The sequence below is a fragment of the Budorcas taxicolor genome, chromosome 8 (genome assembly GCF_023091745.1).
Source record: "Budorcas taxicolor isolate Tak-1 chromosome 8, Takin1.1, whole genome shotgun sequence".
In the NCBI taxonomy this organism is placed as follows: Eukaryota; Metazoa; Chordata; class Mammalia; order Artiodactyla; family Bovidae; genus Budorcas; species Budorcas taxicolor.
Genome location: NC_068917.1, coordinates 98,747,318 through 98,819,406, shown reverse-complemented (window position 1 = coordinate 98,819,406; position 72,089 = coordinate 98,747,318). Strand labels below are relative to the sequence as shown.

At 38.9% G+C, this 72,089-nt stretch overlaps 2 protein-coding genes across 2 annotated transcripts in view; both read right to left on the bottom strand.

The window, feature by feature from the left end:
* Positions 1–753, bottom strand: part of TAL2 (TAL bHLH transcription factor 2) — a 6,357-nt gene extending 5,604 nt beyond the window's left edge. The window contains exon 1 of the mRNA XM_052645426.1: positions 653–753. The gene's annotated coding sequence lies outside the window, so the exon portion shown is untranslated. The remainder of the gene's footprint in view (positions 1–652) is intronic.
* Positions 754–25,965: 25,212 nt separating this feature from the next.
* FKTN (fukutin) lies at positions 25,966–64,326 on the bottom strand. Its single transcript, XM_052644960.1, has 10 exons — positions 64,222–64,326; positions 63,408–63,467; positions 61,053–61,259; positions 57,310–57,587; positions 56,509–56,641; positions 50,473–50,602; positions 48,375–48,508; positions 46,844–46,971; positions 27,169–27,266; positions 25,966–26,060 (listed from the first exon to the last, which is right to left on the bottom strand). Exons 1-10 carry the CDS (start codon positions 64,324–64,326, stop codon positions 25,966–25,968), a joined length of 1,368 nt encoding a protein of 455 aa, XP_052500920.1.
* Positions 64,327–72,089: the final 7,763 nt, after the last annotated feature.

Genomic DNA, 72,089 nt, shown 5'->3' with positions numbered 1-72,089 from the left:
GTCCTGTATACTTCTCTCTTCTTTCATCTCTCTTTGAAAAGTAAGTGGAAACATGGTACAGAAGGAGGGTAATGAAGGGTGGTTTATACAGTTGGGTTTGGGGAAGGTGCCTAACCTCAAACACCAGGCACAGGTTTGCCTTTAGAAGTTGCTATAGAAGTAACACAGGCTAACTTAAGGGGGGCGTGGGGTGTGGGTGGGGAATCAAGCAGTACCGCAAGTGATAAAGCAAAAAAAAGTCCCCCTCCCTTATCCATCTACCTATTCAAACTCATTCTCCTGCAGCAGCCAGTTTGGTGTGTCTTTATATAATATATCCTCTCTATATATTTTAAAAAATCACCATACGTGCTATTATGCAATTACTTTTCTCACCAGACAGCTCTGCATGTTGATGTTCTAAACAAGTACATTTACTGTGAATGTGGATGTTTGGGTGGGCTCCCGGTCCACTGGGAGGGCCACCTGTTTCAAAACAGCGCTCTACACCTGCCTTCCCAGCTCACGCCCACCCGACCCAACCTGCTGCCCTTGACCGCTTCACTTCCCAGCTTTTCCCTTTTTCTTTTTCTAATTCTTGCTCCCCCTTGCCTGCAGCGCCTGCCCTGCGACTAAGTTCAGGCATTCTGGAGAAACATCTAAAGTTTCGCACCTGCCAGGTTTCCAGGAGTCGCTCACCCCAACTCAGAAGCTGTCAAGACGGCCCTCGGAGATGCTCCTGGGTGTCCGGGACATCACATATCAAGGCTCAGCAGCCCCGCCGACACGCGCTAGGTACCCGCTAGGCTTCCCCGGAGCTGCACCACGGCCCCTGCTCCGCGGAAAGTCCCCACGTCTTCTCACCGAGTCGCCTTGGTGGCTGCCACCAAGTCACCTCCACACCCCTGCCCTCCGCGGCGAGTGCGGCTCGGACTGGGGAACTGCGCCGGAGACTCGCTGGCGCCCAAACCCAGCAGCGCCCCCAACCCTCTTGGAGCTCACGCACCTCCTCTCCGAGCAGGGAGCCCGCGCCGCAGTTGTCGCCCTCGCCTGGGCGCTGCCCCTTCGCCACCGCCTTTATAGGCATCGCCTTTTGTCTAGGGACCCACGGGGCCCCTTCCCCGCCCTAGACTCCCGCAGGTCCCTCCCATACCCACCCTCCACCCCTACATCCCCGCTTCCCGGGACCAGTCTCCCTGTGCCCTAGAACAGAGCAGAAGCGGAAGAAGCCCCAGCTTTGTGTAACGGTTGGGGCGCGAGGGGGTCCTGACACTCACCCGGACTACAGCATACCCCGGAGGGCGGAATGCAATTTACCAACCCTTTTCTACAGTGTCTACAAACCTCCGGAAGTGCGTGCCCGGAGGTCAACTCATCAACTCATCGGATGTCAATCATTTAAGCCCCAGTGAGTCTCCCAACTGTAGTTCAAGAACCACTTACTTCAAAATCATGGGTGAGGGAAGGTATAGACTTCAACACCCACAGCCAAGACCACCAGATCAGGTTTCCTGGGGATAGGGTTAAAAATCTGCCTTTTTACTAAGTGTCCCAGGAGATTAACACACACAGAGAAGTTTAACAGTCACTGCACTGGACAGATTCCCAGATTTATTCATCCCATGTTCCAGAGTGCCTCCTCCTTGGTCTTACTGCTTCTGTACTTTCCTCTTTCCATCTATTCTCCAGCATCACCCAGAATGATCCTCTGAAAACCCAAGTCAGGTTCCTGTTGCTTCTCACTCAAAACCCTCCTCTGGCTCCCCATTTCACTCAGAATTAAGCTGAAGTCTTTAACACTGGCTCCCAGATACCTTTTACCTGACTTGTGTGTTCCTTCTCTGCCTGAGAAGAAGCTGAAGTGTACTCAGCTCTAGCCACTCTGACATCTGTAGTTTCATGAACATTCCAGGCACCAGGCACCCTCCTGCGTCAGGGCCTCTGCATGGTCTGTTTCCACTGTTTGCAACACTCTTCTCTCAAAATCCAAATAGTTCCCTCCCTCACCTCCTTTGATTCATTCAGAAATTATTAATACTGAGTATCTACTATGAGCCAGTGCCTGTTACAGGCACTGGGATTCAAACAAAACAGACACATATTTCTGCCCTCAAGGAGCTGACATTCTTCAGGTCTTTGCTCAAATGTCACCTTCTCAATGAAGATTCTCTGACCACAAGATCTAAAACTGCACCTTCACACACACAAGGCTCTGCATCTTCCTACCCTGCTTTATTTTTCTCCTTAGTATTCACTGCTAGGTAGTAATATTTTACTTGTTTGTTTTGTCTGTCTCTCCAGTCCCACTGAATAGGCATTCTTCAAATGCTGGTTAATAAATCAAACTTCTAGGTATCACACTCTCTGAAGGTACCAGCATAGGATTTGGCACAATAAATTCACAGAGGCATTAATGCTTAGTGGGTAAGAGCAAAGGACTCTGGATTTGCACTACCCAGGTTGAAATCCCCTATCTATCCACTTATATGACCATAGGCAAATCATGTAACTTCTCCCTACCTCAATTTCCTCATCTGTAAAACGGGGACAATAATAGGGTCATGAGGACTAGATGAAGAAGACTCTTGGGAGTCCCTTGGACTGCAAGGAGATCCAGCCAGTCCATTCTGAAGGAGATCAACCCGGGAATTTCTTTGGAAGGAATGATGCTAAAGCTGAAACTCCAGTACTTCGACCACCTCATGAGAAGAGTTGACTCATTGGAAAAGACTCTGATGCTGGAAGGGATTGGGGGCAGGAGCAGAAGGGGACGACTGAGGATGACATGGCTGGATGGCATCACAGACTCGATGGACGTGAGTTTGAGTGAACTCTGGGAGATGGTGATGAACAGGGAGGCCTGGCGTGCTGCGATTCATGGGGTCGCAAAGAGTCGGACACGACTGAGCGACTGAACTGAACTGAACTGAGGACTAAATGAGAAAAACAAAACAGGTAAAGCATTTAGCACTGGGCCTAGCACACAGTCAGACTAATGCAAATTTTACTCTGATAAATCGCATTATTGTTACAACTACTGGCTCCCTCCCTTCCTTGTGAGAGGATTGTCATGTGACTGGCAGTGCTTCCCTGTAGGTAATTTAGGTAAAGAGACAGCTTGCTCCCTTCCAGGCTTGACCATGTGACTTACATCAGACAATGGAATGTGAATGGACTTGACTTGGTTGTAATGGATTAGAAGCTTTAAGAGTGATTGCTGATTGAGCTCAGTCATGAGAAAGTCATGTTGAGGGTTGCTCTCTGAAGAAACAAACCCATAGCCAACTCCAGCCTTCATAATATGAGACAGGAATAAATCTTTGCTGTTGTAAGCCACTGAGATTTGGGGGTTGTTTGCCCCCCTCTTCAAAAAAAATGAATACAGTTCTTATTATAAATAAGAAAGCTATTGCCCAAATTGCTAGGTTCTCAGAGGGCAGGGAAGTTAAGAAAATTATATATCTGCCTTCAAGGAGTTAGTTCACAGTCTTTGGGAGGAAGAGGACATGACAAAAATGACCAAATACAAGGCAGAGAGTCCTGAGTGCCAGAGAGTATGAAATTGGAGGTAGGGAGGCAAAGATTCTAGCTGGAGGATCAGTAATTGATCGTGGGAAGGATGACATTTAAACTAGGCCTTGAGGCAGGGCTGCCTCTGACATCGGTGGACCCAGGACAAGGGTACAAATGGAGACTCCTGACCCATCCCCATCCCTTTCTCTTCCCACCTCAAGCTGTCCTGCTCTGTGAGGGGCCTGGTATCTAACGTGGACTCCCAGTTCACATGGACCTAAGAAAAAGGCCCGTGTTCAGTTCAGTTCTGTTCAGTCGCTCAGTCGTGTCCAACTCTTTGCGACCCCATGAATCGCAGCACGCCAGGCCTCCCTGTTCATCACCATCTCCCGGAGTTCACTCAGACTCACGTCCGTGTAGGTTCTGACAATGGACTCAAGGCCATTTGAGCAGAAATGCTGCGGTTCTGGATACAGAGTGTGATCTAAATTCAGGGGTCCCTGATACCCTAAGCATGGTCTAGAATGTGGGAAATGGGCAGGTACATGGTGGGCACAGGAGTAGGGCCAGAGCAAGGCAGGGCCATCTAAAGCACAAAACCCAAGGCAGGGGCCTGGGCTGCCCGGGTACAAGAGTGGGAGATGCTGGGTAGGAATCACACATGCAGGAGTGGAGGAGAGGGCAGTCCATGTGAAGACAACTGTGTGCCTCCAACGTAAGAGTGATATGTTTAGGTTTACCGGTTCTGAGGCTTATTCTGGCGTCAGAGGATGGACTGGAGGGTGGGTTGGAGAAAATGAATTGGTCAGTGATGCACAGGCTCAAAGGGGCCTTTGGGAACATACTCTGGTGTTTGCAGTGAGCAGCCCTGATTTGTCCTTTCTGCTGCCTGTCTCTGTGTACCATTGAGGAGAACTGCTTTCTCACAGGGCCTCTTGGTGCCCATGCTTTTCCACCCTACCACAGTCCTGATAGAGCACACGTTAGAATTTAAACCAAGAACCTACATTATCCTTCCTCTCAGCCAAAGCCTGCGAGGTAATATATTCTTAATGGCACATTCTACAGTTATAAAGAAGAAGTGTACGGAGAAGGCAATGGCACCCCACTCCGGTACTCCTGCCTGGAGAATCCCATAGACGGAGGAGCCTGGTGGGCTGCAGTCCATGGGGTCATTAAGAGTCGAACACGACTAAGCGACTTCACTTTCACTTTTCACTTTTATGCATTGGAGAAGGAAATGGCAACCCACTCCAATGTTCTTGCCTGGAGAATCCCAGGGACAGGGGAGCCTGCTGGGCTGCCGTCTATGGGGTTGCACAGAGTCGGACACGACTGAAGCGATTTAGCAGCAGCAGCAGCAGCAGGGCTTCCCTGGTAGCTCAGCTGGTAAAGAATCTGTCTGCAATGCAGAAGACCCCAGTTTGATCCTTGGGTTGGGAAGATCTCCTGGAGAAGGGATAGGCTACCCACTCCAGTATTCTTGGGCTTCCCTGGTGGCTCAGACAGTGAAGAATCTGCCTGCAATGTGGAAAACCTGCGTTTGATCCCTGGATTGGGAAGATCCCCTGGAGGAGGGTGTGACAACCCAATCCAGTAGTCTTACCTGGAGAAACCCCATGGACAGAGGAGTCTGGCAGGCTACAGTCCAAGGGGTCACAAAGAGTTGGACACGACTGAGCGACTAAGCAAAGCACAGCACAGTAACTAGGAAGCAAGACTGGAAATACGTGAAGCTAAGGGAAACAACAGTAATTGTACAACAGGATCTGTGTGCAAGTGGACCAGGATCGAGAGACAGGACAAAGGGAAAGATAAGGACTGCAGAGAATGGAGCACAGAGGTGCCAGCACAGTGCAACCGAGGTCAACATTTGGTTTCTTCTCCGAAGTTTCTTCCATGTTATTGCTGGTTTTATAATTTTTAAAATGGGGAAAGCATTTTGGTGCAGCATTCCACTAGCAGTGATTCTTCGGCGTGCTGTGCTGTCTTTCCTGCTGGTCCCACAGTGTGGAGAGCTTAGGGGCAAGGTCTTGCAGGGGAAGGGGTTGAAGTAGGAATTTACATAATCCGATTATTGGGGGATTAGGTTTGGGCAGCTAAACGCCTCTGTGTGCTTGAGCTAAGACCCTTACTATTCATGGCTCTCACCGCCCCCTGGAGAGACTGCACCTGCGGGAGGGAGGTGGGGACAGGGTCCTGGGGAGGGACGAGGGGGCTGGGGAGGGAACTAGGTCGTTAGGAGGGCTCCAGCTTTGTTAGCCTTTCTGATTCTGCTGACTTAATTGATCTGTCTGGATTAGCCTGTGATGCTGGATCTCTAGTCCTGTGTGCTGGGGTTGTCAGCTTCAGGAAAGACCAAACTGAGGTGTTCAGAAGGGATTCCGGTTAGCCCAGGTGATTGTGGGCTAAGGTCATTTTGGCTCAAGGTCAAGCATCAGCTCTATCCAGTCTTAAAACTCTCTTCTTCCCTGCTCATCTTAACCTCCTTCCCAGTTCCTAATTCTGCATTATCCAGGCCCCAACGCATCCATCTTTTTCTCCATTTATGCAGTTATACATCCAGCTCTCCTTTCATGCATTTATTGTTAAGCTTCCATCAGTTTATTCATCACATGAATTAGCTGGTTCTTGACAGTTAATAGAATTTCCTAGTCAATCCTAGATAGGTTTTGTTCCTTCAAGTGTACTACCTTTCAAGTTAATTTTGGTACTTTGACATAGAAAACTTTGACATTTTCACATTCATTAATAAAGTGTTACATACAGTTATTCAAAGTTTTTAAAACTATCTTGATATTTACTTTATCACCTTTCTCATTCCTTGTATATTTATGACTTCTCTGTTATTAGCTTTGCAGAGCTTGTCCATTTCTCTTTTAAAAAACTCCCTCCATGGTTCATCATTTTTCTCATTTTCTAATGTATTAATTTATACTATCTTTTAAATTTTTTTGGACTTTCTAGGTTCCATCTTCTTTCAAAAATTGGTGTAACTGGTTTATAACACTATATAAGCTTCATGTGTACAATAATAGATTTCAACTTCTGTTCAGTTCAGTCCAGTTCAGTCGCTCAGTCATGTCTGACTCTTTGTGACCTCATGGACTGCAGCACGCCAGGTTTCCCTGGATACTACCAAAAGTAGAGAGTGCTCACCATCAAAAGCTGTTTCCCTCTGTCACAATACAGTGGCCCCTCTTTAGCTATTGTGCCCCATCCCCACCCCTTTCCCTCCTAGTAAGAACTACTCCATTTTCTACATCTAAGTTTTACTTTTTTTAAGTATTCCACGAGTAAAATTATACTGTATTTGTCTTTCTCCCTTTGACTTATTTCACTTTCTACTATATCTTTGTTACATCAGCTCTTTTTCATTTGCCTGTGTTTATTTTGTCCCTTCTCTACCTCCCATTCTTAGATTGTCCATTAGTTTACATTCTTTTTAAAAAGAACAGCACTTCAGGCTATGAATTTTCTTCTGATACATCTTTGATGTCATCCTGCATTTCCACTCGAGTATCTTTGCTGTTAACCTCTAACATGGGTTGTTTAAGTTTTCTTTTGGAGAAGTTTTTGTTGTTGTTGTTTAATTTCCTTATTGTGGTATTTTTTTGGTAAATACCTGCTATTAATTTCTAATTTTCTTGCAGTGTAGTCAAAGATATATCTTGTATTATTTTTGCTTTAGGATATTTACTGAGAGTTTCTCTTTGGTAAAACATGATCAGCTTCCATAAATGACCCATAGGTAACAGAAAAGGAGGTATATCCTCTGTTTGAAAAATAAAATTTTTTATATATATCCACTAAATTGATCTTCTATATTCATGGGAGTTTGGGTCTATTTGATCTGTTAGAATTATGTGAATATCTTCCTCTACTGTTTTGTGTCTGTTTCCTTCCTTTTGGTTTTTCCAGGAGTGTTTGCTTTAGATTTTTATACCCTGAAATACAAGGCATTTCATACATAAAGACTCATGGAAGTTTTATTGACTTAAGAGAACTGTGCCCTGTGTCAACATAAAATGATCTTCTTTGCCTTGCTTCTTGTCATGAATTCCATTTTGTTTTATGATACTACAACTCTTGTTTTCAAATTTGCATTTTCCAAATAAACTGTTCTTTTACAATTAAATTTGTCAGTATGAGGGTGTTACTTTTGGTCATAGGTTTTATCTTTCTGTGACATTTTATTTGGGAAATTTAGGTTCCTTTGAGTCCTTTGGTTTCTTAAAGGAGCCCCCATCTCCATTTTGGATTCTTTAAAACAAGTCTCATTCCAGTTTATTTGCTTTCAATGAATGAACATAAGACAGTGACGACTCATTCTCCAAACGGTTGCCTCCAGCCTGCCCCACTCTCCATCAGAAGTCACATAACTTGTTTCTGTAAAGTGAATGCTTCTAAGGCCAAGGAAGGAGTTTCTTTAATGATTGTTTAAGGAAATGAGAACATTCTGGTTGCTGTATGGAGGGGGCCAAGAAATGATGTGGGGAGACTAGGAGGCTGTGATAGGGATACAGCCAAGAGGATGATGGATTGACAAAGGGGGTGGCATCAAGCACCAACTCCAGGCCACACACTGAATTCTTTATCCCTTATGTAGCACTAAGTACTAGGTGTCATGCTAGGCATTTTACCCAATTTTCTCATTCTTTATGAAATAGATGGGGAAACAGTGGAAACAGTGTCAGACTTTATTTTTCTGGGCTCCAAAATCACTGCAGATGGTGACTGCAGCCATGAAATTAAAAGACGCTTACTCCTTGGAAGGAAAGTTATGACCAACCTAGACAGCACATTGAAAAGCAGAGACATTACTTGGTCAACAAAGGTCCGTCTAGTCAAGGCTGTGGCTTTTCCAGTGGTCATGTATAGATGTGAGCGTTGGACTATAAAGAAAGCTGAGTGCCGAAGAATTGATGCTTTTGAACTGTGGTGTTGGAGAAGACTCTTGAGAGTCCCTTGGCCTCCTGCAAGGAGATCCAACTAAGTCCATCCTGAAGGAGATTATTGGTAGGACTGGGTGTTCATTGGAAGGACTGATGTTGAAGCTGAAACTCCCAATACTTTGGCCACCTGATGCGAAGAGCTGACTCACTGGAAAAGATTGTGATGCTGTGAAAGGTTGAGGGCAGGAAGAAAAGGGGATGACAGAGGATGAGATGGTTGGATGGCATCACTGACTCAATGGACATGGGTTTGGGTGGACTCTGGGAGTTGGTGATGGACAGGGAGGCCTGGCATGCTGCGGTTCATGGGGTCATAAAGAGTCAGACATGACTGAGCGACTGAACTGAACTGAATGAAAAATTAAATATTTTCATTATAAACTTACATTAACAACAAGTTGTTATCCTAGACAAAACAAAATATTGTGAAAATGAAAGTCACTTAGTCATGTCTCTTTGCGACCCCATGGACTGTAGCCCACCAGGCTCCTTTGTCCATGGAATTCTCCAGGCAAGAATACTGGAGTGGGTTGCCATTTCCTTTTTCAGGGGATCTTCCCAACCCAGGGATTGAACCTGGGTCTCTTGCATTACAGGCAGACTCTTTACCATCTGAGCCACCAACAAAATATTGCTCCCACACAATTTAGCTCCCAAATAAATTTAGTATTTCCCTAAATACTAAAATGTATGCCCAAACAAGTCTTCACATGTAGCTGACTGTATTACTAGCAGTACTTATACAAACATCTTTCCAGAGCCAGCAGAGGCTATAAATTCTCATGGATTTAATGTCACTCCATTCACAGGACCCACAGGGCAACTGATTGATGAGCACCCCTCCTCTGAGACTCTTCCTGCCACCCGTCCTCTAACATCCCCCAAATAGAAAAATAACAGAGCAAGTAGCTAGCTCCTCTATGATGAAAGTGGGTGACGTGGGAAACCAGGGTATGTGGAAGGGAGAAATACACTGACATGGCCCATTGGGAAGGGTGGGAGCTTTGGTCTTCTCTCCCAAGAAAAGAGAGATTTGGCTTTTCATCATCATTTTGGGACTTCCCTGAGATTATTCCCTAGTCGTGACAGAAAAGTGAAGATGCTAGAATCTTTAGACCAGAGTCCCTAAGGTACACAGGTTTTGTAGCCCTGGACATACTTATAGATAGGAACAACAGAGGAAAAAAAAATGATACTGATTAGGAGAAAACAAACCTGCTGAACCAGGTTTTCCCCTGTAGCACACAGTGACTTTCCTTGACAAAGGAGGAGAAATAACATTACACTGTAAACACAATTACCCTTACTTGGAAGCTTGCCACAGCCTGTTACCAAGCATCCTGCATCTAGGAATCAGCAAATGACAGTCCTCAACTGGATCCACACGTGAGGAGCCCTGTTTGAATAAAGCGGGTAGGGGTGGGGAGAGTGATCTATCCACAATCCGGAATCAGATTTGCAAAGGCTCCCTGCACTGTTGTTTAACACTGTTCAACTGCCTCGTTGATGCCCTTTCTTCTTGTCTCCCCTCTTTTCTATCTGCTAACCCAGTGCCTTGCCTGGGATGAGCACAATGATGAGGTTACTGGTTTGGATTTAAGTAGAGGAATTTTTTAATTTGTTTAAAGACTCACTGATACACGGTAACATTCTCAGTTAAACTGGCCACTTGCTTAAGAAATCAAAAGTTGGTCAAATGGGAAAAAAATACTCTTCTGAGCCTGTTTTCTATAAAATGGGGGTGATAAATATTCACTGATATGCAGTAGACTAAGTGGGAAAAATTACTGAGGAATACCAAGTGGAAAGCAGTCTGGCATAGAAGCTGAGAGGCCCTTCATTAGGCTTTGGAGGCAGACTGGAATTTGAATTCCTGCTCCAACACCAGCTGCCATACTGGGCAGGTTACTTAACTCCTCCCAGTCTCAATTTTCTCAGCTGTAAAGTGGAAATAATATCAATTTCATGGGTTATTGCAAGATTCAGTGTTCTAATGTATGTAAAGTTAATGCTTGGGAATAAATGCTCAAGTATAACTGATCAATAAACAATCATTTTATTACCAGAAAACTTTACCCAAAAACTAGACAGGGAATACGAACACGTGCCTCTAATTCCCCCTAATCAAACGGCACTTTTTTTCTTTCATTTGCTCAACCCATTATCTTGGCTGTCCACCTCTCTCCTTCCAGTTGCTTTGGATCTTGTGCTACTTACTAAAAAAGCATTTATTTCCTTCCACTAACTGAAGCCAACATTGCAGGGCTGGATGAATGAAGATATCAGAGGAAGAGAAGGAAAAACTTCTCTTGACCAGCAGGCTCTCTCTTACAGTTAATTTTCACTCTCCAGCTCCCTAGACCCCAGGCCCCTTGGTAACCTCCCCCTGGCCTGCCCTAACATTTCGCCACCAAGACACCTGGTGTTGAGGCTGGGTGGGTATTTCATTTTTGTCCAGAGCAAATGTTGACAGTTGCAGCAGAAACCAGGGCACACAACGGCTTCAAGTGAGTGGGCTTTTCTTGCCTTAGTTACCAGTTAGGGGGATGCACACACAGCCCTGAGTGTGCCCAGCTGCGGACACTCTCAAGACCAGGCTGGCTTGGCCTCAACTCTGTAGGCCTGGAGCTGTGAGTGCTTCTATTTCCAGCCAATAAACCCGAGGGCAGTGGGAAAGTAAGGGCAGTGAGGGTGGGCAAAGCCAGGTACTGGAGAAAAGAAAAGGGTGGGAATGCGACTCCCTTTTTTCTCTTTATACTCTCTGGTCTTTGTAAGAGACATGATTCATGAATGGGTCCCCTAGATGAGGATTTAGATGCTCTGTGGGTAGCAGATAAGAGTGCAGCCTTCTTGCAGAGAGTAAATTCATTGCATACTCCTCATAACGTCAATAATGTCAGGCTTATCAGCTGTCCTCATTCCCCACTCAGCCCCTGGGGAACCAGGACTTGAAATAAAGGCCGCAGCTCCAAAGACTGGAGAGTGGAGGTGCAGCACTGGGCTGGGGAGGGGACTTTGCCCTCCTGGGCTGAATTTTAGGCAGGTGGGGGAAATCTGCCAGGCCTGAACTGCCCAGAGCCCTGAGCTTCCCAGACTGGCAAATCCCACACCAAACCCATACACTGAGGGGATGAAGGAGGTACCCCTGGTCCCCTCAGATCCAGCAGATGTTTCTGGGAGGCTCTCAGGGACTTCTTAGGAAGAGCAATGTCAGTTGTTAGCATAAGCTGTACTCCCAGGACAAGTAGAACACCTCCTCTTTACCCATTGGAAACCAGAGTCTCCAGAAGTCAAGAGAAACTAGGGAGATGAGGGTCAGGCTAAGATCCAGAACTGAACATCTTGACTGTGCCCTTCTCCTTTCCTGGCTTCAGTTCCCAGCTCCCACAGCCAGGCCTTACAGTGTTCCCACAGGAGGGCCCATCCTGTCCTGGTTCTAACTGAAGTAGCAGGTATAGAAATGGCTCCAGCCTCTTCCCTACGTCTGTCACATTACCTACACTGTGGTACCCAGGCCTAACTGGGTACCCTGACTTCCCCTGAGCCAAGAATCTCACTATCAAGTCTCCTGCCTCAATTCATCTAAACCTTGGCTTTCAAATGCCTGTTCTAACTCCTGGAACCCTCTGGATAAGACCCCACCCTGGTCCCAGCATGCTTCTCTGAGACCTGTACCACTGATCTTGAGCTCCACTTCCTGGAGCAACAGCAACTGCCCCTCAGCTTTGAGATCTCCCCGCCCCTGGACTCCCTGTGTCTTTGCCTGGCACTAGATGGAAATTCCTAGGAGTGACTTCACCTGAGGCCCCGGAGTAGCTTATCCCTACCTGGCAAGGTATCTGTGCTCTGACCCTACAACTGAGAGATCCCAGGGTTCTGGGAATGAGTTTCTGTGAACCTCAATTTTCCCACATCTCTACTCTGGCCTTAAAAGAACTTCATGAATGTTTAGTCAGTCAGTGAATGAACCATAGTCCTAGCACAGAGGCTATGAGTAGTAATCTAGCCAGAAAGTTTCCTGAAGACATCATGCTCTGATTCAAATAACCTTTTCCCACTTTCTCTCATCTAAACTTTACAGCTTACTCCTTGGAAGGAAAGATAAGACTGCATATTAAAAAGCAGAGACATTACTTTGTCAACAAAGGTCCATCTAGTCAAGGCTATGGTTTTTCCAGTGGTCATGTACGGATGTGAGAGTTGGACTGTGAAGAAAGCTGAGTGCCAAAGAATTGATGCTTCTGAACCATGGTGTTGGAGAAGACTCTTGAGAGTCCCTTGGACTGCAAGGAGATCCAACAAGTCCATCCTAAAGGAGATCAGTCCTGGGTGTTCACTGGAAGGACTGATGCTGAAGCTGAAAGGCCAATACTTTGGCCACCTGATGCAAAGAGTTGATTCATTGGAAAAGACCCTGATGCTGGGAGGGATTGGGGGCAGGAGGAGAAGGGGACAACAGAGGATGAGATGGTGGATGGCATCACCAACTCAATGGACATGAATTTGGGTAAACTCCGGGAGTTGGTGACGGACAGGGTAGCCTGGCGTGCTGTGATTCATGGGGTTGCAAAGAGTTGGACACGACTGAGCAACTGAACTGACTGACTGACTGACCAGGAACATGGAATATTTCTCCATCTGTTTATGTCTTTCTTTCATTAGTGTCTTATAATTTTCTGTGTACAGTTCTTTTGTCTCCTTAGGTAAGTTTATTCCTAGATATTTAATTCTTTTTGTTGCAGTGGTGAATGGGATTGATTACTTAATTTTGCTTTCTGATTTTTCATTGTTAGTATATAGAAATGCAAGTGGTTTCTGTGTATTGATTTTGTATCCTGCAACTTTGCTAAATTCACTGATTAGCTCTAGTAATTTTCTGATACTATCTTTAGGACTTTCTATGTACAGTATCATGTCATCTGCAAACAGAGTTTTTTACTTCTTCTTTTCCGGTGTGGATTCTTTTTCTTTTTTTTCTCTGATTGCTGTAGCGAGGACTTCCAGAACTGTGTTGAATAATAGTGGTGAAAGTGTACACACTTGTCTTGTTCCTGATCTTAAGGGAAACGCTTTCAGTTTTTCACCAATGAGAATAATGTTTGCTGTAGGCTTATCATATATGGCCTTTGCTACATTGAAGTAGGTTCCTTCTATGCCCATTTTTTGAAGAGTTTTAATTATAAAAGGGTGCTGAATTTTGTCAAAGGCTTTTTCTGCATCTATTGAGATGATCATATAGTTTTTATCTTTCAATTTGTTAATATGGTGTATTACATTTATTGATTTGCATATATTTAAGAATCCTTGCATTCCTGGAATAAACCCAACTTGATCATGGTGTATGAGCTTTTGGATGTGTTGCTGAATTCTGTTTGCTAAAATTTTGTTGAGGATTTTGTCATCTATGCTTATCAGTGATAGTGGCCTGTGGTTTTTTTTGTGTTGTCCTTTTCTGGTTTTGGTATCAGGGTGATGGTGGCCTTGTAGAATGAGTTTGGAAGTGTTCCTTCCTCTGAAATTTTTTGGAAAGAGTTTTAGGATAGGCATTAGCTCTTCATTAAATGCTTGATAGAATTCTCCTGTGAAGCCATCTGATTCTGGGCTTTTGTTTTTGGGGAGATTTTTTTTATCACAGCTTCAATTTCAGTGCTTGTAATTGCATTGTTCATAATTTCTATTTCTCCCTGGTTCAGTCTTCCAAGACTGAATCTGTCCATTTCGTCCAGGTTATCCATTTTATTGCCATATAGTTGTTCATAATAGTCTCTTAAAATCCTTTATATTTCTGCATTGTCTGTTGTAATCTCTTTTTCATTTCTAGTTTTGTGGATTTGATTCCTCTTTTCTTGATGAGTCTGGCTAAATGTTTGTCAATTTTATCTTCTCAAATAATCAGCTTTTAGTTTTATTAATCTTCGCTATTGTTTCTTTCATTTCTTTTTCATTTATTTCTGCTCAGATCTTTATGATTTCTTTCCTTCTACTAATTTTTTGTTGTTGTTGTTCTTTTTACAGTCATTTTAGCTGTAAAGTTAGGTTGTCTATTCAATGTTTTTCTCGTTTCTTGCGGTAGGATTGTATTGCTATAAACTTCCCTCTTGGGACTTCTTTCGCTGCATCCCATAGGTTTTGAGTTGTCCTGTTTCATTGTCATTTGTTTCTAGAAATTTTTTTATTTCCCTCTTGGTTTCTTCAGTAACCTGTTGGTTATTTAGAAATGTGTTGTTTAATCTCCATGTGTTTGTGATTCTTACAGCTTTTTTTCTTGTAGTTGATATCTAGTCTCATAGCACTGTGGTCAGAGAAGATGCTTGATACGATTTCAATTTTCTTATATTTACTGAGGTTTGATTTGTTACCCAAAAAGTGGTCTATCCTGGAGAATGTTCCATGTGCACTTGAGAAGATGTATTATTCTGCATTTGGATGGAATGTCCTGACAATATCAATGAGATCCATCTCATCTAATGTATCATTTAAGACTTGTGTTTCTTATTAATTTTCTGTTTTGATGACTGTCCTTTGGTGTGAGTGGGGTGTTAAAGCCTCCTACTATTATCGTGTTACTGTCAATTTCCCCTTTTATGTCTGTTAGTGTTTGTCTTATGTATTGAGGTGCTCCTATGTTGGGTGCATAGATATTTACAATTGTTATGTCTTCCTCTTGGATTGATCCCTTGATTATTATGTAGTGTCCTTCCTTATCTCGTGTAATCTTCTTTATTTTAAGGTCTATTTTGTCTGATATGAGGATTTCTATAGCATTCTTTTGCTTCCCATTTGCATGGAATATGTTTTTCCGTCCTCTCACTTTCAGTCTATATGTATCTTGAGTCTGAAGTGGGTTTCTTGTAGACAGCATATATATGGGTCTTGTTTTTGTATCCATTCGGCCATTCTGTGTCTTTTGGTTGGAGCATTTAGTCCATTTACATTTAAAGTAATCATTGAGATATATGTTCCTATTGTCACTTTCTTAATTGTTTGGGGTTGATTTTGTAGATCCTTTTTCTTCTCTTGTATGTCTTGACTATTTAAGTCCCTTTAACATTTGTTGTAAAGCTGCTTTGTGGTACTGAATTCTCTTAACTTTTGCTTGTCTGAAAAGCTTTTTATTTCTCCATCAGTTTTGAATGAGATCCTTGCCGGGTACAGTAATCTTGGTTGAAGATTTTTCCCTTTCAGTCCTTTAAATATATCCTGCCATTCCCTTCTGGCCTGCAGAGTTTCTGCTGAAAGATCAGCTATTAAGCATATGGGGTTTCCCCTTGTATGTTACTCCCTTGCTGCTTTTAATATTTTTTCTTTGTATTTAGTCTTTGTTAGTTTGATTAGTTTGTGTCTTGTCGCGTTTCTCCTTGGGTTTATCCTGTATTGGACTCTTTGTGCCCTCTTGGACTTGATTGACTATTTCCTTTTCCATATTGCAGAAATTTTCAACTATAATCTCCTCAAAAATTTTCTCATACACTTTCTTTTTCACTTCTTCTTCTGGGACCCCTATAATTCTAATGTTGGTGTGTTTGATATTGTCCCAGAGGTCTCTAAGAGTATCCTCAGTTCTTTTCATTCTTTTTACTTTATACTGCTTTTCAGAAGTTATTTCTACCAATTTATCTTCCAGCTCACTGATTCATTCTTCTGCTTCAGATATTCTGCTATTAATTCCTTCTAGAGTATTTTTAATTTCAGTAATTGTGTTGTCTCTGTATGTTTATTCTTTAATTCTTCTAGGTCTTTGTTGATTAATTCTTGCATTTTCTCCATTTTGTTTTCAAGGTTTTTGATATTCTTTACTATCATTATTCTTAATTCTTTTTCAGGGAGTTTGCCTATTTCCTCATTTATTTGGACTTTCGTATTTTTAGTTTGTTCCTTCATTTGTGTAGTATTTCTCTGACTTTTCATTTTTTTTAACTTATTGTGTTTGAGGTCTCCTTTTCTCAGCCTTCAAGATTGAATTCTTTCTTCCTTTTGGTTTCTGCCCTACGGTTGGTCCAGTGGTTTGTGTAAGCTTCATACAGGGTGAGAGTTGTGCTGAGTTTCTGTTTGTTTTTCCTCTGATGGGCAAGGGTGAATGAGGTGGTAATTCTGTCTGCTGATTATTTGGTTTGTATTTTTGTTTTTGTTGTTTATATGAGGCATCCTGCACAGGTGCTACTGGTGGTTGGGTGATGCCAGGTCTTGTATTCAAGTGTTTCCTGTGTGTGAGTTCTCACTATTTGATACTCCCTAGGGCTAATTCTCTGGTAGTCTAGGGTCTTGGAGTCAGTGCTCTCACTCCAAAGGCTCAGGGCTTGATCTCTGGTCAGGAACGAAGATTCCAGAGGTGGTTTTTTTAATGGCATTAAGTGAGATTAAAACAAATATCCAAAAATGAGAAACCAAAGGTGAACCCCAGACAAATGACAGTTACAAAATCAGGCAAATAATAATAATGAAATATACACATATACATATCCACCCATGAGAAAGTCAAAACAATCCAACAAAAATAAAGTACAATAGATTGACCCGGCAAACAAAGGAAATAAATAATCATATTTACCAGTTAAGAACAAAACTAAGTACAAAGTGGAAAACAAAACCAAAGAAGGGTACCAAGCGGGGAATAAAGCAATGAAATAATGAAATATACACATATACATATCCACCCATGAGCAAAGTCGAAACAATCCAACAAAAATAAAGTACAATAGATTGACCCGGCAAACAAAGGAAATAAATAATCATATTTACCAGTTAAGAACAAAACTAAGTACAAAGTGGAAAACAAAACCAAAGAAGGGTACCAAGCAGGGAATAAAGCAATGAAAACAAAAATAACAAATATGTTGAGAGGAAAGAAAAGAAAGAAAGAATAGATAAGGAAAGTTAAGTCGAGGTAGATGAAGAAGATTTATATACAGTAAAGTAACTGCAAGGGGAAAAGAACAGGAGGAAAGGCAAGCTAAGGAGTAAACGTAGAAAAAACATAATAGGTTTAAAATAATTAAAGGTTAAAAATATAAAAAAGAGAAAAGAAAAGAAGAAAAAAACAGAAGAAAGAAAGAAAAAAGAAAAAAAAAAAAGGAAAACACCACAGAACTGCAAAAGCCCAATGTAGATGCAGAGGTTTAGAACAACAATAAAAAAATGTGACTGAATATACACATATACATACACACCCACAAGCAAAATCAAAACAGTCCAACAAAAATAAAGTACAATAGACTGACCTGACAAACAAAGGAAACCAAAAATTATATCTACCAGAACAAAAGTAACTAAAGCACAAACTGGAAAATAAAACTAAAGCAAGGTGCCAATTGGGGAAGAAAGCAAAGAAAATAAAACTAACAAATATGTTGAGAGGAATGGAAAGAAAGAAAAGAAAGAAAGAATATATATGCAAAGTTAAATAGAGGTAGATAAAGAAGATTTATATATATGAAGGATTAACTGCAAGGGGGAAAGAACAGTAGGAAATGCAAACAAAGGAATAAATGTAGAAAAATAATAACAGGTTTAAAAAATTAAAATTTAAAAAAAAAGAGAAAAAAATAAAAAAGGAAAACTCCCCAGAATTGCAAAAGCCCAGTGTAGAGGCAGATGTTTATAACAAAAGTAAAAACTGTGACCGAGGAAAAAAAGTAAAAAAAGAAAAGCTCAAAAGCTTAATTAGACTTCACAGTGCCAATAACATCAACAACTACAATGGGGGGTGGGGGGGGTGGGGGGGGAGAAAAGGAAAAAACTCCAAAAGAATCCGCAGAACAAGCCAAAACATAAGAATAATAAATGTTTTTCTTGAGTCACTGCTGTCAGAGTTCTTTCACTCGCTGGGAGTCACAGTCCACCTCACCTCCCTAGGATGCCCTCCAACACTGTGCTGATCTCTGGACCTGTTGTGGGGGCTCTCAGATTCTAATCTGGTCCTACTCCTCTGTGTTTTGTCTCCAATGTCCACAGCTATTAGAACTAGTGTGTTTTCTTTTGTGGGAGCTCTAAATGACCTTTTATATATTCCATAGACACAGAGTCTGCCTAGTTATCATATGGATTTAATCTGCAGCTTGTACAGCTGGTGGGAAGGTTTTGGGTCTTCTTCTTTAGTCACACTGCCCCTGGGTTTCAATTGTGGTTTTATTTCCACCTCTGCGTGTGGGTTGTCCACTGGAGTTTGCTCCTGAGGCTGCCCTGAAGGACTTGGGTTTGCCCCTGTGAAGGCCAGGTGTGGAGGTGGTGCAGCTGCTTGGATTGCAGGGGTTCTGGCAGCACCAGGTACTTAGGGTAGTTGGCAGGTAGGGCAGCAGGAAATATAGCACTTTAGAAAGGTATGGCAACCAGTATTGGTGAATACACTCCAGTATTCTTGCCCAGAGAATCCCTCTCCCTGACAGAGAAGCCTGGAAGGCCACACTCTATAGGGTCTCAGTCAGACACTCCCAAAGTGACCCTGGGAACATAGATGCAAGACTTTTTTGCCAGTGGCAGCTCTGCCCCAGTGAGAGTTGAGCATGAAGTTGGCACAGCTGCTTGGCTTGCGGGGACCCTGGCTGTGCCAAGTGTGCAGGGACACAGACTGCCTCTACTGCAGGAGTTATGACCCTATCAGAGTCTTTTTTCGAGCCTCTTGTAGCTAGCGATCAGAAGGCCTCTTTGGCCAGTCTTTCTCTGTAGCTCTGCCCATTCAGGCACTTAGAGAGCTCTCTTGCCTAGGGTCCTCTATTATTTAGTGTGTCAGGCACATAGAGGGGGCCCCCCTGGCTGGGGTCCTACTCTGTAGTTTGGCATGTCAGGCACTTAAAGGGGCACCCTGGGTGAGGTCCTACTCTGTAGTTCAGTGCATCCGGAGTTTGACGGGCCAGCCTTTCTATTGTTCAGCTGCCAATGCTGGCGTGTTGGGGGAGAGAGGCTATGGTGATGGCTCCACCCCCTATGCGTGACTGAGCACGGCCTTTCGCCTTGCTTCCACGGCCACCCAGCTTTCCTCCATATGCATTTCCCACCACAATCTCTTCCCTCACATCCCCTCAATCTGTCTCTCCATAGTCAACAGCAGCCCTCACCCTGGGATTGCTCCACAATCCCTATACTCCAGCTCCCAGCCGCTGTGCCTTCCAGGGGATCTATGTCCCTTTCCAGGGTATATATGGCTGTGGCAAGGACTGTCTGATTCTCACTCCATTTAGGCTGCCACAGATCAGCTGTTTCACTCTCAGCCTTAAATGTTTCTCCTCTGACTCAGACAATTGCCCTGATGGGATTGGACCCCTGCTTCAGTTCCCCCATTCACCAAGGTCAGGTCCAATCCTACTAACACTTCTGTTTTCCCTCCTACTTCCTTCGTCCTACCGAGTTTTGCACGGGTCTATATGTTCTTTACTGCTGGTCAGGTACTCCTGTCTGCTCTCAGCTGGTGTTCTGCATGCACTTCTGTGTCTGAAGGTGTATTCCTGATGTTTCCATGGAGAGAGATGTACTCCATGTCCACCTACTCCTCTGCCATCTTGTTCTCCAGTTGAGCATATTTTTATGTCAGTCTCTAATTTCCTTTTTTCTGCTCCATTGATCTATGTTTCTATCCCTTTACCAATACCACTCTGCCTTAGTTTGCTAGGGCTGCCTAAGAAAGTGTGACAGACCAGGTGGCTTAAAATAGAAATCGATTTTCTCACAGTTCTGGAGGCTTAGATCAAGGTGTTGGCAGGATTGGTTTCTTCTGAGGGCCTCTCTCCTTGGCTTGTAGATGGCCATCCTCTCCCTAAATCTTCACCTGATCTTCCCTCTGTGCTTGTCTGAATCCTAATCTTTTCTTATAAGGATACCATTCATATTGAATTAGGGTCCAACCATAAAACCTATCTCACCTTAATTTGAGAAGTACTGTACTGGTGGCAAGATTACTATTTTACTAGATTGCTTATGAATGTTAATGGCTATTATTTCTACTACAAGCTTTAAAAATAAACACAAAATATCTCAAGTGATTAGAAAAATTTTATTCATCATCCCAAACAGGATTATATATTACAAATTCTGATCAAAATAATATTAAAGGTGTTTTCAGTAGTACCACAAACTCTCTGTACCTGAAGATAAAGTCAAATAGTAAACTAAATGGCAACCCATGCCAGTATTCTTGCCTGGAGAATCCTATGGACAGAGGAGCCTGGCAGGCTACAGTCCATGGGGTCACAAAGTGTTGGGCACGACTTAGCAACTAAACAAAGTATACACCAAAATTTACTCACATTTAAAATATCACTTTGTTTAGAAAAATTAACATTTTTCTGGTTATGATGTAAGACACACAAATAGCTACTTTGATTTTTATTTAACAAACACATGAACCATTCCCCATGTTCCGAATGAGTCATCATGAGTCTATAAAATCTTGTAATTTTTTAAATGGTACTTGAGACAGTTTACATTGTTTTATAGAACAAAATACAATACTTCTAATTCTCCTCATACTGCCTTTCAACTCTATGGTGAGAGCTGTGCATAAAAACATAGCAGCTTGGGTAGCTCATGGGTTGCAACATAATCTCCACATTGGGTTGGGCTGGGGGATGGCAAGGAAGGCATTCTAAGATATAAGTTCTGAGAATAAAGAAACAGAGATTTCCCTCAAGAAAATTTATACTTGTCTCCTTTATAAGCACAGGTCCCATACAAAAAGTATTATCACTGAATTGCTCTGTCTGACTTATAAGCTATAAAGATTCCAGTCTGATGTGGAGCAGCTTAAAATAGCATCACACACCCTGTTGATTCTTGCCTAGTTGAAACAGAAACATAAATTTGAGGGAAGAAGGTGGAAATGATTATTATCAATTCCCCTTTAATAATACTGATATAGGTATCCATGGGCACAGAAAATTAAGTAACGTAAGTATTCCAAATTCTCTCCCTCTCCAAATTGCTTATACCTGATTTTGGCTGGGCAGAGATTTACTAATAAGGAGGTGAGGGTTTACTTCCAGGAAAAGCTATAATATTGAGACAGAAGTTCAGGGCAGAGCAAGCACCAAATACAGGGCAGTATAGACAGTGACCTGCTTGGGACCTAGGAACTAGGTAGCATGTGGAGTAGCAGAAGGAGAGCCTAGAAGACAAGCGCTTGACCAATAAAGTGAAAAGACCTGCTCAATTTAGAGAAAGGAGCACCATGGTAATATCTCTGAATTCATAAACCATACAATTCAATGCCCTGTTATAAGGAAACATTCTTTTTTTCCTAAGCAAATTTAGTCATGCAATCTTCTGAGTAGGGACTGTGTCCTACTCCAGTGTCTTAGAAAAGGATTTGGAAGTAAGAAACAGAACATTTCTTGAGTACTTACCTAATTCTAGGTTGATACTAGGTACACTTCATTTAAACCTAACTTTAAAAAGTCAGAAATATCCATCATTTCACCAATTCACTCATATGGAAACTGAAGCTATGAGGTTCCCTACCATAAATCCCACATAATCAAGCTGGAACTCAAACGCCCGCGTAATTTAAAACTTTGTGCCCTTCTATGCTAACATGCCACTTTCCGTAAGTGACATGTCAGAGGTGACTACCCTTGGTTGCAGGTCAGGAAGCAAGAGTTAGAAGTGGACATGGAACAACAGACTGGTTCCAAATAGGAAAAGGAGTATGTCAAGGCTGTATATTGTCACCCTGTTTATTTAACTTATATGCAGAGTGCATCTTGAGAAACGCTAGGCTGGAGGAAGCACAAGCTAGAATCAAGATTGCCGGGAGAAATATCAATAACCTCAGATATGCAGATGACACCACCCTTATGGCAGAAAGTGAAGAGGAGCTAAAAAAACCTCTTGATGAAAGTGAAAGAGGAGAGTGAAAAAGTTGGCTTAAAGCTCAACATTCAGAAAACGAAGATCATGGCATCTGGGTCCCATCACTTCATGGGAAATAGATGGGGAAATAGTGGAAATAGTGTCAGACTTTATTTTTGGGGGCTCCAAAATCACTGCAGATGGTGACTGCAGCCATGAAATTAAAAGACGCTTACTCCTTGGAAGGAAAGTTATGATCAACCTAGACAGCATATTAAAAAGCAGAGACGTTACTTTGCCAACAAAGGTCCGTCTAGTCAAGGCTATGGTTTTTCCAGTGGTCATGTATGGATGTGAGAGTTGGACTGTGAAGAAAGCTGAGCACTGAAGAATTGATGCTTTTGAACTGTGGTGTTGGAGAAGACTCTCAAGAGTCCCTTGGACTGCAAGGAGATCCAACCAGTCCACTCTAAAGGAAATCAGTCCTGGGTGTTCATTGGAAGGATTGATGTTGAAGCTGAAACTCCAATACTTTGGCCACCTGATGCTGTCTCATTAGAAAAGACCCTGATGCTGGTAAAGGTTGAGGGCAGGAGAAGGGCATGACAGAGAATGAGATAGTTGGATGGCATCACCGACTCAATGGACATGGGTTTGGGTGGACTCCGGGAGTTGGTGATGGACAGGGAGGCCTGGCATGCTACGGTTTATGGGGTCACAAAGAGTTGGACACGACTGTGCGACTGAATTGAACTGAGCCTGGGTTTTAGTGACAGAGGAAGAGGAGGAAGAAACAGAAATAGCTGCTGGGACATTTCTTCAGAGAAATCCTCTTGACTGATCAAAAACTAGAATTTTTCCCAGGCTTTAAAGCTATTACAAATTATGACTATGTGTTAGAAGATGGGAATGTGGCACTTTCTCTGACCAGGTTTTGAGGGAGAAATGTCCCCTGAGGATTTATAACATGGAGAACAAAAGAACTGTTCAGTTTCCAGAAGATGGAACTAGGGACTTACAGACATTGGCAGCCTTAGCCTTGTGACAGTGGGTGAGGGTTTACTGGAGTGTGCGAACTCACTACAAGTGTGTTTCCTAGATATAGCTCTGGTCCCAATCTATAAACCCCTGCTTTCCTATGTAATTTCTTGCTGTCCTATGTGCCATTTGAAGTTTTATAGCCTAAAAGGCTAGAATCCATGGTTTAGGGTCACAAAGAAAAAAGAAATGAGCACAGTCTATTCTCAATTACTTGCATCCATAAGAGAGTATCAATAAAGAGTGAGAGAAAGGAGTCTGCAGAAATTGGCACTTCGTGGACTGTTGCTAATGGTTTCCTGGAGAAGTGGAAGGTACAAGTAGAAATGGGATACATCTTGAGCCTAAGGGAATCAGATGCTCCTGGATATTAAGAATATCATGACCAAAGGCTAATGCCTCCAAACATGAACTATTTCACCGTTTGGAGATAAGGTATGTTTTAGATAAAGTTATGAAGACAGTGTAAGCATTTTGGACAAGAAAGAAACACTTCCCTTTATCACCTCAGGCTCTCAATCTGAGCAGAAAGATATTAAGTGGGGAATGGCAAAAACATCCTGTAAACTTCTCGGTCAAGCATGTTAAGCAGGCATAAAGATTCTGTGCTGTGGGACTTCCCTGGTGGTCCAGTGGTTAAGACTTGGTGCTCCCTGTGCAAGGGGTACAGATTTGATCCCTGGTTGGGGAAGAAAGGTCCCACATGCTGAGTGTAAGCGCTAGTCATTCATGTCTGACTCCTTGCGATCCCATGGACTGTAGCTTGCCAGGCTCCTCTGTCCATGGATTTCTCCAAGCAAAAATAGTGGAGTAGGGTAGCCATTCCCTTCTCCAGTGGATCTTCCTGACACAACCAAAAAAATTTTTTTAATTAAAAAAAAAAAAAAAAAAAAAGACGCTGTGCTGTGATCAGTGAAACAGGCATGTACTGGGAGTCATGGTACTCTTTGAGTTAAGAGACCCACCTGTTTCTTTCTCAGCTCACTCCTTTCTGTGCTTGTTTATTCAGCTATAAAATAAAAGGGTTAAAACGAATGTTGCAGTGAGGCTCCCTCTGGCTCTTAAAATTCAAGTGCAAGCTGATTTTCACACCAGTGCTAATGTGTTTGGGGGAATGGTGGCACACATTCTGCCATCTAGTGGTCATATTTCAGGGTTTGTCCCACTGCTCAGCTTCTCAGGATGGTTCCGTTTGGAGAATTGAGATTTTATTCCAGGATCCAGATGTCAGCAGTTGCAGCAGAGGCGAGAAGGACAAGAGCTCCCTGCTTAGAGAAGCAATGAGTGGCCACCTGGTTGTCAAGTGAGAGACTGTCAATCTTGACTCTCAGGACCTCTCTGGGGACATCCATGGATGTATAACTTCTACCAAGTTAACATAAGAGGTTTTCTCCTGGGAAGGCCGGCAAACTGTACATGGAAATGGTCAGATTAGGAAAATTACTGCTGGAATATGCAGGTGAGGAAAGAAAAGTGATCTGGTGAGGTGCTGATTAGCGGATCCAAGGTCTCTGGTCACTTAGCAGAGTGCAAGGTTAAGAAGCACAGAATGAAGTATAACTGAATCTATCAGAGCAAGCCTGGCCTTCAGAGTTTAGGGAAGGGCTTTCTTTCTGCAAACTTAGGGTAGGATCCAAGATCTGAAGCCTGTGAAACCAGAAGACAGTCAAAAAAAAAGGTATTTGAGCAGCCAGTTGTGTACAGGGGGATAGATATGGAACCTCTATCAATGTGGACACAAGATAGTTTAGACTCTGAACCCTTCAGGGACAGATAAAAACAAATAACCTAAACAGAGTGGGTAAGACCCTCCCACCCTGGCGAACAGTGGGAAACCCAATCTGAAATGGGTAGAAATGTTTAGTGTATGCACTTCTAGATGTTAAGTTTGTGCAAATGTTTCTCACTAAACAAGCTGGATTTTGCCCAGGAACACTAAAATTACCTGTTAAAATTTTTCGATCATGAAAAAGAAGAAGTTAAGGTTCAGCTATTTAGAATTTGGGTATAATTTCTATGGGCTGATTTTCTAGCAAAGAGAAAGTTGATTACAATGACCTGTCATTTGGGGACAAGTTTACTGGTAACCCTAAAAACTTAATTATGTTATTTATGAGTAGACCCAATGACAATGCATTGAAAGTTCATCCTAAGAGAGGAAGGTCATTGGTTATCAGGTATCAAAAAAAGTTTTTGTTATTTTTTAATTTGGAGTGGTGTGGTCATAGGTTGTACATTTTCCCAACTTTGCTTTAGGAAAACTTTCAGCCCATTCTCTCTTCTGGTTTCCATCTATGATATTACTATTATTCTCTAGTTTTAGAGGAAAATCTGCCAGTTTGGTCCAGAAAGTAGTCCTAAGCAGCCTAGATAAAATGTAAGATGGCTTCCTATCCTGGACAAAGAAAAAATAGCATGCTTCCTGGGCCTGATATCCCTTTACCTGTCACTTTGAATACACAGTCAAAGTGACTCATGAAGAGATGGGGAGACACAGCCATCCCAGCCCACTCAGAGATGTATCTTCAAGGGAGAAAAGAAAGCAGGGGTTTCAGAGTGGGCAGTACTTGATAAAGTCGGGATGTTTCAGTTCTTGCTTCCCCCCAATATTCAATAGAGAGGACAACTGGGAATGGATGCAAACTTTATAAACACGATGGTCTCGGGTGGGGAACAGCTGCCAGGTTTGCCACTCGTGTGCATTTCAGAGTCCTGATGTAGTATTGGAAGAGGAGAGGGAACAGGCAGGTTTACATACCATGGAAACTGGTTCATAGGCCATAAGTGAAAGATATGGAACTGTAATTGATGAATAAATACAATGAGGAGTACATTTAGAAAAAGTAGGGGTATTTCTATTAATATTTTAGGGTTAACATTAAAATTGGGATAGATAAGGATTATAAATTCATAAAATATTAAGTGACCATGAATCGCTCATATTTTACCTATTGATTGAGAATGAAATAAGGAAAATAAGTTTTATGAAATCACAGCCCTTTTGAAATCATGTCTGGTAGCGTAGTCTCACTTGAATGATTTGTCAAATGAATACTATCAGGTCAATGAAAATATTCTCACAATGGCTGGAAATTGAAGCATCACACACACGTAAGTTTTCTTTTCACTTCAAATATGAAAATAGAAGGTGTATGGAAATTTATATATCTTTGACAAGACTAGAAATAAACTGTCATTTTCTTATATGATGCCCTGTGCTCTAAATCAATTCCATACCAGGTTGCTTGTAAAAGGAATCGCCTCACATCTTTTCTTGACATCACCTGAAATCTGACCACTTGATTATTAACTCAGCCTCCACAACCTTAAAAGTAGCCCTAACATACAGGCTTAAAGGAGTTAAAATTTTACTGGTATATACCCTTCCTTAATTGCACCTGGTGAGTCCACCTTCCGGTGCAAACATTATTTAACATTCTGAAAGCACTTATAGAACATATCATGTTCTATATAAGGAATATTCTTCAAAGGGTGAGGGGGTTTCCCTCAAAGGAACTGGGTTGCTTAACAAAGGGAGGGGAAAAGAGGCAGGTACCTGTCTCACTCATGTCTGCCTCGCCACTGCAACCTAGTTCACCTGGCACATGGAGACTCTAATAAATGTCAGATGAGAGAATTCTATCAGATGGCTCAGGAGTTAGGACTCTCTGTGTCTTCAAACTTCTCATATTTCTTTGGTTCCTACTTATGTTTGACATGTATCTTTTTAAACAGTCATCTCCCTTTTGTGCAGGAGGGGAATTCTATTAATACCATTTTGACCTACTGTCTCAGTACAATTGGATAACTTCATCCCACTCAGAAACAGGCCAGACTCCATTGGGCGACACGTTCGGGGGAGAACGCTTCCAGTCCCATGTCTTTATAGGAATCTTCCAGGTCTTACCATAGTTGGCTTCGATGTATTCGACGGTTTCACAGGGCACACGAAACTTTGTGTCTACAAACTCAGTCCAGCACAGTGTAAACTTGGGAAACAGGTACCTGTGGCAAAACAGGCAATGTGGAGAGGAGTTAGGCTCCAACAGTGGAAGTTTAGCTAAGGAACCCACAGCTAGTGTACTCTGGGCCAAAGGACAGTCCTCTTCCACTAAACAGCTTTGGGGAACAGATACAGGGGACATTTTGTTGTTAATTGTCTAGCATCTCCTTCCTTTCTAATGTTAACTGTATCCTAATTTCACTCCCCTAGTCCCAGTCCCTATGGTCCAAAAGTGGCTGACTCCACTCCTAGGCTCCAGAGAGGGGCAAAAAAGACTCAGACCTAACCAGTACATTATAGTCATTAGGTCAGGGAAGGGAATTTATACAAATTAGGCAAATGGAAGTCAGTCTTGGAATTTCTGTTGGAACTACCAGGGGAAGAAGTGTTCTTGCGCAGAGGTTTCTAAGCTGTGGGATGGAAGCTGAGAACTGCTGGTGGCCAGCTTTGTTGTTAGCAGGGAGAGCCTGTCTGAGACTGCAGTTAAAGCAAAAAGTTGCCAAAAGAAGGAGGCAAATGATAAAAGAGTCTGGAAAACCCTGGGGAAGTGTTTGGGTTTGGCCGTGACAATTCCTTGAGGTGAAGTCGCTCAGTCGTGTCTGACTCTTTGTGACCCCATAGATTGTAGCCTACCAGGCTCCTCCTTCCATGGGATTTTTCCAGGCAAGAGTACTGGAGTGGGTTGCCATTTCTTTCTCCAGAGGATCTTCTCAACCCAGGGATTGAACCTGGGTCTCCCACATTTTAGGCAGACGCTTTACCGTCTGAGCCACCAGGGAAGCCCTAAATATATAAATATTCTTTTTAAATACATTTCTAGTATTTGAAATTCGTATATATCGAGGGAGGTACATATAGCAAGTGAGAGAGGAAACAAAACCTTCCTAGTTAGCCAGAGAACCTAAATCAATCCTGGCAATATATGACATTTTCCAACAACAGCATCACAAATACTTGTGTCTTTGTGACAGGTCAAGTTAATTTCTCTGTCCTGGGTTTCACTGTGGTCCTAAATGGCTTTTGATAACACTAGAGAGCTGAAGAAGAAATTCCCAGGCTCAGTCAGAGTATTTCTTAAACTCTTTTTCTAACTTGTACAGTACTGAGAATTTCATACCACAATATGTGAACAAGGTAAGACCCAATATATACTGGCCTTTTAAGCAAAGCTTCACCCCACCCCCTCCTCAGATGCAGGAATAGAGATCCTATGCTTGGATGTTCTGTATTTCAACAATAATTCTCTGAAAAAAAACAGTTATACAAACCACCTTCTTCCTGCTCTGCCTTTTATCACCTGCCCTTTTTAATTTCTATTCTCAGTCTCAAACTTTTTTCTTATTTTTAATAGGTTGCACATCATTAAATCTCTATAAAATTCAAACTGCTACTAAAAGAACCCAACTAAAGAACACTAAAATAAGCAGCATCCGTGTAAGGTGATGCTTCCTTCACAGCATGGACTTTTCATGGAAAAAGACAGGCATGACTCTTAAGATGCTCTCCCAGGCTTCTTCCTTGCTTCCATTCCTCACAAGAACCCACCCCCCTCTCCCCTTTTTTCCCTTTCTTTCTTTCATCTCAAATGCAAAAGAATCTCTCTAAGCTAGCCCAAGGAATATGTTATAATGAATTTAACTCAACTCATAGCAGAATTATTTCAATTAGTAAGTTTTGTTACTAAAACACATTTCTTAAAGGTATTTTGGATCAGTAAAAAGCTCTATATTACAAAGGGAACTAGCAGGTTTGTTAGATTTAAGTTTATATAGTTTATATTATAGACTGTGTTGTTGCTTTCTGGGAAATATTTCTTTCCTTCACAACATGGTAAGAACCTTTAGTAATAAGATTTGAAGTAGCAATACCAGAGATGAAAGAAATGTAAAATATCAGAGGATTAAATAAAAAAGGAACAGAGAAAAAACAGATTCAAAGTGTAATCATATTATAGAAAAAGGGATCTAACGGGGATGTTCTTCAAGGAAAGGTCAGTTCTCATATATTTTGCTTCTCAGTATCATGTTTTACTACCAGATGAACTTAAAGCCACAGATGAAAATGACAGGCTGAGCAATTCTAAAGAAAGCAACAAGTCCCTGCTACCCAAAGCAATAGGTGCTGGCAGTTAATAGACAATCCCAGCTGGCTTCTATGAAAAGAAGGCCACAGCAAATTTCAATGCTGAGGAAGAAATAGGATACAGCATAGTTCCACCATCTGCTGGTCCCAATTTTACTCTGCACACTCATATTCATGGAATTGCTTATTTTGCCATGAGATATAACCATCCATCATCAGCCTCTACCGTCCGCAATCAGATGCTGGTCAGCAGAATGTCCACCTGTCGCATCTTATCAAGTTGACACACTGAAGTTGAAATGAGACAGAAATCATGGTCCATCTAGTAAAATAGGCCAGGAAACTTCTCTCTCAAATTTTATCCTCTACAGTTTTAGAAAAGAGGTACAAGAATGAAAAGAATGAAAAAACATCCCATTTAGACCCCTGGCGTGCTCCAGTCCACGGGGTCACAAAGAGTCGGACATGACTGAGTGATTGAACCGAACTGAACTGAAAAGAATGAAAAACCAGGATGACAGGGTGGGTGAGAATACTAAAAATTTTATCAAAGCTTTCATAAAATAAAATGTTCAAACTTTCACTGAACAATGAAAGATTTACAAACAAAAACAAAACATTTAAAATATATAAAGAATCTTAAAATTACTCAAAGACAATTTAACTCAAATGTTTATTTTTGTTCCTAAATAGAAATATCCCTAAAACTGTGGTTTTCTTTTCACCAGATAATTTTTAAGCCTTTCAGCAAAAAGAAAACTCCAGCTTCCTAGGAAAAGAAGGAAGGTAAACAAACCATAAAATGTAAAAACTGACTGTAAAATGGGATTGTGGAGAGGAAGCTGTGGGGGTAGGGTGTTAAGTGACTCAGAACAGCACACTCTGTCCAGCATACCAGTGAATAATAACTAAGACTATAATATAGTCAATGTTATTTTAGCTTTTAAAGCCCAGATTAAGTTCTCCTAAGCAGTTTTTACTTTAAAGCTCTGAGATAGGATCCAAAATGTGAACACATTTAATTCAGACTAAGCAAGCCCCAATCAGAACATAAGTTCAAGGGATCTTATCACACACACAAAAAATCCATTTATTTTCTATTTCATACCGCTTTTACTTCATTTTAGTTTTGCAAAAAACAGTAGTTAGAATTTAGTCGGAATAGATCATTTTTTCCCTCACAGACATCCTTAAAATCTGTAAAACTACTTATTGGTGGCTGGATAAACTAATTTCATCAATTGTACAAACTATAAACATAATAGCTAAGTGACAAACACTGTTTTTACTGTTGTTAGTTAGCTAGGCTAAGTGAGAATCTATTACAACCGAATCTGACCTTTTTAAACTTAAGTTTGCATTAAACTCTAGAGTTGGAATAGCAAAGCCATTTTTAAAAGAATTTCTTGCAAAACAACACTAGTGTATTCTCATTACCAATTCTGTCTCCACTTTTAACTCTTAATGTCTTTTTCTTGTGTAATTGCAGTGCCTAAGCCCTCTAGCATACTGCTTAATAAAAGCAGAGACAGCACACATTCTTAGGCTTTATTTTTTTAAGAGAAGGGCTTCTATGTTCAGAAGCCCTTCTCTTAAAATCAGGAAGAAAAAAAAACCTACAGCCTGTTATACAAAGTGAAGTAAGTCAGAAAGAAACAAATATTGTGTATTAACGCATATATGTAGAATCTAGAAAAATTGTACTGATAAACCTATTTGGAGGGAAGGAATGGAGACACAGATGTAGGGAACAGACTTGCAGACACAACGGGGGAAGGAGAGGGTGGGAGGAATGGAGGAAGTAGCCAAAGGCATATATACACTATCATGTAAAATAGATAGCTGGTGAGAAGCTGCTATGTAACTCAAGGAGCCCAGCCAGGCACTCTATGATGACCGAGAGGGGTGGGGTGATGGGAGCTGGAAGGCTCAAGAGGGAGGGGATATATGTATAATTATGGCTAATTCACATTGTTGTAGGACAGAAACCAACATAGTACTGTAAAGCAATTTCCCTCCAATTAAAAACTAAATTTAATTAAAATTAATTAATGATTAAGAAAAGCACAAGCGCTTCTGAAGTTTTACCATTAAAAATGATTGCTCACTTTAGGTCTTTGGTATATTCCCTTTACCAGGTTTAAAGAAATTTCAGATCCCTTTACTCTAAGTTTACTAAAAGGTCTTTTGTTATTGTTAATTATGAAATATATCAAATGTCTTTAATGTCATCTATTGAAATAATCCTGTACTTTTTAATTCCTTTAATCTTGAAGTGTTGAGAATTACACTAATACACACACACTGCAAAATTCTATTCTTTTGCATTTCATTTAGAATATTTTCCTCTGTGTTCACTAAGACAGTAATTTCCCTTGGAATTTTTTTTGGTACTGTTCAAGTTCAGTTTTGCTATTAGTCAAAATGAATGCATTAAAGTAAGTTTTTTTTTCCCCCCCAAATGAATTACTTAATATAGGGAATAATCTATACTATGAAGGCATTGTAAAAGTTTCCTATAGATTTTCTAAGTCTTTGGTAGGGAAAAGAAAAGAAAAGGAGGATTTTTAATTAGCAATTCAATTTCATTAATGAGTATAAGTTATTTAGGTGTTCTTGAGTTGATATTGCTATTATTTCCAGAAAGTTTTATCATTTTCCACATTTTACCTAATTATCACACTTGAGACTTGTCTTCAGTTCAGTTCAGTCGCTCAGTCGTGAATGACTCTGCAACCCCATGAATCACGGCATGCCAGGCCTCCCTGTCCATCACCATCTCCCGGAGTTCATTCAAACTCACATCCATTGAGTCCGTGATGCCATCCAGCCATCTCATCCTCTGTCATCCCCTTGTCCTCCTGCCCTCAATCCCTCCTAGCATCAGAGTCTTTTCCAATGAGTTAACTCTTCACATGAGGTGGCCTAAGTACTGGAGTTTCAGCTTTAGCATCATTCCTTCCAAAGAACACCCAGGGCTGATCTCCTTCAGAATGGACTGGTTGGATCTCCTTGCAGTCCAAGGGACTCTCAAGAGTCTTTTCCAACACCACAGTTCAAAAGCATCAATTCTTCAGCACTCAGGTTTCTTCAAGTCCAACTCTCACATCCATACATGACTACTGGAAAAACCATAGCCTTGACTAAATGGACCTTTGTTGGCAAAGTAATGACTCTGCTTTTGAACATGCTATCTAGGTTGATCGTAACTTTTCTTCCAAGCAGTAAGCATCTTTTAATTACATGGTTTCAATCACCATCTGCAGTGATTTTGGAGTCCCCCAAAATAAAGTCTGACACTGTTTCCACCGTTTCCCCATCTATTTCCCATGAAGTGATGGGACCAGATGCCATGATCTTCGTTTTCTGAATGTTGAGCTTTAAGCCAACTTTTTCACTCTCCTCTTTCACTTTCATCAAGAGGCTTTTTAGTTCCTCTTCACTTTCTGCCATAAGGGTGGTGTTATCTGCATACCTGAGGTTACTGATATTTCTCTTGGCAATCTTGATTCCAGCTTGTGCTTCCTCCAGCCCAGCGTTTCTCAAGATGCACTCTGCATATAAGTTAAATAAGCAGGGTGACAATATACAGCCTTAATGTACTCCTTTGCTTATTTGGAACCAGTGTGTTGTTCCATGTCCAGTTCTAACTGTTGCTTCCTGACCTGCATATAGGTTTCTAAAGAGGCAGGTCAGGTGGTCTCATAGTCTCATCTCTTTCAGAATTTTCCAGTTTCTTGCGATCCACACAAAGGCTTTGGCATAGTCAATAAAGCAGAAATAGATGTTTTTCTGGAACTCTCTTGCTTTTTCCATGATCCAGCAGATGTTGGCAATTTGATCTCTGGTTCCTCTGCCTTTTCTAAAACCAGCTTGAACATCTGGAAGTGCATGGTTCACGTACTGCTGAAGCCTGGCTTGGAGAATTTTGAGCATTACTTTACTAGCGTGTGAGATGAGTGCCATTGTGCGGTAGTTTGAGCATTCTTTGGCATTGCCTTTCTTTGGGATTGAAATGAAAAGTGACCTTTTCCAGTCCCGTGGCCACTGCTGAGTTTTCTGGCATATTGCTGGCATATTGAGTGCAGCACTTTCACAGCATCATCTTTCAGGATTTGAAATAGCTCAATTGGAATTCCATCACCTCCACTAGCTTTGTTTGTAGTGATGCTTCCTAAGGCCCACTTGACTTCACATTCCAGGATGTCTGGATCTAGGTGAGTGATCATACCATCGTGATTATCTTGGTCATGAAGATCTTTTTTGTACAGTTCTTCTGTGTATTCTTGCCACCTCTTCTTAATATCTTCTGCTTCTCTTAGGTCCATACCATTTCTGTCCTTTATCAAGCCTATCTTTGCATGAAATGTTCCCTTGGTGTCTCTAATTTTCTTGAAGAGATCTCTAGTCTTTCGCATTCTGTTGTTTTCCTCTATTTCTTTGCATTGATCGCTGAGGAAGACTTTCTTATCTCTCCTTGCTATTCTCTGGAACTCTGCATTCAGATGCTTATATCTTTCCTTTTCTCCTTTGCTTTTTGCTTCTCTTCTTTTCACAGCTATTTGTAAGGCCTCCCCAGACAGCCATTTTGCATTTTTGCATTTGTTTTCCATGGGGATGGTCTTGATCCCTGTCTCCTGTACAATGTCACCAACCTCCATCCATAGTTCATCAGGCTCTCTATCAGATATAGTCCCTTAAAACTATTTCTCACTTCCACTGTATAATCATAAGGGAGTTGATTTATGTCATACCTGAATGGTCTAGTGTTTTCCCCTAGTTTCTTCAATTTAAGTCTGAATTTGGCAATAAGGAGTTCATGATTTGAGCCACAGTCAGCTCCCGGTCTTGTTTTTGCTGACTGTATAGAACTTCTCCATCTTTGGCCGCAAAGAATATAATCAATCTGATTTTGGTGTTGACCATCAGGTGATATCCATGTGTAGAGTCTTCTCTTGTGTTGTTGGAAAAGGGTGTTTGCTATGTCCAGTGCGTTTTCTTGGCAAAACTCTCTTAGCCTTTGCCCTGCTTCATTCCGTATTCCAAGGCCAAATTTGCATGTTACTCCAGGTGTTTCTTCACTTCCTACTTTTGCATTCCAGTCCCCTATAATGAAAAGGACATCTTTTCTGGGTGTTAGTTCTAAAAGGTCTTGTAGGTCTTCATAGAACCATTCAACTTCAGCTTCTTCAGTGTTAACTGGTCGGGGCATAGACTTGTATTACTACCGCTTCTTGGTGAGACTTGTCTTAGTAGTCCACAGATTTTCTTTTCAGTCAGTGTAACAAAGCTGAGAGCATAAACTCTAAAGCCAGACATCCAGGGTTTGAGTATTGAATATTGTCATTAATTTTAACATTTATAATTTAAGAACTAGCATTTTGATTTGTTGGTCTTTGATACTGTTTTTTTATTTCATTAATTTCTTCTCTAGGTTTCCTTCCTTCACTTTCCTTGGGCTGACTGTGCTGTTCTTTTAATTTCTTCAGTTGGTAACTTTATTTTTTAAAATCTATTTTTTCATACTTACTGTTTTCAAGGCTACAAGGTTACCTCTATCCTTTTAACTGAATTCTACAAGTTTTGATATGTAGTACATTTATCAACTTGTGTAAATGCTCCATTTATAGTGGATAAGAAAGTGTATTCATCATTTGCTGGATGAAGAGTTTTATATATCAATACATTAAATAGGTCAAGCTTGTTGATTTTGTCCATATCTTCAGTATTTTGGGGATTCCCTGGTGGCTCAGATGGTAAATAATCTGCCTGCAATGTAGGAGACCTGGGTTCAATCCCTGGGTTGGAAAGATCCTCTGGAGAAAGGAACAGCTACCCACTCCAGTATTCTGGCCTGGAGAATTCTATGGACAGAGTAGCTTGCCAGGCTATAGTCCATGCGTCACAAAGAGTCAGACATGACTTTCACTTCACTTCAATATTTTTACTGACATTTTCTTTGCTTGAATAAGCAGTTTTTAAAATAAAAGTATTACCAAAATCTCCCACCATAATTGTGGACATGTGAAATATTCATCATAATTTCATCAGTTTTCAATTTATATATTTCAAAGGTATATTGCTACAGTCATTACAGTTACAGTCATAAATATTATTTCTTCTTGGTGGACTATTCCTTTGTAAAATTATGTAGTGGGCCTTTTAATCCTTTAACATCCTTTAACATTCCCTTCAATAAAATTCTACTTTGTCTGATACTAAAATTACAGTACAATTTTCCTTGGTTAATAATACCTGGGTATATCCTTTCCATCCCCATAATTTTCAAGCTTCCTGTGTGGTTTTGCTTTAATTTTGCTTTTTCCAAGCATGTTATAGCTAAATGGTGTTTTATTTGATGATCTTTATCTTTTTATAGGTTAGCTTAATCTGTGAATATTTACTGTAATAAATTATGTAGTTGGACATATTTTGAACTCTATAGCTAGATTGTCTGATTTTATGTCCTGGATTCACCAATTATTAGTTGTGTGACCTTGACCAATCTCTTTGCGCTTTACCCTACTAGCAGTACCTCAGAGAGATATTAGCATAGAATGAATATATATATGTAAAGTGCACAGAATAGCATCCAAAACACATGTAACAATGCCGACTATTTTATGCTTATTTTTACATGTTTTCAGTTTACTATACTTTTTCTTTGTCCCACCTTTCCTACTTTCATTTGGATTGGTAAAGGTTTATAAATTATCTTTTGTTCTGCTTGTGTGGAAGTTTTAAATAATACTTCTATCCAGTAGGAATTAATGTCTGTAATATTTACTGTTTATTTTTCAGCAAATGTAACAGTATAAAATTTTCTAATAAAGACTAAATGTATGCAGAATCTTTATACTCTTCCTTTACATGGGACTTAGTATACTTATTCCTTGAAAACATAACAAATCTCCTTCTCAACTTATTTTTAACATACTGTCTTCTTTTTGTAAACCAGACAAGAGCTAACAAATTTACTGAGATGTTCGATCCATTTCTGTGGCCACCATTATTCCATATATATCAACTCTTCCTTCTGGGTTCTTAGAGTTTTAATATACATCTGTAAAAAATAAACTTTCTTAGTCTTTGTACATATCCAAATGCGTTTATCTTGACCTCCCTCTTGAGTACTAGTTTTAAGTGTACATAACATTCTTACTTGAGAGTTATTTCTCCTCAACTTTTGGAAGATGTTACTCCATTATCTTCTGTGCTCTATTGTTGCTGAGGTATATCTGCTTTTCTTCTATGAGCAATCTATTGTCTCTGGTAACCTGTAAATTTTTTTGATTTGGGTATTATTGTTTCTTTAAGAAGCATCCAGATGTAGATTTATTATTTATCCTGCTTCAGTTCAGTTCAGTCACTCAGTCGTGTCTGACTCTTTGCCACCCCATGAACTGCAGCATGCCAGGCCTCCCTGTCCATCAACAACTCCCAGAGTCCACCCAAACCCATGTCCATCGAGTCGGTGATGCCATCCAACCATCTCATCCTCTGCCGTCCCCTTTTCCTCCTGCCCTCAATCTTTCCAGCATCATGGTCTTTTCCAATTAGTCAGCTCTTCGCATCAGGTGGCCAAAGTATTGGAGTTTGAGCTTTATCATCAGTCCTTCCAAAGAACACCCAGGACTGATCTCCTTTAGGATGGATTGGTTGGATCTCCATGCAGTCCAAGGTGGTCATGTATGGATGTGAGAGCTGGACTATAAAGAAAGCTGAGCACAGAATTGATGCTTCTCAACTGTCGTAATGGAGAAGACTCTTGAGAGTCCCTTGGACTGCAAGGAAATCCAACCAGGAGATCAGCCCTGGGTGTTCACTGGAAGGACTGATGTTGAAGCTGAAACTCCAATACTTTGGCCACCTGATGCAAAGAGCTGACTCATTTGAAAAGACCCTAATGCTGAGAAAGATTGAGGGCAGGAGGAGAAGGGCATGACAGAGGATGAGATGGTTGGATGGCGTCACTGACTCGATGGACATGGGTTTGGGTGTACTCTGGGAGTTGGTGAGGCACAGGGAGGCCTGGCGTGCTGCGGTTCATGGAAACGCAAAGAGTTGGATACAACTGACCAACTGAACTGAACTGACTAGATGGACCTCTGTTGGCAAAGGAATGTCTCTGTTTTTTTAATGTGCTGTCTAGGCTGGTCATAACTTTCCTTCCAAGGAGTAAGCGTCTTTTAATTTCATGGCTGCAGTCACCATCTGCAGTGATTTTGGAGCCCCCAAAAATAAAGTCTGACACTGTTTCCACCATTTCCCCATCTATTTCCCATGAAGTGATGGGACCGGATGCCATGATCTTCGTTTTCTGAATGTTGAGCTTTAAGCCAACTTTCCCACTCTCCTCTTTCACTTTCATCAAGAGGCTTTTTAGTTCCTCTTCACTTTCTGCCATAAGGGTGGTGTCATCTGCATACCTGAGGTTATTGATATTTCTCTCAGCAATCTTGATTCCAGCTTGTCCTTCCTCCAGCCCAGCGTTTCTCATGATGTACTCTGCATATACGTTAAATAAGCAAGGTGACAATAGACAGCCTTAACATACTCCTTTTTCTATTTTGAACCAGTTTGTTGTTCCATGTCCAGTTATAACTATTTGATCCTGACCTGCATACAGATTTCTCAAGAGGCAGGTCAGGTGGTCTCGTAGTCCCATCTCTTTCAGAATTTTCCACAGTTTATTGTGATCCACACAGTCAAAGGATTTGGCATAGTCAATAAGGCAGAAATAGGTATTTTTCTGAAACTCTCTTGCTTTTTCCATGATCCAGCAGATGTTGGCAATTTGACCTCTGGTTCCTCTGCCTTTTCTAAAACCAGCTTGAACATCTGGAAGTGCATGGTTCATGTACTGCTGAAGCCTGGCTTGGAGAATTTTGAGCATTACTTTACTAGCATGTGAGATGAGTGCAATTGTGCGGTAGTTTGAGCATTCTTTGGCATTGCCTTTCTTTGGGATTGAAATGAAAAGTGACATTTTCCAGTCCCATGGCCACCGCTGAGTTTTCCAAATTTGCTGGCATATTGAGTGCAGCACTTTCACAGCATCATCTTTCAGGATCTGAAACAGCTCTACTGGAATTCCATCACCTCCACTAGTTTTGTTCGTAGTGATGCTTCCTAAGGCCCTCTTAACTTCACATTCCAGGATGTCTGGTTCTAGGTGAGTGATCACACCATTGTGATTATCTGGGTTGTGAGGATCTTTTTTGCACAGTTCCTCTGTGTATTCTTGCCACCTCTTCTTAATATCTTCTGCTTCTGTTAGGTCCATTTCTGTCCTTTATTAAGCCCGTCTTATCTCTAATTTTCTGGAAGAGATCTCTAGTCTTTCCCATTCTATTATTTTCCTCTATTTCTTTGTACTCAAGAATGAGGAAGGCTTTCTTTTCTCTCCTTCCTTTTCTTTGGAACTCTGCATTCAAATGGGTATATCTTTCCTTTTCTCCTTTGCTTTTCTCTTCCCTTCTTTTCACAGCTATTTGTAAACCCTCCTCAGACAGCCATTTTGCTTCTTTGCATTTCTTTTTCTTGGGGATGGTCTTGCTCCCTGTCTCCTGTACAATGTCACAGACCTCCGTCCATAGTTCATCAGGTACTCTGTCGTTCAGATCTACTCCCTTAAATCTATTTGTCACTTCTACTCTATAATCATAAGGGATATGATTTAGGTCATACCTGAATGGTCTAGCGGTTTTCCCCACTTTCTTCAATTTATCCTGCTCATCTGTCTTTAATATAGAAATTCTTTTTAAATACTGCTTTTTCATTATTTACTCCATTCTCTTTTAGCTCAGCTATGTGTTTTAGATATATCCATCAGTAATATTTAGAGCAAAGGGAATATGACAAAGTGAGAATTACTCTGCCACATTAATCATGTCATTAGCACCGATTCTGCCCATAGTTTTCTAAACATTTCTATGAATCAACTGTTGAAAACCAAAGTTACAGCATGCTGACTAGTATTTTTTGAACCATCTCTTCGACTAAACTCCTCACAATCCCGCCACAGATAATATCGAAGCAAAAGACGTAATAGAGATATGGTTAACAAACTTTTCATAGACTGTGCTAGAATATAGTCTTTCTGAGGTTTTTATTGATTCCATACACCAATCCTGTCCCAAACTTCTAACATATAATGAATATATATATAGCATATATATATTTATAAGATAAAATTCTACCCATTGAACCTTGTGTATTCCACTGACTTCCACTGTGAATTGAGTGATCCCATCTATTCTATTGGCAAACTCTCCTATGCAATCTCCATAGGACAGAACTAAACTAGAGAACTAGAAGAAATTTATATCACCAATGAGTAGACAAATTAAAGCTTGTATCATTTAACAGCTGAATGCACATGCCTAACAACCATATCAAAAACTATTCATTTAAAGCATGCACAAAACTTTTCTTTAAGGTCACAGGACAAAGCCGCTGGACATTTTTATTTCTACTGCATAACTTTCAAAAACTGTATCTTTAGCTCATTAACAAGTAATTAGACTCCAGCTGTGCTTGCTTTGTCTCAGACAATTTGTATACTATTCCTTTTTGATATAACAGATAATGAAAAAAGGAGATTAAGTTATGATTTCAAATTTCATACTAAACATATAAAAGGCTTCTTTTATTTTGATCTCAGCTTATCCAATTTGTCCAAGCTGATGCAAAAGGCTCCAAGTTTATCATTGCAATTAGGTCTGCCTTGATCAAATTCATGATTTCTGGTCCCAGATATCCTCTTGTTTCAACCTGTGATCTTGGGTGCTTTTCTCTTAGCATAAATTTTCTAAGTCATAGATTTTTTTGTTTTTCAATGTTTTAAATCAGTTTTTCAAGGTGCAATTTACACATAATGAAAAGCACCCATTTCAGATTTTGACAGATATATACACCTGGGTTACCACTAAAATAATCAAGATATAAAACATTTCTACCACCCTGGTTCCCTAAAGCGCTCTGCTTCTGTGGCAGGCATACGGTCAATCCACCCTGGCCCCTGGTGATCAATGACCTTTTTATATTCTTGACTGCTTTTGCCTGCTTTTTGCCTGCTTTACAATCTCAAATAAATGCAGGTACATAGTACATATTCTGCCTATCTGACTTCTTCCACTTAACACAAGGTTTTGGAGATTCATCCATGTTACTGCATATATCAGTAGTTGGTTCCTCTCTCTTGCTAAGCAGAATTCCATTGTTTGAACATACCATAACTTGTCTATTTGGTCACCAAAAGATGGGCATTTGGGTTGTTTTTATTTTTTGGCTACCATGAATAAAACTGCTATGAACTCTTTAAAATTATAATGAAAATTTGTTTTCATTTCTATCAGAATACTACCTTATAGAGTCTCTTATATATTCAAACAACAAAATATGTCTTAAAATTTATTTCACATAAGTAAAAAGCTGACTATTCATTATGAGGTAATCGTCTCTTAAAAAAAAAACAAATGAAGAACTGCCCCTTCAATATAGCGTATAAGAAATACGATTACCATATAATATGCATTCAGTGTCCCCGCCCTTGATGGTTTGGAGATTAATTAAGGAGGCCTAAATATAGTCTAAATGTTGTAAAATATGAAGGTATAAACAGAGTTGGAAATATGACATCATTTTTAGTAAAGCTAATATTTTAAATGCATTCATTTAAAGAATTATTCAAATCTGTCTTTTTAGCTTCACAGCTGTAAGTACTCAAAAGAGAATGTGTTTTTTGAGAGCTAAAACTATGGAAGCATAGTTATCAATCTATGGAGCTGAGAGAGCCTATGAGTGGGGAGTCAACAATCAATACCACTTTTACTTCTTTTGAAGCTGTGACTGAAAATAACAGGGAACAACTTCATGGCTTTGATTCTCCACAGGTGCTAGGTTGGATCAAGTCATCAATCCAGGGTCCCCCTTACATCTTAAGGCAACACTACAGACTGTGTTTAAGAGGACTTGATATTAGTTTCCAGTAATGCTCAGGTCTCACTCAGCTTGATAGATTTATCAGGATTGATTTTACCTATAACTCAGAAAGGACAGATAAACCAGCAAAAGTACCCAAATACACCATAAGAGAGGTAAACAGAAAAGAAAAATCTATGGAAATTCAAAGGAAGAGGAGATTTATTTCCATTTAGAGGAACTGAGGAGCAACTTCTAAATGGAGGCAACTCAATACCCTTGCATAGCAGAATTGGGACATGGAATGATGTCTAATAACCTGGTACTACTAGTGATATACTTAAAATCTTGGACCAAAATCAAGTTTCAAAAGGCTGAGGTCTAAATGCAATGTGGGATCTTGGATTAGATCCCAGAGCAGAAAAAGGACATTAGCAGAAAAACTGGTGAAGAACAGATAACATTTAGTTAACTGTAATGCACCAAGACTGGTTTCATAGTTTTGACAAAAGTACCATGGTAACAATATGTTAACATTAAGGTAAACTGGGTAACTGTATCCAGAAACTCATTATATTATCTTTTCTGTGAATCTAAAATTATCACAAAATTAGCTGTCTATTTTTTTAAAAATAGGGGAAGAAAAGGCAGGGAGAATAAAGCATGCTGACAAGGACGACTGAGGAGGCCTGTAGATCTGCAAAGTGCCTTAAAAGAGTCAAAGGATAAAACAAAACACTGAGGGTAAAATCTTGTATGTTTACTGTTACCAGAAGATTGCCCAATTACCCCTCTAGTTCTCAAACAGCACAATTAAACGATAATAATAATTCCACTTCTGGGAATCTATTCACAGAAACAATCCCTAGTAAAACTTTCACTTAATGTACAAACATGCTCACGGAATTTTTTAGTAATACAAAATGGAAACAATCTGAATATAAAAATAGTTCAATAAACCTATTATTAGACCCTTCTCCATATTCCTCCCAAGTCTATCTAACAAACTTCTCTATACTTTATGCCACATTTCCTTGTCATTAATTCTAGATAGAGTTGATCTGTATCTCAACTATACATGACACCTATTTAAATCATGTTCTGCCAATAGAGTACTTTAATATCTGTTTCACGGTCTAGACTATGAGATTCTTGGGAGCAGAAACTAAGTTATATTTACATCAGAATCCTTGGCACATAGCAGTTAGCAAATAAATTCTTCAGAAATAAAATGTTAAATTATATAGGAGTCACACTTGGATAAGCCTTGTCCCACAGAGGACAAATCCAATTTTTTTGAAGATCTATACAGTAAGCAGAAGCTGCATATAACAGAAGGTCTAAGGAACCCACAACTAGCCCTGGGGTAGTAAATTTTCTATCAGTGGATACAGAGGTAGCTGTAATATTCTGACAATGTCAATAAACAGAAGGGCTCTTTTCACAGAGGGAGTATTAACAATATGACTGAGATTGTGGTGACAGTGTATTGTATGCGGGTTGGAATATAGGCTCTAAAGTGATATGGCCCAAGTCTGAGTCTTAGCTCTGCCTTAATTTCCTCATCCATAAAATGAGGCTGACAGTAAACCTCCCTTATAAATTTGTGGTGAGGGTTAAATGAGATGATGCATATAAAAGCTTGGCATAGTGCCTAGAACACAGTAAATATTCAATAGAAGTTAAATTTTGTTATTACCATTATTATTGCCTCTTAAACTTCTGGCCTTCACTTACATTAGTTGATTCAGATGTGAAGGAAAGAAATAATCCAGAGGAATCTGGGCATCTATAAGAACTGTAAAGCTGTGGAATGAAACTTTCACAGCTGGAGGCAAGGTTAATATATTTATTCATCACCTTTTATCACTGGTGATTGGAACTTGGAGAATAAAAATAAATATTAAAAATCTAGACAATATTTAAGAAGAGAATTTAGATTTTAGGTGAAAGTACAGGCTTAGACTAAGAACTAAAGATGGAAGAAATATGAGACCTGGGAAAAAAATGCTTACCCAGAGTAACTAATACAAGTTAACACTGGTTGAAAGTCCTATGCTTTTACCAGTGCAACATGAGTAGTAATAGTAAAAGAATAATAATATGGTAATTACAGTTGCAGCTGTGGCTAATACTTATACAGTACTTCCTATATGCCAGGTACTGTTCTAAATGCATTACTACACATATTAACTCATTTAACCTATTAACTCTTAGACTGAAGCATGTGGGCTTAAGAATCCAACAGGTCTTAAGTTAAATCTTGGCCCTATCACTAATGGCCAGAGAACCTTCAGCAAGTTACTTCACTTTTCTGAGCTTTAGATTCCTCATATCTAACTGGGAGTGAGAATATCTAACCCACAGGGAACATGTGAGGATGATCTGAGAGTAAATCATAAAACACCTATCATTGTGCCTGATATATAGGTAGATACCCTGGTAGCTATAACTTTATCATTTGCTATCAATATTGTAATCATAATTCAATCTTATGACCAAAACATCATTCTGAAGGCATGCAGAGCAAAGTTTTAAAAGGGGGAACCTTTTGCTTCCTTCCTGAGTTCCTCTTCAACTTCATACAAAACTGTGAAAGTGAAAGTGTTAATTGCTCAGTCACATCTGACTTTTTGCAACCCCATGGATTGTAGCCCGCCAGGCTCCCCTGTCCATGGAATTCTCTAGGCAAGAATATTGGAGTGGGTAGCCATTCTCTTCTTCAGGGGATCTTCCCAACCCAGGTCTCCTGTATTGCAGGCAGATTCTTAACCCTCTGAACCATTAAAAAACGGTAAGTATTCTATTATCATTAAGTTTTTTCTCAGAATAAACTACACATGAATAAAAAGTAGATTATAAAAAGACCCTTAGACTAGCTTTAAAGATTTTTCCCTCTAGGAATAGTAGTGGTGATAACTCTACAGTTTCTTACAGTAAATAGTGCTGAAAAGAATGAAAATGGCATATGGCTGAGGGAATCTTCCAAAGAAACTACTCTTCACAACCATCCCCTGTTCTTTTCTCTGCCTTTTAAGGTCACAGTAACATGATAGAAAATCTGGGACTCAAACCATCTGTCCAGGCAGTTCTATCACTGTTCATTTCTCTCATTAAATAATCAGAACAATTCACACTTCCCAAACAGTGCTACCATAAAGAGCAGTTAAAGCAGAATGAAAGAAGCTTTTTCTAGCCAGAGATGTAGTGGTTAGAAATGCACAGTTCTTTTGAGGTTTGACATGGGATCATGCCAGTGGGAACAAAGAAATCCAAGCTTTAGAAGAAAAATTAAGAATAACAGGATTATAATACAAGCTCCAGAAACAAAAGGTGACATTCTCATGAGGTCTCTAAGAACAGATGTGGCAGTTTAATATGGAGATAACTATACAGGTTTCTGATTTATAAATTTCTTATAAGACTAAGAAGAAGAATAGTTTTCTTTACTACTACTGCGAGTATTAATAATAGCAACTAATAACTTCTTAGCACTCAAGATATGTTTAATTCTCTTCAAAACCCTTTTTGTGGATTAACTCAGCTCTTAAAACCATTCTATGTAGCAATTTCTATTATTATTCTCATTTGACATTTGAGGAAATTCAGGACCAGGGAGGTTAAATAACTAGCTGGTAAAATGGAGCTGGGATTCAAAAGCAAACAGACTGGCTCCATGCCTTTAATTTCTATGCTATACTATCTCACAGTTTTTTGTTTTTTGTTTTTTAAGTCTGGAAATTATACATTAAGTTTGGCATCTGTATTATATTTTAATAAACAAACTAGCTAAATGTCAAAAAAACACCTCCGTATTCACCTAGCCACAGTGAAAGTGTCAACTACATATTTATTAACTTACTAAGTATTTCTGTCTTATAATCAGAGCTTATTTAGCATGAAGGCATTTGTTGTCATGAAGCAAAATAATATTTTATAATATATAGGCTCCAGGAACACACTCCAGGATCATGTCAATTTGGGGATACTTTATGACTTCGAGAAAAAAGGTTTGGATTATTCTCAAATCTCCAGAACAAGGTTAATATTACATGGAGACTCCTTGCCTTCAAATAAAGATTCAAATAAAGTATGTAATGTCTATGTATCCAGGAGAAACCAGTCTGAGTTTGGAATTATTCTTCTGTGCTACAGAACATTCTCCAATGTGCCCAGTGGCTCAAGTTTATTCAGTGATAGAAGCCCTAATCTCAGCTAGTTGGTGAGGTAAATCTATGCTCCTGGTCATAAGAACCAGTAAGAATGACATAAGAACCATAAGAATGACAGCAGTCATACTAGCAATCATAATATTAACAACATTAAATAATTATAACAAAGGTAACCACCACTTACTGATAATAAGGGCTAAGTATCACACTAAGCGCTTCATACTGCCAGGTGTATTAGGGAGGCAGTAGGGGGTAGTGATCAAAAGTATGAACTCCAGAGACAGGCTGCTGCCTGACTTATTTGCTGTGATGTTGAATAAACGACTTAAATTCTCAGTGCCTCCCAGACTATCTATGGTTGTTATGAGGATTAGATGTGTTAACACATGAAAAATGTTCCCATCAGTGCCTGACCCACAGTAGTATGAGGAGATTAATGTTCAAAAAAGCTAAAGGCTACAATTAGTTAGGGTGAAGCTGACATTTTCCAGGTCTGCCTGACTCCAGAGCCCACATTCTTTGGGTTCAGGTTCACATTCATTCTCTCTCTCTCAAAACTGTCAACAAGCCAACTGCAACATGAAGGTTATATACACAGTTACTCTACATTTTTGTCTCTTAATAATCAAGGAGTTTGACTACAGCAGCATTAAAAAAAAAATGCTCAAAATGCCAGTCTAATATATTGTAGTCCATCAATTAATTCAGAATTGAGATACTTTCCCCCTACAATTTTCTATCTGAATCAGGTGTCTTAAAAAAGATTATAATTAGCAGTGTCTTTCCTTTCTTGTTAGCACATACAATAATGGTACATCTTAAAATGCACATCACCTTACATTTGAGGAAACGTGGTAGCTGTTAACTACCGTATTATCCTTTAAATGTATTCTTTAAAGTATCCTTTAAAGAATGGGCCTCAGTCTATGCTAAAGGCACATTCCAGAGCTTGCCCAGCATTCATGACCTCAGTTCCAGCCAATCCCAATCTCCTCACTTAAAACTTCACTTCACCTTAACTATCTCCTTCTTACTGATCCTTACCCATTCTCATTAAATTATCAAGTTCCAACAGCTCTAACAGCCAATTGGTTTTTTGGCTCAGAATCTGGGCCTAATTTTCTGTTCCTTATTTTGGCTTTCCCTTTCTGATGACTCAAGGACTTCCAATCACAATGACTTTTTGGAGTGACAAACCCAGAGGCACTTCCTCAGTCCTGATAGGTATCCTCACTTCTCAAGTGTAACTGGGAAACTCTTTGGGAAGCTGAGAAGTATCAGCTAAACAGTGGAGCCCTGATGGTCATTCCCCATCCCACCCCATTTTCAGTTACTTCCTTACTTCTACCTTCTGCAGTTATTTCTAAAGCCCCCTTTGTAAGAACTTATCTGATTCATACTTAAACTTTTTTCCTGTTTTGGCCTGAGTGCCTCCATTCCACATATGGTCAGTCTCTTCATAGAAGAAAAAAATGTCAAGTTTTACATCATCTTTTCCTTGGAAAGACAATTCCAAGCTGTCTTCTACCTAGGGAGAAGATGAAAACCTTTACAGACTGAAACAAAGGAATTAACATTTTTTTAAATCAAAAGAAAAAAAGATTCTTATGTTTTATATAGAGAGAATATAGGTCTTAACTGTTTTTCAAGCTGGAGCATCTCTGAAAGTAGCACACAATCATTAGATTTCTTTCTTAAATGTACATAAAATAATGTTGCTTTTTACAACTGAAGACAACTCAGAATAAATGACTTATAGTAGTTAAAGGATCACTCTGCAAAACATCCTGTTCCAGAGCTCCTTTCTGACTAAAAGAGAAAAGTAATCAAATAAAAATTATTCCCTTTTATAACCAAGTAAAACTATCAAGAAGTCATTATAATCAATAACTAAGTACTTATGTAAAGGTAATATAGAAACCCATATATCACTGCATTATATATATGAAAAAAGAAGAAATAAAAGTACAAAGGATTCTGAGAGCATTTCCCTAAGAAACTTATCCTACAAACTTATCCTCCAAGTTCCCACTGGACTTGGTATACTTGTCTGTTGTAGCACTAACCACTTCATTGTTTATGCATTTGTTTTCTCTCAGTTAGACAGTGGGCTCCTCAAGGATAAGGACTGTACTTTATTCACCTTTGCCATCCATGCAGGATGCAGAGCACAGTGCCAGGCAGAGACTGGGTGTTAAGGAAATGTTAAGTCATTTGCTGAATGATTAGGGTTCTATTGTTTTGACTTTGACCTCAAGAAGATACTTTATTAAATTTTTAAATAAACTAGAATGATTATGATGAGGGAAGTAATTTTCCACAAACAGAACATACTCCTTGCTTTCCAGGACAACACTTCCCTGGGAACAAGCACATTAAGAGTAAGATGATTGCCAGGGATCATAGGCTTAGGCTATATGAATTAAATTATCTAAAAGGAGATTTCATCTAAGCCACAATGACCTGTGAGAAAATTGCTATGACCTAGGACATGTGAAATAAATAAGAAACCCAAGTAATGTTTGAAATGATTCTGTATTTTGAGTCCTTAGCAATCAATGGAATGTTCTGAGGTGATAATAATATGATGTCTATGTGAACAAAAAAATAAATGACACTTCAGGTAGGGTAGGTGGGATTCTTACTTATTATATTAATTAATTATTATGTTATGTTGTTCCCTAATGTAATGGCAATAAATTCTTCTTCAAGAGCCCAAGATCCTTTTCACTTTCTCGTGGTCAATAAAAAGCCAGATTTTCTAGTTTTCCTTAAATAGTGCAGAAGTCACAAGTGGTAATAATTTTCTGCTGAACTCATTCTGGCCAATACTGAATGATAAAATGCTATATGAAACATCTCTGAGTTGCTCAATATAAACTTTACTTTTGAAACATGTTACTAATGAAGTGAAGCATTTTTATTACTGACCTTCCCAAATTTGTGTTTGAGTGGGAGTCCTGCATCTTGAAATGCTGAAATAATATCAGATTTGTAATCCTGTATAAAAATTCCTAGGTCAACATCTTTACTATATGGAATAATGCTGCATTGCCGATACCATCCTAAAAAAAAAGAAAAAAAAAAGGAATAAGAAAACTTTTTAAAAAACTTAAGTTTGGAAATAATTAGTAATTATTAGAATGGACAGTCTTTGTACAATGTATTTTGTTTTACAGGATTAGATTTAGTGTGCTTTATCAGAATTTTAAAATTAGATCCCAACTTAATATTTATGATCATAGGAGCCAATTGTTGAAGAGTATTTCTTTTATTCCTTCCTTCCTTCACTTGCTCTGAACACTCAGCCACCTCAAGACTTTTCATGATGTACTTTAATTTCTGAATAAATTATTAGCTTTAATAACATTAACTGAGCCATTCATTTAAAACACTGTTACTTCTTAAAATGTTTACTCATAAATCTATGATGAAGGTTGCATTTAAGATATGCTAAAAACATAATTTAATTCTTTTGCTTAATTAATATTCCTTTCCTAAGCAGTAATTTGTAGAACTTAATAACTCTGAATGTGTGATGGGCCATATAAAAAAGGAGAGCAGTATCAACCTCAATTTTCACATATCATCCAAAGATATGTCTACATATTTACTATGTATCTATCTCTAAGTTAGGTGTTATTATACTTTCTAAAAGGAAAACACTTTATACCTTAATATTACTAAGGGCTCTGGGTTTTCCCTTAATATCCTGCTACTCCTTCCATTCAAAGTATTCAAAAAGTAAACAAATGTCTACAATTACCTTTGGGAAATACTGCTTGGAATTCTAAACTTTAATTTCAGTTTTAACACAGATCTTTAGAAGCCAAGCACAGGAGGATGTCACATCCAGTTTAAGAAAAATCTATAATCCACATCTATCAAAAAGTCACAAATTATTAAAAATGAAAATTATTAAAATAGAAAAAAATGGAAAGCACTTTAAATATCACCTAATCCAACTTCTCTCATTTTATAAATGCTCTTATGGGGCTAAGAACTCAAAAGATATCATGAGAAATGATTAAGAAGAATTTTGGTAACAGTCCACAAAACAATCTTGCTTCAAAAAGTTAAACCTTAGAGCATATACCACATAAACGAGATGTACTCTTTTTTGTGCAAGGCAAGGGGCGGAGGTGGCTTACTCTAGCTGTAAACTCCTTGACAGGAAGAATCATGTAAATTTTCCACAAATCTTAAATGACAAGATAACAATATATCCCTGTTTATACCTGTTGTACCATAATTACTAACAGCACTCCTTTCATTCTAAAAATGTCTCAAATTAAATAAATTATACGGTAACCCTCTAAAAGCAGAAGCAGAATTAACTTTTGTACAAATAGTTATAACTAACAGGGAACAAAAACAGCTATAATCAGCTATCATTATAAACAAGAAAGAATTCAAAAAATTTTACGATTCTAAATAATTTTACATTCCAAAGAAGTTTGATTTAATGAATAGTGGAAAGAGATTTGGAAATCTTTCTTGGATTCTATACTTTCCCATCTCAGAATAAGCAAAATGTGGTAAGACAATGATGTCCAATCAGTGATACCATCATGATGTGGAAAAGATTTGTGAAAGACCTTATAACATTCCCTTCATTGTTTCTCTTAAAAAAACTTGCTCTTAAGAAACTTTTGGTGCAATGCAAGTTGTCTGTATTGTTTGTATGTAAAGAAACAGAATACAGTTTCTTTTTAAAGAGAATAACAACCTATGGGTAGAAATAATAAAATGCTAATCTAAAGATTACCTGAGGTTCACATGTAGTCTACATGTTCTGATATAAATTTTACACACATTATTTTGGGAAACACAACATGGTTTTCCTAATTTTGTTTTATGATTTTGAAGTTATTTCTTCAATAAATCCTTGCTCCATGCACTATGTTTATTCTGTCTATAAATATGACACTTCAAATACCACCGATGTTTTGTCATCTCAGGCAGTCATCCCTAAAGCCAAAAAGGATGAAATGTCAAAAAGACAAATTATAAGCAAGAAGAATTTTACCTAGACAAGTCCCACTGCTCAGCCAGAACCGTACTCCCAACTTCTTTAATGTTTTGGCTGCTAGTTGCAACAATTCCTTTGCCCGCTTCTGAAAGGTCATAGCTTCCACAGTGTTATCATCAAGGTAGTGCTACAGATATAACAAATAGTAAACTACTATAGCCATTTCTAAGTTCCCAGAAATATTTCTGTGACCTCCAAATTAAACTTGAAAACTAACTCCATATTATAATTTTTCTAGTATAAAAATCAGGTTTCAGAATTCCTTGTTAGTCACACATTAAAATAAGACTATAAAGAGCAGATTCTAGCGGAGCCAAATTAAAGGAGGAAGGAATATAATCAGGATTCCCAAGGGGTGAGTTTTTTTTTTTTTTTACTTTATTTTACTTTACAATACTGTATTAGTTTTGCCATACATCAACATGAATCCGCCACGGGTATACACGTGTTCCCAATCCTGAACCGCGCCCCCCCCCCAACTTCCCTCCCCATACCATCTCTCTGGTGAGTTTTATATGTTCTAGTTTTACGGGAAAAGAAGGCTAATTAAGAGGGTTACAGGCATATCTGAAGCACAATGCGTTCAATGATATTTTCATCATTCTCTAGTATAAATGCTCTTTAGGACTGAATAGTATAGTAGAAAGAACATGGGATTTTTGAAGCAGACTGTGTTCAAGTCTAATCTCACTTCATTTTAGCTGTGACCCTGGGCATATCACTTCAGGAGAAAATAAGCTCTATGAGGAAAGGGACTTCATTTTGTTTATCACTGTATCTCCAATGTCTAAAATAGTGCCTGAATCAATGAGAGAATGAAAGAACAAACCTCTCTCAGATATAATTTTCTCATCAGTAATTAAAGGATAATAATTATAGTCTGCAAGAGAACTGTGAAAATTCAACGAGCTAATGGATGACAGACAAATGTCTCACAAATTTTTAAATTCTATACAAATACTAGTCATTTATCTATAGTCTCTTCACTTTTCTTCATTTTTAGGGAGTTCTGGAACTGAAGAAAGAACTATAAGTTCTTCACTAATGCTTCACTACCTACAGGACAAAATCTAAATTTCTTAGCATGACAAACAAGGTCACTTGTCTGTCACTTATCTCCACCCTCATATTTCACTCGCCAAATATGCCACAATTTTTCAAGCCTCTGTGTCTTCATAACATGTTTCCTTTGTCTGAAATGCCCTTGACTAATAAAATCTTGAATGTTTCAGTTCCACCCTCTGAAAAACAATCTCTGATTTTCCTAGGAATACACATATATTTATTCTTCCAGGACTCCTCTTCAGTTCAACATTAGAGAGCAAAAAATTATGTTTGCTACTAGATATGTAGACACAGACCAATGAAATAATCTATTCAATGAGCTCATAAATTACCATTTTTATATACTTTTACTATAATTATTATACTTAATTCATTTTTATTTTTGGATATAAAAAGATCAAGGGCTTCTTTATTAAATGAATTATAATTTACATACAATATTATATTAGCTTCAGGTCCTGAAGACAGTGATTTGAAATTTTCATAGAGGTGTAGAAGACAGTGATTCAATATTTTCATACATTACAAAATGATCATCATAACTCTAGTTTCCATCTGTCACCATACAGAGCTATTACAATATTACTGACTATATTCCCTATTTTGTATATTACATACCCCATGACTGGAAGTTTGTATCTCTTAATCCCCTTCACCTATTTTGCCCATTCTCACTTATCATATTTCATTCTAACTGCTGATTCTATTTATATTTCCTCCAATAGGCTGTAAAAATGATTCCTTGAGGGTAGGTACTGAATCTCTCCATCAGTGTATATGCAAGAGTCGGACAGGACTGAGCGACTTCACTTTAACCTTTCACTTTCATGCATTGGAGAAGGAAATGGCAACCCACTCCAGTGTTCTTGCCTGAAGAATCCCAGGGACTGGGGAGCCTGGTGGGCTGCCATCTATGGGGTCGCACAGAATCGGACACGACTGAAGTGACTTAGCAGCAGCAGCAGCAGCAGCATATAATATGTGACTAACACACACTGATGAATGGGTAAATAAATAAATGATTGATTAAGCCCCTCCCATGCCAACAATATCCTAAAATATCATGGCATTCTTTTACAACAGGAGGAAATATAGTTCCTACAAGGACCATATATTTCAAGCAAAAAGTATTCCTATGAAAAAAGAGGGATTGCGGAAGGTAAGTTACATTCTCCAGAATACGTATATGGGATCTCTTCAATATGAAAGTATATGGGATCTCTTTAATATGAAAACATCCTCAGAGCCATAATGCTGTTAGGACATACGACTGGAATGAGAGATGCATGCTCTTACCCCTGCTGCAGAGAGAAAAGCCTAGAGCTAGGAGTTTAGAGACTCAGAATTTAGTCCATGCTCAGCCAATAATGACCGTGACTTATATCTCAAGACCTCATATCTTACATTTTGAGACCTTAGTTTTCTTAAAGGTTAACGGTGAATCTTGGCTTATTTCACAGAGTAACTGAAAGGATCAAATTAAATAATATAAATGAAAACTTTATGTTCTACAAAAATATTACTCTGATAGTTATGTCCCGTTAAGGCTGCCCCTGCATGGACATACTCCCATCTCTGTGACACACCTTTAATACCATGACACTCCCAGAAATTCTATTCGTTAGAACTGACCCTCATATGTGTTAAAATATAAACATGTATATACCTATACACCCTTTACATGTGTTATGGACTTTAAAAATTATAGTTATACATAGGGCTTTCCTGGTGGCTCAGATGGTATGAAGTCTGCCTACAGTGCAGGAGACCTGGGTTTGATCCCTGGGCTGGGAAGAGCTCCTGGAGAAGGGAGTGGCAACCCACTCCAGTATTCTTGCCTGGAGAATCTCATGGACAGAGGAGTCTGGCAGGCTATGGACCATGGGGTCACAAAGAGTTGGATACAACTGAGCAAACATACTTTTTTTTCCATTTAAAATGTCTCATGTAAATCTTGGGATTATCATATGTTTAGAAAAAGACTGAATCCTAATTTAAATACCATGTCATATTTGATCTTTCCTGTTCAGGCAACCTTTCCCCAAATCTTTCCCCAAAATATAGATTAAAAATAACAAGATAACAGAAGGTGCCCCCTCATTTCATAGATGAGGAAACTAAGGCTCAGAAATTTGCCCCAGGTCTCAGAGCAATGTAGTAGAAGAGGATATGAATATAGCTTTCTAGATATTCCTGAACTAGGGGTCTAGATATTTCCATATCCTCTATGGTTTTTTTTACTGGAACTCAACACACTGGAGCGCACCAATTATTTTTTGACAGCTGCTGCTGAGACAAAATCAAATGCAGAAAAATATGTATTATCCTATGCTTCTTGGTAGATTGAGAAAATAGTTGAAGTAAATAAAGGAAGTCAGGAGACACTTTCCTCTGTTCTCTTTCCCTTCCTGGACTCTTCTAAACTAGAACCATCACATGAGGCAGAGTAAGAAAGTGAACAGTGGTGGCCTGGCATGGGTATCAGGGCCTGAGCAGGTGATGTGGGCATCCACATGGAGCAAATCAAAATCAAGAAGCATCTGACAGGATGAAGTGAAAGCACGGAATCACTTGTGTGTTATTCTTACTAAAGGTGTATAACATCAATGTAACATGAGGAAAAACCATACAAACCCCAAACAAGGGACAGTTTATAAAATATCTGGCCTGTAATCTTCAAAAGTATCAAAGTCATAAATGTTAAAAAGTGATTGTGAAACTGTTCCCGATCTAAGGAAACTTTATAAAGAGACAGAAAATAAAAGCAACATGTGATTCTGAACTAGATCCTTTTATTATAATGGTAATTATTAGGATAATTAGCAAAACTTGAATGAGGATTAAATGGTAATAATCTTTATGTTATTTTCTGATTTTTGTATTAAGATATTAGGAGAATGTTCTTGTTTTTAAGAAATAATAAATTATTTGAGGTCGTGAGGTAGATATCAACAAATAACTCCCAATGGTTAAGGAAAAGGAATTATTTGTATTGCATCTGTAACTTTTCTGAAAGTTTGAAAACGTTTCCAAAATTACTGTTTTAAAAAAGGAAAGTTAGAAGGCTGCTCTATGAGATCTAGTAGATTAGCTCATTACTTTTTTTTTTAAACACCAGGCATTGTATTTAAGACTGTTTGGCGCCATCAAGTGTTCAAAGTTATGTATGTTCACTTTAATTTGAAAACTGACCTTCCTGGTTCTAACATTAGAAATTAAGTCAATTCTAAAGGAAATCAACCCTGAATATTCATTGGAAGGACTGATGCTGAAGCTGAAACTCCAATACTTTGGCCACCTGATGCAAAGAACCAACTCATTTGAAAAGACCCTAATGCTGGGAAAGACTCAAGGCGGTAGGAGAAGGGGACGACAGAGGATGAGATGGTTGGATGGCATCACCAATGTGACAGACATGAGTTTGAGTAGGCTCCGGGAGCTGACAGGGAAGCCTGGCGTGCTGCAGTCCATGGGGTGGCAAAGAGTCGGACACAACTGAGTGACTAAACTGAACTGATACTCATGATTTCTCAATAGTTTGAAACATTTTACATTTTACACTGCCTTCTCACAAAGATCAATAAAATGAGTATGGGCAAATGCTTGCCAAGTAAATGGAACAGCCCCAGTAAGTGCTCTAGAAAAAAAAAAGAAAAAAACAACCATTTGATTCTGAGCACCTTATTCTTTATGCATTTTCCTACCACTATAGGATCTTTTCTTTGTGTCAGGTATTGTGCTAGATGCTGGGGCTACAAAGGTGAGTAAAATAAGATGCCTGCTATCAAAAAGTTCACACCATCTTATAGGTGGACAGGACATTCACAATTAATTGTGATAATTGCTAAGACAGAGGTGGCAATCAGAACAAACTCTTTGAGACAGAAGCAGTGAATGGATGGTGAAATTCAGGCATCAGTCTGCTTCTCTTCTGCTTCCTCATACTCTGCGGTAGGACGTGAAGGGCAGCACTTGCCCACTGACACTGGCCCAGCTATACATGCAGTTTTCCAGCTTCTCATTCATGAGGCTTCAGCCACAAATCTACAGATTTAAAGGAACAGGGCTAGGAAGACCCACTCTGGCTGTCAAGTCTAGGCCTTGGGTGCCAGCACAACCTATCAGAAAAAAAAACCCTTGCATTTTTGGGTTCTGGGAATTTGGCTGGTGATGATACAGCTGGTACTTCTTTTTCTCATTCCCTTCCAGTCCTTGGATACACAGCTTTCTTGGAAGGGAACCCAGAAAATAAAATAAAATAAAAGTTTGCCCAGAAAAACAAACGGCATGAGGAAAAACTAGAGTACCAAAACCCCACCATAGATCTGACTGCTTTCACTGTACCTCTGTTTCATGTCATTTCCTAGAGCTGAACTTTCATGTCCTTTAAAATCATCTTTACATCCCCAGGGTCAGGAGAGTTCCTGGGAAGCCAGCTTTTAATAAATGTTTATTGAACTGAAAGTTAAAACAACAGAATAAAGTAAAGTTCAAAAGCACTTGGTCTTTGTGTAGCATTTATCTTGAAAAACCTTCATAAACACAAAAAATTCATATTCAGTGCCAACCCTCTGAGAAAAACTGTATTTTCTATGAAGTATTCTACATGGTTTGATCCTACTTGGATTGCATTAAGAACAGAATGTACCATCTTTATAAAATTTGTGGGCAAGCCTAACTAAAAGCAGAGGCCAGTGCTAAACCTGTCAATGTCTATCCAAATAAAATAAGGTCTCCGTAAATATCAAACCATTCAACTGGGGAAGAAATTGTTCCTTAAGGTTAATGTTTAATCTACTTAAAAAATTTAAACAATCTAGAAGGAAACAGACAAATCAGAAAAGATGTTTTCTTATCTAAGTCTCTTTTTACCATAAGTCCCTTTACCCTCCCCCCACCTCAACTGGTAAATACTAAAAATAAACATATTTCCTTTAAATTGTAAAGTACAATATTTGTATCTCTAACCTGAAAGAATGCTCGAGCTTCTTTATACCTACACTCAATAAATCTAGAGTGTGGTATTTCTTCTAGAAAGTGCATTGGATCTTTTGGAATGAGAACATCTAAGCCATCAACAGTGATTTGTTGTAACTCTGGCCTGAAAACAAAAATTAAGACTTATTACAAGGACTTAAATTCAGAACACTGGCAGCCTCTTCAAAGTACATTCAATACAACATAAGCAAAATACCTAAAGATCAAGCATATAAGGTATCATTTTTAAATATCTACTCTTTTAGCAACTGTCAAATATATAATACAGTAATGTTAATTAACTATAGTGATCATACTATATATTATATCCCAAGAACTTATCTCATAACTGGAAGTTTTTACATTCTGAACACTTTTACTTGTAAGTATATATCCACAAACATACTTTATCCTGTGTCTGATCTCTTTATAAATATAATAAGATTTGTATTCTTTTATGCCTCACTTCTGTCACTCAGCATTGTAGGATTCATCTCTGTTGCTACATAGAGCATGAGTTAAGAGCTTCTTCATTTCCCTGCCCCATGGTTCTTCATTGTGTAAACACATCACATTTTGTTTGGGGCACTGAGAACAATGTTGTTATGAACATTCCGATATATATTTCCTGGAGTATATGTACATGAGTTGCTTCTTGTTGAATATTTACATTTCAAAACTGATTTGCATGAAATACATTCTAGGTTTTTTACTAAATGTGAAAAAAAGAAAAAAAGAATTCATGACTGAACAAGGTAGGTTTCACGTATTCCCTTTAGACCCTGAATTTACCTGTCAAAAGCTCCAGGGTAACGACCAAACTGTAACTTTCGAAAAGGAACAAACTTCCTGTCGATGTGTCCTTTCAGCCGTAGATGGCCATGCCAGAGGTAGTTGCCACTCCTCTCATGAAAGACCACCAAGTGGATGGCATGACTGGTCAATTTGCAGATGTAGTGCAGGGGGATTTCAGTCCCAGAAAGTGAGTCTATCCAATCCAGCCGGGGGTCCTTGCTCTCGACCTTTAGGCACTGAAATCCCATATTTTCAGCTATCCGAAACCAGCCTTCCTAAAACAAAAGAAACATTTAAATATTTTCAATATTTGAATATTTAAAATAAATACTAGTAACAAAATTAAAGTTACTCTTACACTGAATTAAGTCTTCTGTATTATTGTCCTAACCTGCTCTTTGCCTGAAGATTAAAAAACGAAGGTGGGGAAGGAAAGGTGGTGGTGGGAGAATTAAGGAAAGCATCAAAAAGAGAAACCAAAGAGCATGGAAGACATGTTCAAAAACTCTCTTTATGAAAATCAATACAAATTTCTCCCTTGGAATGAGAATGTCCATTCACTATAGTGTTCTCTGGTTAGCATCTCCAAAGTAAACGTTAATGTAAGGACTTAAAATTAAACCTGTGATTCTCAACTTAACTTCCAATAATCTTCAAAAGTGCTTCATAAGAGCAGGGTTTCTCATCTCATAGTTATATCCCAATGCCTTAAACTGCTACTAAAATAGAAGTCTATCATAATATACATCATTAGAAAACAGACTAAGATACACTATAAAGCAAAGTACATTTCAAACAGTTATTAGTTATAGTATAACTTTAACCTATAGAGTAGATTTTTAATCCTAACAACCAGTGCTACAGATGGTTAAACAGTAGTAATTATTAAGAACACCTCACATTTGAACAGAAATGTACAGTTTTTAAAGAACTTTTATAAACATTACTGTATTTACATATAACATCTATGGCTTCCCTGATAGCTCAGTTGGTAAAGAATCCGCCTGCAAAGCAGGAGACCCCGGTTCGATTCCTGGGTCAGGAAGTTCCCCTGACGGGATAGGCTACCCACTCCAGTATTCCTAGGCTTTCCTTATGGCTCAGGTGGTAAAGAATCCACCTGCAATGCAGGTTCGATCTGGGTTTGATCGCTGGGTTGGGAAGATCCCCCGGAGAAGAGAAAGGCTACCCACTCCAGTATTCTGGCCTGGAGAATTCCATGGACTGTACAGTCCATGGGGTTGCAAAGAGTCAGACATGACTGAGCGACTTTCACTCATGGTTGAATTCATGACATTGATCTTAAAGAGTAAGCAGCACAGATATTGCAGATAAAGAAAGAGACTCACAGAAGCCCAAAGAGACAAAATTAGCAAGAGGCAAAGCTACTGCCAGCATTTAGGTCTTATGTAACCAAATACAAAGTTCTTCCTACTCTACACCACCACCTCTTTAAGTCTATATTTATATAATGTGTATGAAGCTTATTCACATTAATTATTTCATCTAATGACCATAGAAACTATGTGAGGTCAACAGGGAAGATATTACACCTAATCTACAGTTAAGGAAAATAAAGTTCTAAGTAGTAATATCAGGCATTAAAGTTATTAAAGGTTGGAACTAAGTCTAAAAAGTGATCATTCTGGCACAGAATGCTAACCAGTATCAATTACAATTGCCTTCCCCTTTCTGGATATAGAGTGAAATTGTGTTTTGGTCAAAGGAATGCAGATGGAAACATCAAATACCACTTCTAAGCCTGGCCTTACAATGTCCCACAAGATCTTCTCTGCTTTTTCTCTTTTATCTGCATGTAGAGAAACAAAGAACTATGGGATAGGGAAGCCACACAAATGAAACATCCTGCATCCTGGGGCACTGCTTATAGGAAAAGTCATCCAGGAATACTCTTGACCAAGAATATTCACACTGGATTTTGTCTTGAGACAATTACTCCTTTTTTTGCACTAAGTCAATGAGATTTTAGGGTTGTTTTTAGCAGCAATTAATGTAACTTACCCTGTCTAAACTGTGGAAAATTCTGAAAGAGATGGGAATACCAGACCACCTGACCTGCCGCTTGAGAAACCTGTATACAGGTCAGGAAGCAACAGTTAGAACTGGACATGGAACAACAGACTGGTTCCAAATAGGAAAAGGAGTACATCATGGCTGTATATTGTCACCCTGCTTATTTAAATTATATGCAGAGTACCTCATGAGAAACGCTGGGCTGGAGGAAGCACAAGCTGGAATCAAGATTGCCAGGAGAAATATCAATAACCTCAGATATGCAGATGACACCACCCTTATGGCAGAAAGTGAAGAAGAACTAAAGAGCCTCTTGATGAAAGTGAAAGAGAGTGAAAAATTTGGCTTAAAACTCAACATTCAGAAAACTAAGATCATGGCATCTGGTCCCATCATTTCATGGTAAATAGATGGGGAAACAGTGGAAACAGTGGCTGACTTTATGTTTGGGGGCTCCAAAATCACTGTAGATGGTGATTGCAGCCATGAAATTAAATGACACTTACTCCTTGGAAGGAAAGTTATGATCAACCTAGACAGCATATTAAAAAGCAGAGACATTACTTTGCCAACAAAGGTCTGTCTAGTCAAGGCTATGGTTTTCTAGTAGTCATGTATGGATGTGAGACTTGGACTATAAAGAAAGCTGAACACCGAAGAATTGATGCTTTTGAACTGCGGTGTTGGAGAAGACTCTTCAGAGTCCCTTGGACTGCAAGAAGATCCAACCAGTCCATCCTAAAGGAGATCAGTCCTGGGTGTTCACTGGAAGGATTGATGTTGAAGCTGAAACTCCAATACTTTGGCCACCTGATGTGAAGAGCTGACTTATTTGAAAAGACCCTGATGCTGGGAAAAATTGAGGGTAGGAGGAAATGGCGACAACAGAGGATGAGATGGTGGATGGCATCACTGACACAATGGACATGAGTTTGAGTGGACTCCAGGAGTTGGTGATGGACAGGGAGGCCTGGTGTGCTGTGGTTCATGGGGTCGCAAAGAGTCGGATATGACTGAGTGACTGAACTGAACCGACCCTGTCTAATACAATTTCCCCTTAGTTCTCCTTATATTAGAATTAACTACTGTAGGATTTCCTTTCTTCATAAGCCTAAGAGGTAGAAAGTACTGATTTAGTGTAAGAGTGGCTGATTCAGAGCAGGAATCTACTGTACAGGATGAAATAAAAACATTATAAATTGGTAAATTTACGAAAAATTTAAAAGCCCAGACAGAACTTGAAGAAGAATCAGACCTCGAGTGTGAGGAGACAGACAAAACAGGAAGAACTATGAAATGGCTTGCCTTTTCATAATCATGACAGAGGAGAGTCAAGAACAAAGAAGTTGCTCTGATCAAACACAGCAAAGGCCTAACCCAAGGCTATACTGCACAAATCTACTTCCAGTTATGGGCTTTCCAGGTGGCTGAGTGGTAAAGAATCCACCTGCCAATGCAGATGTGGGTTCAATAACTGGGATCAGTAAGATTCCCTGGAGAAGGAAATGGCAACCCACTCTAGTATTCTTGCTCGGGAAATCTCACAGACAGAGGAGCCTTGTGTTTTGTTATTTATAGCTGAAAATATTCTTGATATAATTTATGTCTTTATAAAAAATTTTAAATATTTTTACAGTTTAAATTGGTTTAATCTTACATTGTTTTACAAAAGGCACATTCCATTACCTGAAAGCAAATCATCTTACCTCATTCTTCCATAGTTGATACTGTAGTGCAAATGTAGTAAAGTCTCTTGGGACACAGAAAAACTTGCATTCTGAAGTGGAGGAGGCATGAGAAGTATTCTTGACTTGTTCAAAGTTTTTATTAATCAATTCCAGAATCAAAGGATCAATAAGGAACACGGGTACATTTTGACTGGATGTTAGCATAATAAATTTTTTAACTGCACGCTGTTTGAGAGGAAAAGAATTCCCTTAATTCTTCTAAACCAATACAATAATCTATCTCATTAAATTTTATTCATTAATTTTATAAGAATACATATAGAGTACTTATTCAATACATACCAGGATTACTACTTTGCTAACATTAAAAAACCCACAAATAAATAATACACCGTACCTGCTCTTAAGAAGTTCATGGTCTACTGAGGACGACGTACAAATATTTACAATATAAGGTAAGTACAGAACAGTAATCAACTAATTAACTGCACATCAAAAGGATATCGAAATCTTTACAGAGGAAGCAGTATCTGAGATGACAACTCTGGACTTACAAATTATTCCATTGGTAGTAGCCAAATCTTTTCAAGCAAAAGTTGAAGAGGAAATACCAGGTCTTTCAATTTTAAAAAATTAGTCATGTCAACATTTTCAAAATCAAAAATCAATTGTATGTGGAACTTTTCTTCATATTTGAAATACTGCTTAATAATATTGCCAAGCAAAATACAAACTAAAATACACTGTCTGCTTGACCATTCCTGTATACAGTCTGACTTTCTAATAATACTGTAATACTGATATTTTAAAATACAATTCTGCTGAGCAGTAAGGAGAACATTCTACTGCAAAAAATAAATTTTGAAATCAGAATGGAAACCGAATAATTACACTTAGGAGTAAACAATATCTAAGAGTAGCCAATATAAACAGAATAAATAGCATACATTGTTGCTTAAAAGCCTACATTAATGAAAGCAATAATGACTTCAAAGGGATGTATGCCCATCAAAAAAGATGTTTCATGGAATTAAGGATAAATGACTACTCACAAAAATCTGAAGAAACTTATAAAAACATATACAAGATAATAAACAGATTCGAATATCAGGAATTATAAAGATAAAAAAGTGAGACAAATGTATGAATCAGTCTCTTATCCTTTGTTTTTACTGTAGGGTATTATGCAAATACCAAGAATATAATAATCTCTGCTCCAGAGGAGTTTATTATCTCTTAGTGGGAGAGACAATGAAGTAAAAAGTTAGAATAAACAATGCTATGCCCCAAAATTCAATAACTTAGAGGATATGGATAAATTCCTTTAAAAACACAATTAACAAAACTACCAGAAGATGAAACAGGAAATCTGACTTGCCTTATAACTATTAACAAAATTGAATTTGTTGTATAAAAAAAAGTCTTGCCATCAAAACAAGAAAAAACTCTAGACTAAGATGGTTCACTGGCGAATTCTATCGAAGATTTAAGGAAGAAATAATGCCAATTATACAAAAACTGTTTCAGAACTGAGCAGGAAGAAACACTTCAAACTCATTTTGAGGTCAGTATAATCCTAATAGCAAAACCTGACAAAGACATTACAGAAAAAGAAAGAAAAGTATATACCACTGTCCCTCATGAACACAGATGCAGTGACATTTAATAGGATACTAAAAAATTAATTCTTGTAGTTAGAAAAAGAGAAAATGTTATGACCAAGTATAGTTTATCCCAGGAATGAAAGGCAGCACTTGAAAATTAATCAATCATATTAATAGAATAAAGGGAGGAAACCTCTATGACAATTTCAACACAAAAAAAATTTGACAAAATTCAATTCCTATTTCATAATAAAAACCTCTCAGCAAACCAGGAATAGGACACTTGTTCAATTTGATAGAATATGAACCAAAAAATCTATTACTGAGTTGCAGGAGTTATTTATTTATCCTTGATATCAATCTTTTGTCAGACACATGTTTTGCAAATATTTTTTATATTTTCTTGGTTCAATTCTGCTTTTCACATATTTATTCATTTGGGGAAGCACCACAACTCAATGAATGAGGATTTTGGAAGCAAGCAGTTAGAATCTAGAATCAGTCACTTATTAGCCAACCAACCTTAATCTTATTAAGTGCACTGAGGACAAACGTGTATTAACATCATCAAGTCTGCATAAGGACTAAACGTGATACTCCATATAAAGCACCTGGCACAGTGTCTTCCCCTTGCCCTCTATCACCTACTCCCACTTCCCACCAAGCCAGCTATTAAAACTGCCATAATTTAACAAATACTTATTAAGTATATAAGTGAATGAACTAAATGAACTTGGCAATTGAAGAATTTCTCAACTGTCATACATACCCACTGTGTGCCATCAAATCCAATTCGGCTTTCTTTGGATTTTGATAAACCAGATCCATTCTAGGAAGATAACAAAAAAAAAGTTAGTAAATGCAAAGCGCAGCACTTAACATTACATTTAGGGCAGGTATAAGGTTTAACCTATGTAACTGGCTAATAATCATTAAAAAGCATAATCTAAATACACATAGTCATGAACTAAGAATTCTACAATTATACAACTACCCAAGATGGACAACACTGAGACTGCTATAATTTATCAAACAGGCATATATGGTCAACATCTCAGAATCTCTTAACTTCCATCAAATAATAGTAAACGCTTTGCTATCTCTTTAGAATTACTGTATTTATAAGATCTTTAGAAGCTACTAGATTCTAAATCATTGTCTCTTTATCTTTATGCCTAAAGGTTTATAATAAAGGTAAGTTATAACACTACACTTTCTGTTGGGCACTATATTAAAATCGACTTTGTACTAAACTAAGTCTAACATTTTATCAAAATTATTTATCACTGAACTCTTTCCAATGAGTGATGAAATGTTTGGAAAAATAACAATTTTCACATAATTCTATCAGAAAATTTCAACATCACTGAAACTGTGCACCTCTGACTTTTAGTGTGTTATCATAATAATTTAACTGCTATTCTGAATTGCTTATCATACCCATGAAGAGGAGAATTTTAAAGAAATATTTCTGCAAGGATTTAAAAAACTGATTAATTTTAGGTACTGCAAAAGGAAAGTATGTTAGGAAGATACACAGCTAAAATGAAGTTTAATAATGAGAAAGAAGGAAAAAAAGTTACCTTTGCTGATAAATAGTGCTTGTAGTAGTACAACTGAAATAGCAGAAATGCAGAACTTGTCAAAGTTAAAAGCACCAAAATCACGTTCTTACTGATTCTACTCATCAGTCTGCAGTGCTCACTTGGTTGTCTTTGGAAAGTAACCCAGTTGGTTTCATCTTTTGGGATAAAAAGATGATCTTGTTTTCTGTGAACAATATTTCTGAAGAGACAAAAAAAAAGCCTATATTTAATTTTTTACCTTTATTAACCATGAAAAAGTTACCTAAAGTTCAACAGAACATTCTTTGATTTGGTAATGTCCTATTTTAAAGAAATCATCAGATATAAGACCAAAGCTGGAAGAACAAAAATGTTTATCATAGCATTCTTTACAACTGCCAACTCAAGTGGGATATCCATAAAAACTGACCAACAGAGATGAGAGGGATTCTCCCCCAGGGTTTCTGATTTAGTAGAACTGGGGTGAGGCCTCTGAGTTTGCAATTCTGATGCATTCTCAGGTGATGCTGATGCACATACTAAGAACCACTGCCAAAGAAAAAATAAATTTTTGGTCAAGGAACATCACCTGTGTAACAGCTCTGTTGTCTAATGTGATGTAGGTTGTGGTCGGTTTTTATAAATATCCCATATACATTTTCAGTTTTTGGCAAGTGTAAAAAAAAGTCATGATAAAAAATTTTGTTCTTTCACATGTACACACGGCTTTGTTTACTTCTTTTTGGCTGCACTGGGTCTTCATTGCTGCACACGGGCTTTCTCTAGTTGCGGAGAGCAGGGGTTGCTCTCTGGCTGCGACGTGTGGGCTTCTCAGGTGCAGTGGCTCCTGTCATGCAGTACAGGCTCTAGGTGCATGGGCTCGGTAGTTGCAACTTGCGGACTCTAGGGTGTGCAGGCTTCAGTAGTTGTGGCACAGGGGCTCATTAGTTGTGGCTTACAGGTTCCAGAACGTGACCTCAGCAGTCATGGTGCACAGGCTTAGCTGCTCTGTGACATGTGGAATCTTCTTGGATCAGGGACTGAACCCATGTCCCCTACGTCACCAGGGAATTCCTCAAAGTTTCTGTTCATCTTTGCTCCCATCTGACTATTCCTTTAGAACAAGTAATTTAATACAGTTCTATTTCTTCTTACCTCCTCTTCACTGTTTGATTTTGGTCACACACACTGCATTTGGTTCTTCAAATGTTTATCTTTATTCCTTTAACTATATACTGCTGCTGCTGCTGCTAAGTCGCTTCAGTCGTGTCTGACTCTGTGCGACCCCATAGACGGCAGCCCACCAGGCTTCCCCGTCCCTGGGATTCTCCAGGCAAGAACACTGGAGTGGGTTGCCATTTCCCTCTCCAATGCAGTAAACTAAAAAGTGAACGTGAAGTTGCTCAGTCGTTTCCAACTCTTAGCGACTCCATGGACTGCAGCTTAACAGGCTCCTCCGTCCATGGATTTTCCAGGCAAGAGTACTGGAGTGGGGTGCCATTGCCTTCTCCGTTAACTATGTACTAATACTTCTATTATTTCATGTGTAAACTGTGTCTTTAGTTCTCCAGCTAAAAAATAAGAGGGAATCTATTAACACTTTCTACATCTCTCCTTTTAATCCTGATTTTTATTAGTTCACTTTGCTATACTTCTCTTTTATTCTGTAATACAAATCTCTGTTTTTAAAATCTTATTGCTACTATGTTTCCCTCCCTGTCCTTTCACTGTGTCATCTCTGTTCATCTATTAGATGGCTGATATTCATCTTCTCCTTAGAATATGGGCATTATTTACCTTGAGTTGTTGTTCGAAACAGGTTCTTGCATTGTTCAAAAACAGGTGTCAACTAATAGTTTAGCTCTGCGGTTACACCCTCTTTCCTCTGATGACTTACAGGACTTGTACCACTGTCCTGCAATACTAAATACTCCTTTCACAGTATGTGATCCTTTCCCTGGCACTACAGGCAAGATGATCTTTTTAATGGATGAGCAAAGAACACATTCCTTAGTTTTGAAATACAATTTTTTAAAAACTAGGTTATGTAATGATGTTAATGATTGTTAGTAGTTTTTCTTCATTATGTGCTCTTCCAATCTGTAGAATCAAGATTTCTTTCTCTGCAACAGGTTTTCTTATGTGTTTTAAATACTTTTCTGTTCTAATGTTGAATTTCTATTTCCAGAACTACAATTAAGCATTTGTTTCATCTCCTTTCATTCCCATTTCACTTTGCTCAACTTTCAAAAGCCTGTCGTCATATCCCTTACTGAGTTTTCAACAATATTAATTCTCCTTTCTGTTTCCTGTGTGGCTTTCTATTCCTGATTTTATTTTTCTTTCTTGAGTTCTGCCAAATTATGACTCATTATTTACCACTGTCTTACTATTTCTTCCTAGCCAGTTAGCTTTCTCTATTATTTTAAAGAAGTGGCTGTGTTGTGCTTCGTGACTCAGTCGTGTCCAACTCTTTGCAACCCCCTGGACTGTAGCCTGCCAGTCTCCTCTGCCCATGGGATTCTCCAGGTAAGAATACTGGAGTGGGTTGCCATGCCCTCCTCCAGGGGATCTTCCCAACCCAGGGATCAAACCCAGGTCTCCCACATTGCAAGCAGATTCTTTACCAGCTGAGCTACCAAGGACCCCCTTAAAGAAGTAGTTGTCTCCTTAAATTTGTTATGCCACTACAGTTTTCTCATGGGTCTTCATCACACGTTTTTCCATTTCTTTTTGCTTTTCTTTCTGTAACACTTGTGTACATATTATACTCATTTTCTTTTTATCACTGTTTATCTTGAATGACATGAGCTTCACCCAGGCCAATTATTTGCAAGAGGATTGTAGGAGGAAGAATTAAGGCTGTGTTCTGGACTAGAAGGTAGTCTCTCTAGCCTACAAGAGAGCTCTTTATGACACAGGGTGTCCTGTGCATGCGTGTGTAAGAGAGAGACAATGTATGTGAGAACAAGGAAGAGAAAGATGTTTAGCCATTATTTCTTGCCTCATCAAAAGAGCGCTTCCTGCAAAGATCGTGTGCTTTCTCATTTGTTCTTCCTTTCCTGCTAGAATATGTTGCCAGACATTCCAAGGAAGCTTCTCCTACTGCTTTTCTATGCACCCTGACACCACTGTAAACAGATCTGTCTTTCATTGCTCTGTCAGTTCTACCTGAGATCTCTTTCTGTCAGAATGCTCTTTTAATCTCTTCCTGCTTACATTTCACAAACAGTTCTCAAATATTTCAATTTGGGACACAGGACTCTAGTCCTACTGAAGATGTAACTATAACTGACCCTTGAACAATGCAGGGGTTAGGGATGCCAACATTTTATGCAGCTAAAAATCTGCATATAACTTATAGTTGGTCCTCCATATACAAACGTTCCTTTGTATCTGCGTTTCCTTCATATATGTGGTTTGCATCTGTGGATTCAACTATCCAGGGGTCATATAATACTGTAGTATTTACTACTGAAAAAAATCCACATGTAGTAATTCAAACTTGTGTTGTTCAAAGGTCAACTATACATCTCTGTCTCTCATTTTCCTTGCTGTGAAAGTGAAATCGCTCAGTCGTGTCTGACTCTGCAATCCCATGGACTATAGTCTACCAGGCTTCTCTGTCCATGGGATTTTCCAGGCAAGAGTACTGGAGTGGGTTGCCATTTCCTTCTCCAGGGGATCTTCCTTCTCCAGGGATCAAACCCAGGTCTCCTGCATTGCAGGCAGATGCTTTACCCTCTGAGCCACCAGGGAAGAAGAGGGCACAAATGTTTTCACTCTGCCATCTTTAAAGCAGAATTCATAGGATTTTGAAACAATCTAAATGGGCTTCCAGAGTGAAAGCCTATATATAGCAAACATCCAATGATGTTACATAAAGCCAACAAACTACTTAAGAGAAATATCACCAGTGATGTGAGTAATCTACTTGATTTATAGATAATGCATCAAGCAAAGATAACTGAAGAAATCATGATCATATTCTATCTCCTAAAACTGTAAAAATTAGCAACATCAAACAACATTAATAATGGTATTAGTTCTGCTGTCAGCTAAAACCTCCTAAAATAAAGATAGTCAAATATGTACTGTGATAAGGATATCTCAGAAGATAATAAAAAGAACAGCCTTTATTTTCAGTATTTCAGCTCAGCTTTTTGTAATTGTGTTAAAAAGTACATCAATGTATTGTACTCTGATTCCTAAAATCTAAAGTAACACTTGGAGTGTGCTATAGTCCAGTCTTTCCTGTGCTTGAATTAACAAATGGGAAGAAAACATAAAAGACCTATATAAACCACTACAGAAAAATATAGTCAAAATTATTATCTTGTTCTCTTTTTGGACATAACTCTAACCTACTATTAATTCTTACATGAACTAAATCTCCAAAATATATCATTAATCACAACTACATTTATATTATCAAGATGATATCCAATTAACTTTATTTCATTATTTATTTTCTGTAAATGCCAAACCAATTCAACTAACTGCAAAGATAAGAATATTAGCCCATCAAAACATTCCTTTTCGCTAGCACTATCTCTTCATTAGGAATGGAATTACCATTTTAAAATGACTAATGTTATACTTAAGAGGCCAAAGCTTATTGAGTTACCTCTAAAATATCTCTTGTACCAACTTCCTCTTCTTTCTTCACTGTCATTCTAATTTAAACTCTAATTGTACAAATGTCTTAATTCTAATTGATGTCCCAGGCTCCACTTTCTGCCTACTCATAATCTTACACTGACAGACATACCAAGCTGCTGATAAATGAATCAAATTACATCATCAAAATTTTTCAATGGTTCCTTACCACCTACAAGTAAAGCTCAAGTTTCACATAAATTTGACCCATGAACAACATGGATTTGAACTACACAGGCCCACTTACACACAGATTTTTTTTCAATAATAAACACTACAGTATTACACGATCTGCTGTTGACTTAATTTGTAGATATGGAACTGCAGACATGGAGGGCTGACTCTATTACATGTAGATTTTTGACAGTGTAAAGGATGGTGCCTACCATCCAATTCTACAAGAATTAAGTCTTTAGCCAATGCAGTTGCTAACCCATAATATATGTGAAAGGAATTCAGGGTGAAGGGCAGGATGAAGCACTCTGTCCTCTGGGAAAACAGGCCTTTAGATAGTTGGAAATATTTCAGGAGAACAGTTTATGAAGCTGGACTCTTACATATTCCCATATTTAGAAAAGCACTAAAATCATTAACTGAGATACATGTTCCTTATGACTAGAAGTAAACTTCTACAGAGATGTGTGCACAAGTGCACATACCTCTTTGCAAAATTATGTATCTACTGACCTCCCCTATCTACTTCCTCTTCTAAGAAATTACTCAGAACTATCTGAGACTGTCTCCCAAATAAAACTGAAACTCACAGCTCTCACAATGTGTGTTTTTATTTCAGTTGACAGAAGTTTGGCACCGCCAACTTCACTGTTCAAGGGTCAAATACAGAAGCATTCAAGGGCATTCACAATCTAACTGAACACAAGGCAAATTTTCTAGACTTTCTCCCACTTCACATACTGCCCAAGTGTCTGTCTCTGCCCAAGTATTCCTGGAATACACACGACACTTTGCTATCTCTTTGCTTTTGTTCATTCCCTCTTGTCTGAAGTATTCTTACCTATTTCCAGAGAACCAGTTCTATACCTCTTTTCACAACTCTTCTCAATGACCTTCCTTTATGACGTCTTTCATGCTCTTCCAAGTCAGAAGCAATCTCTTCCAGCTATAAATTCCTAGTCTTACCTTCTTGCAAGGAATAAATATTTACTGTCTACCTTAAAAGGGAGAGATGTCAACAAAATGCTAAGCCCTGAAGAGAAAATAAGTAAAATACTGTTCCCTATCTTCAAAGATTTTAGAGATGAGTATATAAGGGTTTTTAAAAGAATGGTGATTGATGGTGGTTAAGGGTAAGAAGTCCTAAAGAACAGCATGGGAAGTATTTTCCAAAACGCACAACCACCATCCTTACCACCTTCACATCTATTAAGAAACACTATTCTGGTTTGTGTTAGACTGTATTAGAGATAAATATAGAGACACTATCAAGAGTGTAATGGCTATGAAGAAATAAGTACAGGCTACTATGGAGCACCAAGAGAGGAAACTAACCCTAAGGCTTTTACTATTTTCTATTTTGAATTACAGTTATTAAAATACATGAATTACCTTCCCTATCACACTAAAAATGATTGAATTAATATCCAGAAATAATAAGTATGCTGCTGCTGCTGCTGCTAAGTCGCTTCAGTCGTGTCCAACTCTGTGCGACCCCATAGATGGCAGCCCATCAGGCTCCTCTGTCCTTTGGGATTCTCCAGGCAAGAACACTGGAGTGGGTTGTCATTTCCTTCTCCAATGCATGAAAGTGAAAAGTGAAAGTGAAATCACTCAGTCGTGTCTGACCTTCAGCGACCCCATGGACTGCAGCCCTCCAGGCTCCTCCGTCTGTGGGATTTTCCATATATTCAAATAACTGCACAATGTTCAAGAGAACACAAAACTATTTTTTTTAAGTTTTATTTTTAAAAGTTCTCTGTCCTACAGGAACTTTTATAATAAAACAATATAAAATATGAAAAAGTGAATTTTTAGAGTTTAATGCCCATACTTAGTTCTAACTCCTGAACAGTAAACATTTAAAAATAACATATGGAGAAATACAGCATCTAACCAAAAGAAAAATATTATTTGTGTATACATTTCTCTTTACATGTGACATTTTAGATATTAAAAATGCTGGGGAGGACAAGTAATGTATTTTCACTTATACTTAGGTAAAGCTTCATAAAGAAAGCAGTATATCATGTCTAATGGAAAAGAACAACACTACACAGATAGTAAATTTAAATGATGGGATGGTGGAGGGAGATAGAAAATGTTTTAAAAAAATGTAATGGGGACTTTAAGGGGAGTTATGAAGTTTAAGTACCTAAGTATCTTCAAGTTCTAATGGAAATATGCAAAGGCTAATATATAAGTAACCGCCTGTAATGCAGGATACCCCGGTTCGACTCCTGGGTCAGGAAGATCCACTGGAGAAGGGATAGGCTACACACTCGTGTTCTTGGGCTTCCCCTGTGGCTCAGCTGGTAAAGAATCCACCTGCAATGAGGGAGACCTGGGTTTGATCCCTGGATTGGGAAGATTCCCTCAGAGAAGGGAAAGGTGACCCACTCCAGTATTCTGGCCTGGAGACTATATAGTCCATGAGGTCACAAAGAGTCAAAGACGACTCAGCAACTGTCACACTACAGCACAGAATTAGCCTTAGATGACTTGGAAACAGGCTCTAACTAGTGCATGAACTACGATTTGGCAATTAAGAAGAAAGGAATGGGCAAATCTGCTTCCCAATTGAACCTTTAATGGGTTATGGGTGTCAGTTATCAGTCCTATCAGTCTCTGAGCCTGGGGTAACTAGAGACCAAGACTGTCACCTCCAGCCAAGAACAAACACATTCTTTTACCCTTTCTTTTGTCCTTTATTATCAATTTGTATCAAGGCATGAGAAAGCCTGGGAAAAACTAGTGGTAAGATGACAGCCGCACACAAATCTGAAGGAAAGATGTATAGGATAGGAAGCTCAAGACAGTTCTCAGGCTCCTACTACAACCAAGAGCAGCATTTCATATTCTTTCAGCTTCCCATTGCCATTTCACGTTATCACTTGTTCTTTGATGGTAATAGCACAAAAAATTTTGCCATCTGCCTTAATGTAACACCCGTCCTCCACTACTCTTTTGAGGATTATTTTGATAGGGATCTGTTTGAAAGAATGTCAAGCTGTCTGACTTTTTTATTACACTTCTACCCACTAGTGGCTTCT

Excerpts from the sequence above, each read along its gene's own strand:
- FKTN (XM_052644960.1), bottom strand. The coding sequence starts at position 64,326 with ATGAGTAGAATCAGTAAGAACGTGATTTTGGTGCTTTTAACTTTGACA. Across the intron at positions 50,603-56,508 it reads AAGCTCGAGCATTCTTTCAG|CACTACCTTGATGATAACAC; the intron begins GTTAGAGATACA and ends TTATATCTGTAG. Across the intron at positions 48,509-50,472 it reads GAGCAGTGGGACTTGTCTAG|GATGGTATCGGCAATGCAGC; the intron begins GTAAAATTCTTC and ends CTTTTTTTTTAG.